General features: G+C 33.7%; 1 protein-coding gene across 4 annotated transcripts; it reads right to left on the bottom strand.

Moving 5' to 3' along the window:
• Window positions 1–18,225: 18,225 nt before the first annotated feature.
• LOC117336083 (transcription factor ets-4-like) lies at window positions 18,226–58,235 on the bottom strand. Of its 4 annotated transcripts, none has more exons than XM_033896454.1 (8): window positions 58,204–58,235; window positions 22,690–22,752; window positions 22,082–22,175; window positions 21,668–21,757; window positions 21,275–21,349; window positions 20,374–20,649; window positions 19,789–19,978; window positions 18,226–19,597 (listed from the first exon to the last, which is right to left on the bottom strand). In XM_033896454.1, exons 2-8 carry the CDS (start codon window positions 22,729–22,731, stop codon window positions 19,489–19,491), a joined length of 876 nt encoding a protein of 291 aa, XP_033752345.1. In that variant the 5' UTR covers window positions 22,732–22,752; window positions 58,204–58,235; the 3' UTR covers window positions 18,226–19,488. The 4 variants fall into 4 exon arrangements, with proteins under 4 accessions (XP_033752345.1, XP_033752343.1, XP_033752344.1 ...); XM_033896452.1 differs by lacking the exon at window positions 58,204–58,235 and adding an exon at window positions 24,315–24,374; XM_033896453.1 differs by lacking the exon at window positions 58,204–58,235 and adding an exon at window positions 24,321–24,356 and having other exon boundaries at window positions 22,690–22,758.
• Window positions 58,236–72,089: the final 13,854 nt, after the last annotated feature.

Here is a 72,089-nt window from a genome sequence, read left to right on the forward strand (position 1 = left end):
TAATAAACTGCAAAAAAAGAAAAGAAAAGATAATGAGTCGATCTATAAATACACCAGCAATGATTTGATAACGGGAATAACTTAGAAATGTCAAGAAATCTGGTGAAGTTTGAGCTAGTGTGCTATAAAAGATTGCGATATGCAAATGAGAATTATAACGCGTGTTTCCATAGGCTACAATGCTCATGAATATTCTTGATTTGCTGACATGCCAATGCACATTAAAAATGGGAGACGGACGCATTTGCTGAAATTCTTATCTTTGAAATCGTCCAATAAAACCAACTTCCTTATTCAAGTAGAATAGATAATGGAACGAAAACACGGTGTGCTGAAAAGTGATTCAAATACAGTGTTACTAAATGTGTGTTGTCAAGAGATCCACAATTAAGTTAAGTCATAGAGCCGTGTGATATTAAGCAACGTTTTTACTTTAAAAAGATATGTTGACCCCGAACTCATGAATAGAATTGTGATTAATGAATAAATATTCACTAAGATCGTCTGCCTATTTTATCAGTTTCATTGATATTTTTAAGGAAAATGTGCTGGAATTGTTAACATTGCCTTTGAAGATAAAAGGACAACTAAAAGGCATTTGGGGAATCTTCAGTTGGACTAGAGGTAAGCAAAGTCCTAAATGCCTGAAGCATATGCTAATTTATAAAATAGAATTTACGCCAAATCCAATATTTAATAATTTCGATACTTTTCGATATCAAGCTATATCATCTCCGACTATTCGCGCTCGCATCGTCCCCGTCTACCCCTGTCCCACAGATTTCTCTTTATAGAATATCATTTGAGGAAATATGTACAAATCTGTAATTTTAAGTGAAAATAGTGAGCTTTCGCTACAGAAAGTACTCTTTTATACTGATACAATAGAACAATAGATGGGCTGATGTGATTTCCTACTTAGAACTTGAAAGGTAAACTGATTAGTTAGCGGATATTTAATGGACAAATAACGTTATCTGATCTATAATTTCATCGAAATATGATAAAGCTTATCTTATTATAACGACAAAGTTGACTTCCGAAAGATTACGCCCGACTGTTTCAATATCATAACAATAACAGTTCAGTGAAGAGGAAGTTTCAACGAAGAAAGGGGTTTAAAAAAAAAGTTTAGCCATGATATGATTTAAATTGACTTAAATAATAATATATAATAATACTTGGTAAAGTTAAAACAAATGAATGAAAGAGCGCAAAGACAGCAAGACACCAACCGACGAAAATAGATCACAGAAACGAAGACAAGAGAAAAAAAGGTAAACGGTACTTATTGTGATTGGAAACCATTAAAGAAACACACAAAGCGCCCAATAGTCCCGAATAAGATGCGAATGCTGTGGCTATGACAACAATATCCAGGCTGTTGAATTCGCAATACTTTAAACCTCTATTAACCAATTTTCATAGAAATAAAATAAAATATCAAAGACCAATCAGGGCCAGTAAATGGCGGCCATTTTGTTAAAATGTGAAACTGAGGTTATGAAAGTGATCGATGTCCCATGATGTACCTACACACCAGTTAATCGAATCGGACAATATTGAAGTTTCGACCAATCAGATGCCAGAAAATGGCGCCAATTTTCAAAAATATGAAAGTGGGGTCTTACCTACACACCAACTTTCATCAAAATCGGAAAACATCTGAATTTGGATTAATCAGAGGCCAGTAAATGGCCGCCATTTTGTTACAATGTAAAATGGAGTCTTCGAAAATGACTGGTTTCCGATGATGTACAAAATACCAAATTTTTATCAAAATTCGGCAATAAAGTTAAATTATACCATCATCACAAAACGTTATTTGGAAGTACGCGAAGGGTCTTACTCCGGGAGGAATCCAGAGAACAAAAAATAGTTTTCACATCTTATCGGATATCAAAGAGGGCGGGTTCTCGTTCACTTTTGCCATTGGACTACAATGTTCATCATTGAATTGATATTGAATTGCTAAAAGATGACATTTTCCATGCATGCTGTACGACTATGTAGTACACTGAATAGAATTGTAAAAGGAAACCTTTGTTTTTTTAGGTATTAATGAAGTAGTTAACATTCTTTACGGTAGTTAAGTAGTTAATATTCTTTACGGTAGTTAAGTAGTTAATATTCTTTACGGTAGTTGAGAAGTTAATATTCTTTACGGTAGTTTAGTAGTTTTTATTCTTTACGGTAGCTAAGTACTTGATATTCTTTACGGTAGTTAAGTAGTTAATATTATCTACGGTAGTTAAGTAGTTAATATTATCTACGGTAGTTGTGTGGTTAATATTCTTTATGGTAGTTAAGTAGTTAATATTCTTTACGGTAGTTAAGTAGTAAATATTCTTTACGGTAGTTAAGTAGTTAATATTCTTTACGGTAGTTAAGTAGTTAATATTCTTTACGGTAGTTAAGCAGTAAACATTCTTTACAGTGTTAAGCAGTAAACATTCTTTACAGTGTTAAGTAGTTACTTTTCGTTACGGTAGTTAAGTAGTCCTTTCGTTACGGTAGTTAAGTAGTTACTTTTCGTTACGGTAGTTAAGTAGTTACATGTACTTTTCGTTACGGTAGTTAAGTAGTTGTTACTCTTCACGTAACTTTCCAACCTATACTTTATTATTTGTTGTTGTTGATATTTTCCCCTCTTTCTTTTGATTTGACTGAGATTGAGGTGAGAATTACAGGGTTTTTAATTATCTATTGTTTGACTGTTAGTATTAATTACACGAACAGATATTAGAGAATACACAATGTACGCTGAATATTCTCATTCACGTTAACGTCGACAAAACTTCTTACTTAGCTATGGTATACGTATGATATCTTAATAACAATCAGAATACAAAATAATCGAAAATGCTTGAGAGGATTCACTCCAAAACAGAGTGTTATCCGGAAACAGATATCTCGTGTGTTTATCTTCGTTCAGTGGAAGAAATCTCTTCCTGTCAAGGCCGCCGAAATAGGATAAAAAGATAGTGTGTGTTTCCTTGAAATGTGAAGACGTTTTACTTATAGAGATGTTTTGCTGTGTTAGTCTTAAGGACATGTAATAGGAAACAATGGAATAAAACGTGAAATGTAAAATCCCAGCGGTTAACACAGCTGTAGGTATTATTAAAGGAGTTGGACATATCAAATAATTATCAAACCACCTCGATATCAAAATAAACAGAGATCAGCGTCGTATAGATCATGTTACTCTGAAAAATAGAGGCAAAATAAGGACAACATTTTTTTGACACGACGACACTTGTAAAGAGCCAGGAGAAAATGTACTCCGGTAATTTAAGCATCTTATGTTTAATTGCCAACACCGACCATGTTAATGGAAAATACGTTTGTAACAAAGAACCACACATATATCCAGTAGCATCAAACATAAACATAACTAAATTCATATCCCACAAGGAAATCAAATATTTCCAAATGAGGGAAAAATGTTGATTATAAATTGCTGATGGCCTTCTAGCTATATTCTACGTTTTCCAGTAATATTGGGTACATGTTTTAAGTTTTGACAGCAAGATGGTACTTTCTATAAATTCTGTATAATATAAAGAACACAAAATCAAGACATAACTTCAGAATGCTTGATCTAATCCACACGAAATATTTAAAGTCTCTCTATGTTTTTGCTTATAAAGTAGGAAAGTTTTCAAATAAAACTTCATAATTCCCCTTTCGTCATATACATTCCTTAAAACCTGCTCAATTACGTGAACAATTCATAGGTAAAGTATGTAATATACATCTAAAATTAGAATATATATCAACCTTGCGCTCGCCGGGTTATATCTTCGGATGATAAACAGAAAAACATAGGTTTGTAAATCAATTGACGAGACTTTGTCTGCTAGTTCATGCTTGGTGCCTTTTTATGTTTAACCCATCTTTAAGTTTCATAGAACAGACTCACGTTGTAGGTGATGTTATAATATCACAAATCATTTTCTTTGTCTTCACGGCAGCAACCAACAAGATAATATTTCAATCGAAATGGAAAGTTTCCATGCTTTAGTCATACAACATGTTATCTTATTTAATGATATACATGATCTCAGTTTCCTTGAATTCTCTAGTACGATTTGTGTGATAAACAGTATATTACAGTGGAAACTATGTAATTTGGAATTCATAAATGATCTTGACTTCTAGTGGAGGAACAGGACTAAGAACAGATGCTTTTAGATTATACAAAAGAACAATTGATTATTGACAACAGCGAAGGAGAGAAATTATTCATGGACAATTGAAAGAAAATGAAGGATGTGGTGTTAAAAAACCAGAACACTTGTGGTAATGGTGTTACAGAGACAGTTTAAGGAGGAAAACAAATATAATATCAAGGGAGGGAAAGAGAATATTGGTGTTCTAAAAGAGGTTACTGACTCAAGTGTTTATGGAAACGGAAAGTACTAATTATATGCAGGGTCGTTAACATTATGATTTTGATATCCATTTTAAAATGTTAACTATGAGACAAGTTTGGTTTAATATTGAAGTATTTACTTTTCATATCCATTTTTTGTTTCTATCAACGGCAGATTGACAAGGAAAATGACTGTCGGGTCTAGGTGTCTACTTGGATATATAATAGACTAATACAACAACATATCACTTTACAGCTGGTTTTAAAATACTAATACAACATATCACTTAACAGCTGCGTTTTAAGTAGGTTCAGTGTACTTGGGATAAGAACGCCGATGTGGCGCAGCGGTATAGGCTGCGGGTATTTCTGACTAGGCGATTGGGTGCCGTAGATCGTGAGTTCGAGGCCCGGTCAGGGCACGAGTCCAAAAGTTGTCTTCCTTCGTCATTTGTCTTGCTAAGTTATATACATATGTTTATACATGTAGAATTATATGTTAGAACCCTAGCAAACCTCAACTTTTACCTATATTCTTCATCCTTTGATAAAACATTCATCACACAGACGATATCTCGGTTATAAGCTTTATTTATTTTACAATGATTTCGAAACAAGTTGCATCAACTTACATTAATCGCTCTTGTTGACTCGGACAGAAGCGCGCGAGAGGACTTACCTTGTAGAAAATCCACGGGGTCGGGTAGGTGACCTCTGAACCTTTTCACCTCCGATCGAGGTTAAGGTGAAAGATAAGTTTGTCGCTACTGCGCCAACCGATCAACCGAGTGGCCACTGTGCCTGTGTATCTTTTATTATATTTTATGGGATATATTGGCAACGCTTTGATCTTTTGATCCTTTGATTTAGGAGGCAGGGGTTGGGTTCCCCGATCGGATATGAGAAGGTCATGAAGTCACCTGTCTGACCACGCGGCTTTTCCTGGTTTCCTCCCCCATAGCCTACTTATACAATCAAATAAAGATCATAGTTTAAGTAGGAGTAGGAGGGTATTGATGAATTGCTTCATGAATCAATTTCAACAGAATCATGGGAAAAATCAAAAATTGTGGAAAATTGAAAATTCAGACTGATTCACGGCGTCCTTTTATATCATTACATTATAAGCATTTAGCAGAAAAACGGAAAACACTAAAGTGATTTACTCATCTATTCTGATAGGACAGAGGAAACGGACTCTCATCCTCCGTCCAAGTGCCTGGTACATTACTGCTCCATAGGACTTCAACATGTTTTGTTGTATTTATAGGAAATATCATCATATCTCTAATATATTTCAAATGGAGGCAAAAGCATGCTTTGCGTGAAACTAGTGATCTATTGAAACGAAATAGAAGAACTAGTATTTGCACGGAACGAACAAATGCCGCATTGCATGCTCGTTTAGAATCATCCAACATGTATATGAATAAATGATATGGTATATTTATCCATTTTCTTCACTTTAGTAATTTGTAAACTCATTTTGCTTTTCTAATGTTCTTTTTTTTAATTTCCAAAGTTTGGCTCTTAGTACCACTGATGAGTCCTAGCAGGACAATGCAATTTTGTTTCCATTGTCCGCATATATTGTATTTATTATTGAATATATAATTTAAACTGATGAGATTTAAGATATACACTCACAAAATTACACTCGTCCGTTTTTATAGATGTATACATATAATGAGAGAAATATATAAACCTTTCTTTAACCTTGAACATTACTCAAAATATGCGTTGATTTATGTTGAAAATAGGTACGTAGGCATTATCAGTACGATAATATTGAGATGGTAATCGTCAATATATCTTAAGTGACGTTTATGAGAGTGAAAACAAAACAATGTTAGGTATTGTCTGAAATACTTGTCCAACTTTCACTGAAAACTTGATGTATGTTTTTCACTTGACTATCGTAGACCCAATAACGTTTAAGGATTTGTTCATATTTGTGCGACTTTTGTAAAATGCATTTAATTGTACCATAAGCTTGGCTTCTGGTTAGGCGCTTTTGTTGCTTGACATGACGTTTTATAGGCGCAATTGATTTGGAACAGGACTATATAGGCGCAATTGATTTGGAACAGGACTATATAGGCGCAAGTGATTTGGAACAGGACTATATAGGCGCAAGTGATTTGGAGCAGAACTATATAGGCGCAAGTGATTTGAAGCAGAACTATATAGGCGCTAGTGATTTGGAACAGGGCTATATAGGCGCCAGTGTTATGAAACAAGACTATTTAGGCGACAGTGCTAAGAAACATGACTTTTAAGACGACTGTGCTTTGTTATATGACAATTTAGGTGCTTTGTAACATGACTGTTTGACTGCAGTTCTGTGGAACGTGAGTGTTGAGGCGCCCGTCCTATGGAACGTGAGTGTTGAGGCGCCCGTCCTATGGAACGTGAGTGTTGAGGCGCCCGTCCTATAGAACGTGAGTGTTGAGGTGCCCGTCCTATGGAACGTGAGTGTTGAGGCGCCCGTCCTATGGAACGTGAGTGTTGAGGCGCCCGTCCTATGGAACGTGAGTGTTGAGGTGCCCGTCCTATGGAACGTGAGTGTTGAGGCGCCCGTCCTATGGAACGTTAGTATTTTACTCCTTGCATGTGTAACTGGGAAACAAAGAGTGTGCCTTCAATGCGACCCTCTTTCCAGTTCGATTCATTACTTTTTAAGCTAAATCGAAATCCCCCTAGCTCGAAGCTGTAAAAATCACCGTATCGCTATATGCTTGTAAAACCTGAACGATAAGGTATTCTTCTGTTTTACCGTTCGTTTCTGTGTAAAACTTGGACTATATAATGTGACACATTACAAGTGTCTTTATTCGGTACAACCAACCAGGACACAGTAATTGTATTTGGGAAACGTTGTCCATAGTCGAACGCAGGATGATTCTCTTTAAATTGTTTAAAGTTTGTCTTTGTCGTTTTCATATGGTCGAATGCGCATGTTCCTTTTTAACGCTGAACTGTGTTGATATAAATTGGCACGTAAAACTGGACTACACTTCGAAAACATCTAGGCATCTTGGATACGTCTGAGCAGCCAAGACTGTATTAGAGCTAGCTAACACCCATTAATTTAACAAGTGTTATAAAGTCAGACTGTATTTGTTGTCGGTGGGTTCCGTACCGACTTCAAGCTGGATATTATTTATTTAGAGCGATTCTGGCGTTGTTTTAATGCAAGCGAGTATGTCACTATTAAACATTATAATGCATATGACCTTGTATATAGCTATAACCCTTATACATGCATTGTGTTGGACTCTTGGTAAAAATAAAATTCTGCGAAACACATGTCTTAAACATAGTCTGTGTTAATGTCATCGACCTATATACAAATAAATAACCCTTTCTGCTTAAATAGGAAGCACTTGTATAAGAGACTAGATAACAATAAAGTGAAATGATGCTCGGTCAGAGGTCAGCATATCACTTCAGAATCTCGCCCGCAAGTCTAGTCGTAGCTTAATATGTATTTATACCAGAGGTCATTTGCGGTTATTATATATTATATACACATTCGACCAAATTAAATGTATATTTATTGTTTCCCGAGATCCGCAATTATAACGCTAGAACAATCTTTGACCCAATTATTTTCAAAAAGGATATGTTTTCATGGACAATTAATAAACAAACTCACCAAAAAAAAACTGACGACATTTCAGATTAATTCTATGTGATATTACTTTGTCAATGAATGATAAAAAAACTAGGCTTATTACAACTAAGTGACATTTTATATATGAATGTGATGAGGAAAAATGCATGGCCAGACTGGGGCTCGAAGTCTTGACCTCCGAACACTAGACGAACAATCCACCAATTAAGCTACCTGGTCGCCGGCGTTAATTCCGGTCAAGTTGCGCTACCTTCCCTCCTCCTTCAATAACACACATAATAAGACACACACGAGACTCTATACCACCTCCGTTGGCATTTAGTCACCATATGTAATAGGAGAGGAAAAAAGAACAGCAAGACTGGGGTTCGAACTCCGGACCTTAGAACACTAGCCGGTTGGTCCACCAATTGAGCTACCTGGTCGCCGGCGTTTAACCCAGTCCAGTTCCGCTACATTCCTCCCTTCTCAACAAAGTGTCAATTATATCAATCTGTATTCATCGTCATAATTTACGAGACACGCGTACTGCTCAGGATGTATTCATCTGTTTAATAGACAGTTTGACTTGTTCAATGCTTGTCGATAGCAGTTTGTCTTCCACCACCCAAGTTTTTATTCTTTTTTTTTAAATCTATTTTTTATTCATATTCAAAATTATTTTCACAAGATATACAAAGCATCATGCACACAAATGACAAGCACAAAAGACAAGCATCATAGATATATAGACATGCAAGATACATCGTATAAACATAACTAAAACATGGTTGATGTTATAAGTACAATCACTGAACAACAAAGATGTTAAATATGCTGTGAAGATATTTTTAAGAGAAATCTATATTTTACTTATGGCACATAGGTCAATTATAGACATGAAAAACAAAAAAACAAAAAAAAACGAAAAAAAAAACATACACACAGCAAAACATAGAAAAACAAGAGAGAGAGAGAGAGAGAGAGAGAGAGAGAGAGAGAGAGAGACCCATAAAACAGAAAAACAAACGAAAATAACGCTTACAAAAGAAAAAAAGTTTACTTTTATGCACAGAAAAAAAAAGATTAAAAACAGCACAGACATATAATACACTCAAACAAAAACAACACAACCCTATTTAAATACGAACATATACTATGTTATCCTAGATCATCAGTATTTTATCTTAATGTATTGAGCTGTTAGAGGAGTAATTATATCTAGTCGCTAACATACGAAAGAAGAATGAAATGGACATGTTAGTAAAAGGGAAACAGAAATTATCATGATATAGTGTCCTTGCATGAGTTAAGTGTTAGAAGTTTAACCATTGTTATATTTATGTGTTTATGTATTCTTTGTTTTTCAAACTAAGGATTGTATGCGCTTTTAACTCAAATTTAGTATGACTTCTTCAGACTATTAAGATTTGATTCTAACCCTTAACATTTATTTTTGTAAATAATTCGCTTTGTAATCAGTAATGTCAAGTTATCTAAGTTAAAATTTCATGTATTTATTTATGTGTTTTCCTATAAAATGTGTGTTATTGTTTTTATTCTGTATTGAAGCCATTGTACTTTTGAGTTTGTAGTGGTATTGAAAGGAGATACTTATATTTTCCCCATGTTTCTTCATTTATATTGAATAATTGGTTCCATTTTATTTCAGCAGTAGGTCTGAGGTCATTGCTACTTAAATTTTTATACACTTCTTGAGCTCATGTTTTGTTCCTCTGTGTTAATTTAATATCTATAGGTTAGTTAGGTAATACAATGTTTTTTTCTGAATTCAATAATTGTTGATTTAAAAATAGATATATATATATATTGATTTACAGCATTCTTCAGACATTGTTACTTTAGGCAATTAGTATGGATATTGTATTTTTCACGAAATTCTTCGAAACTATATGTATATTTGTAATTTTAAATAATGTCAAATTGAACAGCCTTCTTAAACCAAGATTTAATATATATAACTTACCTATCAATCTTTATTTCATTATTAGACCATATCGGACTTTCATGGATATTTGTTTTGTATATGTGTTAAAATATGATTCCATAATAAGGCTTCAACTTCCTAAATTACTGTACACACGTCTACTCGTCCAATCCAAGTTTTTTGAGATGTACCATTTTAAGTCCCCACCCCGAAGATACAAATTATTGATTTTTATATATACATTATATATATAAGTCGCTATGGTTAGAAAGGGATAAGAACAAATGACTGAACTATGATTTTATTAAAGTTTTTATAACAACTAATTTACCAACGGGTGTAAGTGTTCTTCTATTCCACATAGATATTAAAGACTTAAGTTTTGAAAGTTTTTCTTCAAAATTCAGTTTAGTAATTTTGTGAAGATCTACATCAAATTCAATGCCCAGAAAAGAATAAAATGTGCTTCCTCACTTTAGGTCGAAATTAGTAGAGTAGGTATTTTCATTGTACTTTTTACTGCCAATCCATAATATCTGGACCCTGGAAAAGTTAATTTTTAGAGATATTTGCAAAGTGAGTGAAATTATTTAATGTTACTTCTAAAGATGTTTTGAACCATCTAAAATAACAGACGTGTCATCAGTGAAGTGCGATAACAGTATTTCTGTAATAGTGATTCATTGGAAGTTGTTTTTCTTGCACGGCCTAGATTTTCATAGTTGATGGCATTGATGAGGAGGGGAATCACTTTCAATTTTTAACCATCTGGTGCTATACTATAAACATTTGTAACTTTATACCTCAACTTCATCTTATCAACAATTTAACGTAAACTTTTCTTTGTTGTGTAGTGACTACTGAATATATGATACTGGTATGGACAACCTCCTTTAACTTTTATTTCACATACATGCTACGTTGTTTTGTGTTGATATGCGAGGCAAGTTATGGTGTTTTGTGTAGAAGTTCTGCCATTGATATACCCGGAACACTGGGGAATAGGAGAGGGTCAGTTGGAGTCTATGTTTTTAGTTTTCTCACAGTAAAATCGAGCACGATACATTATATCTACTGCACTTTGTTATTCAGATTACTTATACTGAGAACATTCTTTATCGTGGACATCAGGTTAAACTAACAACATTCTGGTACTCACGTATCTTCACCACATCAATATGCTGCTTTGTCCGACGGAGATAATGTATCAACTCGCCATTTATTTTCTATCATGCAGTCAACTCTAACAAATGAAAACAATACCATGTCTTCAGGGACAATAAGCATTCACTATTTATAGCTTTGTAGTATTTGTGAGAAAATGTGCGTTTTCACATGATCTTTGTCCATACGCTGAAGTCACATGGGTCTATATCTAACACACTAATTGTTTACGTTAGATATATCATATACAAATCAAGGGTATTACAATGTATAGATTTACCTCCATTCAGTGTACATTCTCCGTGTGTTTTTATGTACATGTATTGCATAGACCAACGTCCTAAAGTTCAAACTAAACTTCAATTACTGTGAACAGAGGTAGTAGACTTTCGCAGTGGAGAGGAGAGCTTTAAATATATTGGAAAAAACTGTTTTTGCAATGAAAATCATTTCATGGGAAAAATTAAGGATTGTTTCATTCACTGGTTGCATACCCATAGGCCTTCACGCATTCCTTATGTGAATTTGCTTTTGCCCGCATTTCAAATTTGAATTTAAAAAGCACGTTTTTTAATCCAAATATTAAAGTTTGAAATTTACTAAAATTTGAGACTATTGCACCTCCCAGCCTAGTCTAAGACAATTCTGTCGACCTATATTTGTATCATGCTGTTAATTAATATCACATATTTATCATGTTTTAAGTAATTTGAATTATGACGTGGTTACGAAAATGTACAGTTACTTAACTTTCCTATAGAATGCAATATTGACAATTATAAAATGAATTTAATTGAGTAGTCTTTTAGCCTCCTCATCCAGATTTTTCTTTGCCTATTTTGAGTTATATGGATATTTCATATGATGTTCAATTCGGCTCTTGCCATCACTGATGCGACCTAGAAGAAGGAACATGCTTTATGATGTCCCTAGCATCACTGACAAGTCCTAGAAGGATAAACAAGCTGTATGATGTCCCTAACATCAACGACGAGAACTGAAAAGGGCCAAACAGTTGTATGAAGCCCATAACAGCTCTGATGAGTCCTAGAAGGACGAACCAGCTGAATGATGTCCCAAATTTTACTGACCAGTCAGGGGGATTAAAAAGATGTAGTATGCAGTTTAATTTATTTTGGCTTCATTGTGTATCTACTTCTCTGTTTGCTTTAAACGTTGATAATGCCGTGTCTTTTGTACAGTCTTTAGCTGTGCGATATCTAAACCTCAGTTTATTTTGAAAGGTGTAAATTATATATTGTTTTAAAGCAATCCTAGTTTTTATTCCATTTCGCTACATTGTATTATCTTTAAGTGTAATTAACCAGTCTTGTATTTGAGGTATGTACAATTGTAAGTGTGATTTACCACTATTGTGTGTTAGTTGTCACTATTGTTTCGCATATATGTATTAAGTGTGACATATCATTATTGTGTAGGAAGTTTGTAACTTACCACTATTGTGTGGGAGGTGTGTAAGTGTAATTTACCACTATGGTATGAGAGGTGTGTAAGTGTAATTTACCACTATGGTATAAGAGATGTGTCAGTGTAATCTACCACTATGGTATGAGAGGTGTGTCAGTGTAATCTACCACTATGGTATGATATGTGTGTAAGTGTAATTTACCATTATGGTATGAGAAGTGTGTAAATTTAATTTACCACTATGGTATGAGAGTTGTGTGAGTGTAATTTATCACTATGGTATGAGATAAGTGTAATTTACCACTACGGCATGAGAGGTGTGTAAGTGTAATTACCACTATGGTATGAGAGGTGTGTAAGTGTAATTTACCATTATGGTATGAGAGGTGTGTCAGTGTAATCTACCACTATGGTATGAGAGGTGTGTAAGTGTAATTTACCACTATGGTATGAGAGGTGTGTAAGTGTAATTTACCACTATGGTATGAGAGGTGTGTAAGTGTAATCTAACCCTTCGACATGAGAGAAGTGTAAGTGTAATTTACCACTATGGTATGAGAGTTGTATGATTAATAAAGTTACACATTTAGAGAATTAATATACATTAGTATTTGTCTACTCCTCGCTGTTACTATTTATAGTTGTGGCTACATGTAATACACGTAGTACCTGGAATCTATATACAATCGTTATCACTCAAGCGTGTACATTGTATTTATACGTAGAATATATGGATTTCCAGATAATGTCTATTCACCTATCTTTATATACTTGTACCTGAAATTCCATTTGACACTTGAGAATAAAGATGATATCAGAGGTGTTCTTATATATTTACATATTTGAAAACATTTTAATAAAAAGCTTGATATTTTTACGATTTTGTGATATTTGCAGAATTATGAAATATCTATATCACCTAAAACCTAGGAGTCATAATGTTTTTTTTTTAGATATTATTGTATTAGCATAGCAGGTGGTCAGACCCATTCATACCCTTGTTCCGTTTCAACGCATGTTTACATATGTGTATGTGGAAGCATTCCACCGCACACCCGATTGTTTATGGAGCAAACACGGAACCCGGATGCCGAGAGCGTTTTTATCTATCGTGTGGGTTCTTTAACACCGATGTTAAAGGTACTTGTTTTGTAGAGACGTTTATATATATACTTAACCCTTTAACTACTCTTTTTCATTTACTACGTCTGTTGTAGCGTTTAATGTAAGTGTGGCCATTTATGATAAACATTTCCAGAATATATGTTTCATTTTATATTTCCAAAAAAAGACATTGAACTTTACCGTCTTTAAATGTGAAAAAAATCCCGAGTGAAATAAAACAATATTTTTGTGACGTTGATATTGGTGATGTTGGCATGGTATCTATGTAATATCTCGGCTGATTTCCTACCCATCCATATACACTGTGATCGTTACATAAACACTTACTCAATAGCCACTTGAAGGTAATGACCTTCATAATTAAGCTGTTTTGCACATGTGTCAATATCAAAAGAAATCAATTAACAATAGTTTAATTCGCCTACGCTAAATAACATGTAGGGGTTTCCACTAACCTGTAAATGGCCATTTGTGATGCAATGTTACTAATTCTAGATTTAGGAGACGCCATTACATCATGGGTTTCCTTAGCTATCTATAAAGCTGGGAAAACCCCTTTCGCTTTGCCCACTATGTGGGTCATCGGAGCGATAACTACGATAAGAGGTAATAAATCGTATTGGTAACAATATCTTAAAGTAATATCAATAACAGACTTGTATGTATGGTGTAACAGGGCACTCGAATTAAATGTCATAGTACCTAGAGTTCTGGAATAGGTTGTTTGATTTTAATCCTGGCACTCAACGAATAAAATCGTTTTCTGTACCATCATCAATCAGCTCCCTTTTAAGTACCCGATCCCATCCCCCTCGCCCCGTAAAAACATAAAAAAAAACATACTAAAAACAAAAGCAAATAAGAACATTTTTAATTTGTTTTCTTCTAATGACACCATCATACCATGCCTAGAAGCATATTATAAACAATGTGTAATATATGGGAATACCGTGTTCGTGATACAATGGGCATCCGGGATCAAACCCATTGGAATAATTAACAAAGAACTGTAGTGTATTGGTGTTTTATCATAATCCCTAAAATGAATATTATATAGACTTATCATGTAGAAATTAGTTATAAATATTGTAATTTTCAACTGAAATTTTTCGATTATTGTTATATACCAGTACTACACTGAGTTATAGTTATATACCAGTACTACACTGAGTTATAGTTATATACCAGTACTACACTCAGTTATAGTTATATACCAGTACTACACTCAGTTATAGTTATATACCAGTACTACACTGAGTTATAGTTATAAACCAGTACTACACTGAGTTATAGTTATATACCAGTACTACACTCAGTTATAGTTATATACCAGTACTACACTGATATATAGTTATATACCAGTACTACACTGAGTTATAGTTATATACCAGTACTACACTGAGTTATAGTTATATACCAGTACTAAACTGAGTTATAGTTATATACCAGTACTACACTGAGTTATAGTTATATACCAGTACTACACTGAGGTATACTTATATACCAGTACTACACTGAGCTATAGTTATATACCAGTACTACACTCAGTTATAGTTATATACCAGTACTACACTGAGTTATAGTTATATACCAGTACTACACTTATATATAGTTATATACCAGTACTACACTTATATATAGTTATATACCAGTACTACACTCAGTTATAGTTATATACTAGTACTACACTGATATATAGTTATATACCAGTACTACACTGAGTTATAGTTATAAACCAGTACTACACTGAGTTATAGTTATATACCAGTACTACACTGATATATAGTTATATACCAGTACTACACTGAAGTATAGTTATATACCAGTACTATACTGAGTTATAGTTATATACCAGTACTACACTGAGTTATAGTTATATACCAGTACTACACTAAGTTATAGTTATATACTAATACTACACTGAGTTATAGTTATATACCAGTACTACACTCAGTTATAGTTATATACCAGTACTACACTGAGGTATAGTTATATACCAGTACTACACTGAATTATAGTTATATACCAGTACTACACTGAGTTATAGTTATATACCAGTACTACACTCAGTTATAGTTATATACCAGTACTACACTGAGTTATAGTTATATACCAGTACTACACTCAGTTATAGTTATATACCAGTACTACACTGAGTTATAGTTATATACCAGTACTACACTGAGTTATAGTTATATACCAGTACTACACTGAGTTATAGTTATATACCAGTACTACACTGAGTTATAGTTATATACCAGTACTTCACTGAGTTATAGTTATATACCAGTACTACACTGAGTTATAGTTATATACCAGTACTACACTGAGTTATAGTTATATACCAGTACTACACTGAGTTATAGTTATATACTAATACTACACTCAGTTATAGTTATATACCAGTACTACACTGAGGTATAGTTATATACCAGTACTACACTGAGTTATAGTTATATACCAGTACTACACTGAGTTATAGTTATATACCAGTACTACACTGAGTTATAGTTATATACCAGTACTACACTGAGTTATAGTTATATACCAGTACTACACTGAGTTATAGTTATATACCAGTACTACACTGAGTTATAGTTATATACCAGTACTACACTGAGTTATAGTTATATACCAGTACTACACTGAGTTATAGTTATATACCAGTACTACACTGAGTTATAGTTATATACCAGTACTACACTGAGTTATAGTTATATACCAGTACTACACTGAGGTATAGTTATATACCAGTACTACACTGAGTTATAGTTATATACCAGTACTACACTGAGTTATAGTTATATACCAGTACTACACTGAGTTATAGTTATATACCAGTACTACACTGAGTTATAGTTATATACCAGTACTACACTGAGTTATAGTTATATACCAGTACTACACTGAGTTATAGTTATATACCAGTACTACACTGAGTTATAGTTATATACCAGTACTACACTGAGTTATAGTTATATACCAGTACTACACTGAGTTATAGTTATATACCAGTACTACACTGAGTTATAGTTATATACCAGTACTACACTGAGTTATAGTTATATACCAGTACTACACTGAGTTATAGTTATATACCAGTACTACACTGAGTTATAGTTATATACCAGTACTACACTGAGTTATAGTTATATACCAGTACTACACTGAGTTATAGTTATATACCAGTACTACACTGAGTTATAGTTATATACCAGTACTACACTGAGTTATAGTTATATACCAGTACTACACTGAGTTATAGTTATATACCAGTACTACACTGAGTTATAGTTATATACCAGTACTACACTGAGTTATAGTTATATACCAGTACTACACTGAGTTATAGTTATATACCAGTACTACACTGAGTTATAGTTATATACCAGTACTACACTGAGTTATAGTTATATACCAGTACTACACTGAGTTATAGGTATATACCAGTACTACACTGAGTTATAGTTATATACCAGTAATACACTGAGTTATAGGTATATACCAGTACTACACTGAGTTATAGTTATATACCAGTAATACACTGAGTTATAGGTATATACCAGTACTACACTGAGTTATAGTTATATACCAGTACTACACTGAGTTATAGTTATATACCAGTACTACACTGAGTTATAGTTATATACCAGTACTACACTCAGTTATAGTTATATACTAGTACTACACTGAGTTATAGTTATATACCAGTACTACACTGAGTTATAGTTATATACCAGTACTACACTGAGTTATAGTTATATACCAGTACTACACTAAGTTATAGTTATATACTAATACTACACTGAGTTATAGTTATATACCAGTACTACACTGAGGTATAGTTATATACCAGTACTACACTGAGTTATAGGTATATACCAGTACTACACTGAGTTATAGTTATATACAGTACTACACTGAGTTATAGTTATATACCAGTACTACACTGAGTTATAGTTATATACCAGTACTACACTGAGTTATAGTTATATACCAGTACTACACTGAGTTATAGTTATATACCAGTACTACACTGAGGTATAGTTATATACCAGTAATACACTGAGTTATAGGTATATACCAGTACTACACTGAGTTATAGTTATATACCAGTACTACACTGAGTTATAGTTATATACCAGTACTACACTCAGTTATAGTTATATACTAATACTACACTGAGTTATAGTTATATACCAGTACTACACTGAGGTATAGTTATATACCAGTACTATACTGAGTTATGGTTATATACCAGTACTACACTGAGTTATAGTTATATACCAGTACTACACTGAGTTATAGTTATATACCAGTACTACACTGAGTTATAGTTATATACTAATACTACACTGAGTTATAGTTATATACTAATACTACACTGAGTTATAGTTATATACCAGTACTACACTCAGTTATAGTTATATACCAGTACTACACTGAGTTATAGTTATATACCAGTACTACACTGAGTTATAGTTATTGATAACAGAAAAGATTGAATGATGAATATTAGAGTTCATTATCGAGAAAGTATTTTCCCAAAGAAACAAAAACAATCTATTCACTTATATGTTTCTTCTTTTATTATTTATTTAAAAAAATAATTCTTTATAAAATGATATTAACAAACATGCAGATACTTATGTACATAATTACAAACTGTACATATATACGATATGTTGTTTTTAATTGTCCGTTGCTCGCATGAAATACACATTTTCAATCGTCAGTGTTTATTTACATTGAAAAGTATCTCATTCGCACTGTTCACACATCATACAATCAGGTTATCAACATTTACAATGTTTACACGAAGACAACATAAGGTAATCAACATTTACAATGTTCACACGAAGACAACACAAGGTAATCAACATTTACACTGTTTACACGAAGACAACTTACAATAACAACTTACAATCAGGTTATCAACATTTACAATGTTTACACGAAGACAACATAAGGTAATCAACAATCACACTGTTCATACGAAGACAACACAAAATCAGGTAATTGACTTTCATCAATATGAAACAGCATATCTTCTTTACTCACTTATTCAACTCTGAGATCAAACATAAATGTTAAAACGGCAGTGACAAATCTGAATCAAATACAAAACCTCTTTTTCCGGACTCTTTAGCATGCGGTGAACATGATTTTAACTCGCTGAGAAAAATAGTTCGCATGTGATCGATATGAGACAGAACTAGTAATGATCAAATACTGTTAGATACTGCTAGATACTTTATATTGTAAATAAAGATCATATAAGGTCAACGTGATTTAAAGAGTCAGAGCGAGGCTGTATGAGCAGATATGTTGAGACATTTCTCCCTCCCATTCCCTAAACAAATCACATACCCAGTCGTTCCTTTCAGTACATGACTGTAAACGCTTAGGTATCCAAGATGGTTCCGGAGAATTTTGAACAATCATCCGTGAACAGCAACAGTTCATGCACAAGCGTCTGTCCATATTATTGCATTGTCCCAGCGATATTGTCATTACGCTACTGTTAGCATTTAATATACAAAGCAACTGCAAAAACACTCTCATATTGCACATATCAACTTAGAACAGTTCCTATCATTATTTTTGCAGACTTTCTCTTTCGTCAACTAGTGACATGCTTCATTTAGATTAAGCTACAGGAACCTGTTGTATGTTCGCTGACCTGAATCGATGTAAAGTGTTGATCAGCTTTCCATGCTTAGCATAAGCATAGATGGCACATCGGACTTTGCAGGTGAAGATGTCACCACTCTGGACCCGATAACAGTCTCACGGTGTAGAAAATACACAATAAACCTCTCGTGTTGCTTAGAGAGCAAATCGCCGCCTGTATTCCTTTGGGACTTTTTTCCAGTTGAATTTGTATACTAGCCTTGTTCCATCCTCGCGTCTCATGAACCCCGATTTGTAGTAATGTCTGTAGAAAGATAAACATATATTAGCGAAAATACACATGCTTTTTAACATAGTTTGATATACTCTTTTCCATTCCATATTAAACCAGATCAATTTAAACACCGAAGAACAACAAACAATGATTAGCAGAACTGATTTACCATAATGACCATTTCCCCAAAGCATTTGTCTCTTTACTATATTTGTATTTACCTAATTCCACGACTAAGCTTTTCAAAGTTCATGTCATTTTTTCGCTTTTTGGCTCCCCACATTTTGCTGATTTCTGCTGTGTCCACGAATCTGAAAGTCCCTTCCTTGCAGCTTATCCATCGGATGTGTTTCTGTTGCGCATCTGCTAGCTCGTCCAGCAGAAACTTCCACAGCAAAATGTTTTTTGCACCTGTAAACCAAAAATCATACATGTGTATACAAATTATGTACGATTTGTAAGTATACATCATTATGTATCATTATATATACACATCATATAAATAATCATATACCGAAAGGTAAACAATGAACACAAGTACCGGATACAGGCTGAAGGAGTGCATGCGGATGTCCTTTTCTGACACTTAACAAACCAGTTCGGTGGGGGGAATTCTGTTTAAATTTTTATGATATGCAGCGTGGGATCGCATGATATGTTTTGTGTATTAATGTATATCCTTACTGATTACAAAGTTTTAATGGAACAATTTGATGAAGTAAATGTATTTTGAAGACTGATGAGAACCTGTTTTAACACATCTAAAAAATAACACTAATAATAGAATCACGTGATATATAATTTACCTCGTTTTCCTTTTTTGACAATTGCCTCTGACTCCTCGTCGTCGTCATCGTCCGATACACACTGTCGCGTGGTGGAGGGGAAGTGTTTCGTTGTTGACTGTACGAGCTGATCAAAGCTTGGGAGAGTTTGGTTGTTGTAGGATTGGTAGACAGGGGACGGGATGTGGGGTGGTACGTAGTTATCGAAATGTCCGCTTCCTATACTAGAATCTGTGTCTAGATAATCATCGTGTTTGCCACACGGCAGATCTTGTAAATCCTCATTCGGTATCATTACTGAAAACATACATTGTTGGATATGTTAGATATTATTGAGAGTGTAAAAATTGTAATATGGATGTCAAAAAGAAAACAAAATATCTTAAATTGACAATACATGGTATTAAAACTTACATATTAAACGGACATAATGGTAATTACCAATATGTTAAACTGACAATTATATGACATGAAAGCTTACATATTAAACGGACATGGAGGTATATACCGATATGTTGAATTGACAATTACAGGACAATACAGCTTACATATTATCAAACTGACAAGGGGCTAAATATCAATATGTTAAATAAATTGACAATTATGGTACATTAAAGCTTACATAATAAACGGACACGGGGGTATATACCCATAGGACAAACACATACAAAGAAAATATCGAATGGACGAAGAAAATAATCCAGATAATTAACTGACATTAATTTTGTTAAAAAAAAAACCCACACACACACTCGTAATATAAAGTTATTATATATAGATATTATATATAGATATTATATATAGATATTATATGTAGATATTATATATAGATATTATATATAGATATTATATGTAGATATTATATATAGATATTATATATAGATATTATATATAGATATTATATATAGAATTCTAAACTCACCACTATCAGTATCCGACTCGGAGTCCATCGCTACATAATTCGATTGTTGTGTCATATTTCGAAACTCACCGTTATCTGAAAAAAAGTATGGTTCATATTAATATTAGGCACAAACGCTTTGTTTAAGTAATGTATTCAAATTGCGTTTGGTTATGAAAAGTGTCATGATTAAAACAACCTCTTCTAGAACCAATGAGTGCATTATAACGTTGTTTATCAAAATGTAATTCCCCATTTAGCCATTAACTAGAGGGACAGATCTTACAAACAGATCGAATGATATCATTGTAAATATAAAAATACAACTGGCATGAAACAATACTTAATCTCCTCCATAACAGGATACAACATCACGTGATTTGTAGCTCCACAATGAGACCTATTTATACTGACCTATTTGACCTGTGTATGTCGGTAGTATGAGGTTTATGAAATCATGGATTGCCGGGTCCGTGAGAGGTTCTGGGGAATGAGTCTGGAAATCTGGAAAACAAAATATGGATAATATAGTTTGACCGCTTTTATCAAAATATCAATCGTGTGGATTACAGTGGAAATTTCGTATGATCGCTATCAGTGCTTATTGGGAAAAAAATGTAGATAATTTGCCATCATCTTAGCATTGTTCAACACATTTTTTTGTGTCCGCATTAAATCAATGAGCAAAACATATATTCTTATTTCAATCTAATTTTTATCTTTTTTTACAGTTGATGGTTCAAACAAGAAGAGTAGCCTAGCTATTAACAATCTACCAGGTGAACGACTCGAGATATCGGGAAAGTGTACGATTTTATACATCCGTACCTGGATCAAAGTCGTTTAGCGTTGGCCATTCACCATCTGGGTAAGTATAGCCATGTCTGTTTCCGTCATACAGGAGATCATAACCCGTCTGATTCTGAATTAAAAAATAAACAGGTACAGGTGTGGAGTAAGAACTGCACATGAAGCCATTGTTATTTCAATTAAAACATGCCCAAGTCTGTCACTAATTACCGATTTTAACGCCACTCACATTCATCATGAATTCCATATTGCTTTTGATAATCGTATGTTCTTTTGTTTGTTTCAGAAAATGTTTAAGGCAAATTTAGATTGAATTCGTTTCATTTTTATACATGTAATATTAATCAGAATACTTGAAAAAAATAGTACGTCAATGGTTTACACTTTTTCGGCATATGATACAAAATAAAGCTAATCTGTCGGTTTATACGGACTTATATCTGACTTTAACGCGAACTTCACTCTTTTATTTGTCAATTTAAATATAAGATTTTATTGGACGAACTTGTACTCCTTTTATTATTTCAAATGATAATGTTTTCCAAGAGAATCCTTTTTTACACAATGAAAAACTGAACATAGTTAAATTATCGGGTTCACGTATGAAAATAAAGTGTCCGACATACCTCATAGCAGACCTGGTAGTTGATTATTGTACTCGCGTCCATCGCTCAACTCGGCAGCAGCACCTGTGTAACATATCAATATCGTTACTGAAAATCATTCCATATGAAGTAATATAACGAATGTCATTAAAAACGGAAACCGTTAAAGACAAAATCCACGAAATAACATTGAAATACGAAATAAAATAAAGAAACGAAATATCAATAAAATACAAAATATCATTAAAACACGAAATGTAATTAAGATACAAAATATCAATAACCTACGAAATATCAATGAATTACGAAATATTCTTAACATACGCAATTAAAGCACTTATCATCATTAAAAACACTGCATATCATGTACACAATGGATATCATTTAATGGACGGAACATAATCTAACACAGTAAATAGAAGTTAGCACACCAGCGGAATATCATTAAACACTGTAAACATAAATAACCTATTGGTTTTAATTAAACACTGTAAACATAAATAACCTATTGGTTTTAATTAAACACTGTAAACATAAATAACCTATTGGTTTTAATTAAACACTGTAAACATAAATTACCTATTGGTTTTAATTAAAAACACTGAATACGATTAGTACATTAGATTAAACACATTCGATTTGGACACTTTCGATTAAACACATTACATTAAACACACATTATATTTAACGCCACAGCTGAACTTATTATGGTGGCAAAAAGTTTATAGCGAAACCATTTGAACTTGAATGCAATAATGTTTAAACTAACTATTTGCTAATTGTTTTCGTGATCTCGGAAATACCAAGTACACCGGTTTACTGTAAAGCGATACATAGCCTCTCTATTGCAACACCTTTAACCACTGTGTACAGGTAAACAAGGGGCTATCGTCTACCCGACCTTGACGCAGTTAGCCTACTGCTTTTTAAAGATATATGAAATCACTGATGCCTTCTTACTAAGAAAACATTAAACGATCAGACTCTATAAATAGGACCACTGGGAGTTACCCAACGTCACTATATATTATGTGTTGAACGCGGCAGTAAAGCTTATTTAAATATGGATTTAGAAATAGACAATAACTACAATTACATCATACAATTGTTTCTAAACTTATCCCACAAATTACTCCATTGTCAATCATTTAAAGCATTTTATACCTATCACAATCTTTCGGACAATAACTGTAACTGATTTGTGGTTACGTAAATCGGGCGATTTATTTCGAAAATAAGAAATATTTAACAAATACTGTACATGTATCCCCACATGCTTATCTTAATTGTATCGTGCATGTTTGCCATCTCATTATCACAAAACAACCTAATGCGTATGGTATGTTCTTATTTCAAATATTTCATTTCCAATCAATCAAGACCACAAATATATCGTTATACCGTAAAAGACACGCTAAGCCTAAACAGTTCAATCTCAAGGAGCTAAGAATAAAGACATTGATGACAGTTTGTATTATCATGAAAATGGCTTATATCATTTAAGCAAGTTAAAGCAATGATATAGCAAATGTATATAGATATGAATATTGAATTCTGTTTAAAAATAATAGAATGCATAAAGCAGATACAAAATGAGGACATACCTGGAATATAACATGACGCTTGGTATAGAAATAGCGGCTTACCTGTACGTATTAGGTATCAGTGTGCAGAGAAGCGGGCTACGCTGTCAATGAATACTACCATCGCCCGGCGTGGTATTTTTATTTAGCGAAAACCGGAAATCCCTAGCTTTTGGGGAATCCCCTGACACTTTACACACACATGTGCACTAATACATACGTGACTCCGCCCTCAACGACGCTTATTGGTGGATCGAAATATTATTGAATCTCAACTATTATAGTATCTACTTAAAAAAAATATGACCCATGGTAACTGTCTTCTATCAATTCCAAAAATAAAGTATGAAGTTCAAAATATTCTGTAGAAATCGTACAGTCTTTAGCAATTGATTTTAACGTTTGATATACGTACATGGAAGTTAAATCATCATCAAACTCGCGTACGCTCATATAAACTCTGGAATGCAGTTATTCCATCATAACCGAGCTGACGTGATATACTGTAATTTATAAAGATAACGGATATTTATATAATATATGTAAATCAAATGCCAGTGCTATACACTAGTATCTCACACAGTTGATAAACTGGACACGTTCAACAATATTCTTCACACAACCTTATCGTAATCAATGCAATTTAAAAACAGAAATCTTTACTGAAACCGTAGTATTAAATACATCGTATCCAATACATGTCAAAAGCTAGTTGTTTCATGTTCAGAAAAAAAGGTATTGATTTTAGAATTATATAACACTGGTCCACGAAGAACACTTTGATAAAAGTATTTTAATTACTAAGCGATATAAAGTCTTTTTGGCATCTTACTATGACGATGTGCATATGTAGGATGGGAATACGACAACGAAATACAATACGTTTATGTCATATGTTCGAATCAACATTAAAACAATTTATAAAACAGTTATATTATTTTATTGGGTGTTTAAATGATACCACCTTAAAGAAATACCACAAACATACATGTAGATTGCCAAGGTGAAAAGGTTTATCTTATAACCTCTGCAGTTATTGAAATGCATGCTTGCTCTTTACTGTGTATAGCAGTCGCCATTGAACGCTTAAAGCGTCACAAATATAATTTAGTTCACTTCGTAAGAATATATTTATGTTGTTCATTTCGCCCTGCATTATAAACATGACTTGCCTGTATTAGAATCCTGAAACATGTCACTTCGGGAATCAATGCTTCCCGTCTATCTTAACCGTCGTCGTCATTTTGTCGTTAAAGTGCATACATTTGTTGTGGTGATAAGTCCCCTAAACGGCGTATCTGTTTTAATTAGATACTTATTTCCGTGGCTTTTGCTTTGACTCTGAAGACTGTAATGCACGTAAGTGAACGAAAGTTTCTCGACAACTAGCATGGAATAAATTAGGAAACTTGGGTTAACTTTAATTTTAACATTTTGTTGCGATAGACTTATTCACGTTCACATTTTTTATACATTGATAATAACGTTATTGTAATAATCGAGGAAAGCTTAAACAAATAATGGCTGCTGACAATTATTAACATTAAAGTCAAGAATGGATTGGTTTTACTTAACATTTAAATTGTAGTAGGTTTCACATGAGAACTGATTTGGTATTACTGCTTTTCATCAGACCTTAAAATACAATAAAAGAAAACATTTTCTTTCCAATACTATGTTGGCAGCCATTAGAGAATATTTCAATGGTAGGCAAGTTTCTTATGGACGAAATTTGCGTATAAATTACAAATCGGACGTATAAAACGGCGTATATACTGTGAACAGGTTAAAACAATCTATAAACTTTTAATAATAATAATAAATGCATTGATGATACTATGTATATTAAATTGGGAGGTTTTTTTTGGAAGATGTCCTGATTCAGCATGGAATGGTCAATAAACTAGTTTACGGCTGATATCATGTATATTAACATAGTGTCGCCGAAACGGAATGCCTCTGTATTCAAATTGCCGAGTTTGTTTCAAATCGACGAAACTTGAAATGTTTCAAAACTTTAAATGACATACATTTGGTTCGTTGTCCATTACACTTGTTAAGAAACTACATATACATGTATGCTGTATTCTACTTCGTGTACGTGTTGTCGTGACTGTATGTGGGGTCCCTAGCCGAATCGGTGATAATTTTCTTCCGTCCTTCGAAAATACTCATTCTGAATACATGTTGTTGTTTTTTTCGTTTCCTTTTTGTATGCGATGAATCTGTTATTTTACTGTCGTTTGTATATAAAATAATATGAAATATAGCCATATGTTTTGGCCCCATTAGATAATCAACTTGTATCATACTTTATTTCGTAAACATGGTAACTTCAGTGTCTCTCCACGTCAACATATTGACTCTAGCGTGTGCGTCATATTATATTTATAACATAGTCATATTGCATAATACCATAGCTTAATTATAAGAAAAACATTATCATACAGCCGCCATGCTGTATAAAAGTTTAACAGCTTTACATCTTTAATCAGAAATATAATGAGTGATATACACGTGAATAACGGTTACAGAATATATCTGAAATGTACGGGTTTTTTCAACCCCCTAGGTAATGAGAAATAATATGTGCCGACAAAAATAACATGATGTCATTCAACAAAACAATCAAGTTACAGCGACAATTCAATTATGTAAGGTCAACGATGTGTTCCCTTAAGATATTGCCATGATATTCAATATTTGAACAACCCGGCGTTATTAAAATAGGCTGATGGAAGAAAAAGAAAAAGAAACTCCTACCCTAACTTGTTAACGTGACAGAGAAATATCAAACCATTGTTGTGATACCTTTTAGTGTTTAGCGATACTAAGAGTCTCTTCTTTGACAACAAAGAATATCACTCCTTTGGTTGGATATTTATCTAGCACATCCTCAAGGTACGGGCAGATTATATTAATTCAAGTATCCATATTACCGACATTACGTACTGTGTATTATTATTTTGTTCTTTGGCCAGTGCTAGAAACAAAATAAATGGTATGAATTTCAGTTTCAAATTTTAAACGGCGTCATCAAGATTATAATCATATTAACATCATGTTCAGTTCACATCGCAAAATAATTGGCTGGAAGTTCACTCTCTTCCATACACAACAGTCATCATTATATAATAATTGCTTTGAAAGCACGTATTATTTTTTTCAACAGGAAACTTAAAGGGTCATTATACCAGAAAAGTCTCGCGTACCTGGAAACCAAAGGGAAATATTCTTGTGTTGTAATGTGACCTTATTGAAATACCTTATCAGCGGTGTGTTGAAATCGTGGTCAGAATTTAAAAAACATATTCAATTCTTCCTGATTAAGAGTTGATTTAGCATTTTCATATTTCCTTGTATGTTAACTATTATATATTGCGATTAACATCAATATTGGACGCATCGCTATTTTTAAAAATGATTAGGAAAAAGTCAACCCTTTTAACAAGCTGCATCCAGCTTTCTATATGAATTAATATGTTTTTTTTATATATATAATTGCAAGTAAATGGTCGAATTCATTTTTATGTCTTAAATGTATTCACCATTGTCCCGAATTCTATATTGTTCGTTATAAAACAGTACGTGTAGGTGCAGATTTAATAAAGATAATATCATGTAATCATTTTTGATTGAAAAATAACATTTTCTACATTAAAACCGATGTACATGTAGTTAAATGGATATCTGAGTTATTTGTTTTAATTGAAATTAGTGAAATATTCATGTACCATCTTGGTTTATGAAAAAAAAATTAAAAAAAATTAATCATCTACATGTGTACAAACAACGTCAATATATTCCAGACGCAATGAATTCTTTCTGATATAGGCGTCGTCTCCAGCCAATTCATCCTGGTTGTATTTTATTTACCCGGGTTCAGGGGTACCTTATTAGTCATGATAAATAGACAAAAACTGATGACGTCAATGATGAACAACAAGAACTATGCATTTTTAACACTGATTTATAGCATACCTGAGTTCTCGGTAAAATTCTAATGATATGATTTAATTGAACTTGATTTTGTCAGTAAACGAAACAAAAACAAAACAAACAAACAAACAAGCAAGCAAAACATTGCCATTGTTAATAGAGATTCATCGCGTGAATAAAATGCGTTTTCAGTTTTGAACAAATACGCGAATTCAAAACATGCATTAGAAGTAATTTGATTGCATAAATGCAGTGTATTGTTATAGTTCTATTTTCATCAAATTAAATATTAATAATAATAGCAAAAATAGATGGAGACTGCAAGTATTAAACGAGTAAAACGCATGTAAATATGTATGTGCTAATCAAGCCGATATGTCCCTATTTTCTGTTGTTTTAGGGTAACATTTTCGACACATATTTTGACCCTGGTATATCCTGTGATCAGTCACGTACCACTAGTTCACGTCGTCACTGAAACATTGTCCAGAAATTATGAAAGTAGTATGCCGTATCCATCACATGTTGGGATGTCATTGTCAGATTTAACGAATGATAAAAAAATATAATGTCATCGAGAACACGTCAAAGATACGAGGTGTTCCGGTTGATAAATCGAATCGTCATCGATTCTTTCCCGCGTGCCTTCTTCAAAGCAATATCTTCTAGGTGAACCTTTGAGATGGTTGTGAGGGTGAGTTTCAATTATTCGCGATGTTATCATTATCAATTTCTCCTTTACTCCTAACATTTGTACGCAGATCATAGAAAATATAAATCATAGGCCTCTAAATGCCATAACTCCTTTATATATTGTCATTACCAATGTTCACATATTTATAGATAAGATTCATAATCTTTTTCCAAAAAGAGACAAAATTAGAGAACTAGCAAAACAAAAACAGGATAGCACGTCTATATACAGTACATAAACAAAAAAACTCCAAAAGGAAAAAGGGCTTCCGAAAATGGGACAGAACAGGAAAATACCCAATCATCAAATACATATGAATGTCAATGTTCCCATCAAGCTAGTATCTTAGGCCGGAAGAAAAATTAACAATAAACATTCATTGTGTTAATCTAGTAATTGTTAAGTCAAGCTAAGGAGAATAAGAGCGTCTTTCTATAGATATATCACATTTTATTCCATATATTCATAAAGTTTGATTGATTCCAAGGCGGGAAGAACTCAAGTATAAAATATGTATCCCTTTTTACATGAAACAGTCAATAATCAGAGCCTGAATTTTCATCATTCATACGTAATGACATAACAAGAGGGGTACCTTGACCACAGCACTGGACATTTATATTATTTATATTTGTGATGTCATATCGTAATACCAATAGTAATACCTTGACCACAACACTGGGCATTTATATTATTTATATTTGTGATGTCATATCGCAATACCAATAGTAATACCTTGACCACAACACTGAACATTTATATTATTGATATTGGTGATGTCATATTGCCATACCAATAGGGGTACCTTGACCACAATACTAGATATTTATATTATTCATATTTATGATGTCATATCGCAATACCAAAAGTGATACCTTGACCACAATATTGGACATTTATATAATTGATATTTGTGATGTCATATCGCCATACCGATAGGGATACCCTGACCAAAATGTTGATTGTCTATATAACTGATATTCGGATATAATCTTTATCATTTACATTTCTGTCTTTATTCCGTGAATTATAGTCACATTAAAACAATAGGAACAAAGAAGAAAAGTAGGATCGAGAGACTTGTTTTCATTTTTCCGTCTGAGTGAAACACAAGCACAAAAAAAATCAATTCAAGGTTTGTCATTCTATTAAAACCTTAATTGACACCAATAGTAAGTAAACACAAGACGATACAGAATCCTGTATAAGTACGCTTGTCCTTTTTGGGGAAGCTTAAACTTTTGTGCAACAAAACGTCGTGAAATAACGCTTCATTCGTATAACAACGCTACATTTGTATATGTATCAACATCGCATCGGTACAACAGCGCAACATGTTTTGATAGGTATCTATTTAAATAATACTTACTTAACCAAGAGACTAATAAATCTTCACTATGTGAACTAAGAAAAGACTACGCCAGGTATGAGTTAATTGGCTCGTCTCCACGATAGGAGGACACTTCGCCATGTAGGAACATTATGAAGGGCGTAAATCTTGTAACATTGGCCCAACCTCACTACAGCAACTAACGAAGAGATTTCGCAAGGTACTGTATGAGTATTATTAAGGAGGTATATCTAAAGACTGGTCTTTCATCACTTTGTACTGTGTATGACATGGAGTTTTATCAACTATAGTGACGTTTTAAGTGTCAACTATGTTATCAAAACAATGACAAAAGTAGCAGAGGTGGAGAGCGGTATCCGAGTGATACCTCCATGGTGTTACAACTGACGATTCGCTATCTCAAGTATTAAAGCGTTAGCCTTTTGAGCTTTTCATCATTATTGATCTATAGTATGTGTTCCGAAAATCTTACCACTTAACGTGTTGAGATTGCTTCTACTATCTGTGCTTACAAAGATGTGCTTTGTCACACATTGATTTGTGACTCGTGATATACACTGTAAATATTCCCCATTACAACCTAGTTGTTAAATAGATTATAGACTTTAATGTGTAAAATGTCAAATTGAACGACACGCCATACTCGTAAATGTAAATATAGTGTTATTCTGATTTGGTCAGCAGTGTACTAACTGATTTAATAAAGACATATATTTTTGGAACGATTGTAAAAATTCTCAATTAGAATTTTGCTGAACAGATTTATCAAACGTTATCAATATTAAACAAATGATTAATTATAAGAAATACCAATTTTACGTAAATATACCCTTTTTATATAGAGGTATCTTACTAGTATTAAGTTTAGTATTAGTTTAAGGATAGCATAGAAACGTTCTGAGTTGAATAAGAAGAATTCCATGAATCTTATTTTTATACATGATATTGAAGTGTAAACAAAACGGACTTACATTATCAAACTAGATAAATCTAGAACATTAATTGCGGAAACATGCTGACCAAAAACCAGGTGTTGTCGAAGGACAAAAGCAAGAAAGAGATTGATAAGGAGAAGATTAACTATTTAGATCCGTCCACAAACTGAATTTGGATATATTCTAGACACTAGGTCTGTCAATAGGATGGGGATTTAAAAAGGACTCTCGACACAATGTCCGTCCACAAACTGAATTTGGATACATTCTTGACACTATGTCCGTCCACAGAATAGGGATTTAAACGAACTCTCGACACCATTTCCGTCCATAGACTGTGAATTTTGAATTGTGGATTGTTTTCACGAACGTCAACTAACCAATAAAATGTTAGTAAAATAACGACACCGCCAAACAAAATGAGCTATAGTGTTTTAAAATTGCGACTATTGTGAGATATTTACTCGGTATTCGGAATATCAAAAATTGTTGAAACCTTAGTTAGATACATGATCTATCAACTCACCCGCTGATTTTCACGTGCGTCATCCTGTATCATGCTTTCCTAAAGTTGTATCTAATTGATAGGTACGTAGATATAATCAAGTGTATATCATTGCTTTCGTCTTAATGGATGTTTTCAAGGAAAATTTACAAGTTTATCGTAAAAGGAAATGAGCTAAAAACTGACCATCGGTAAGGCGCTGTAACCTATTCTCGTAAGGTTTTAAGTGGTATGACTGTTTTATTGGCTAATGATTTCACTATCTTAAGACACACAGGGTCAAAGATGCTAGATTTTTGTGGCATATAAACACTCTACAGCTGTTTGAAGCAGTGTGCTCTTTGTTTATTTATTCATATTGTATCCATTATTATGTTTAAAATTTGTAATTCACACAATCGGATTTACAATTTAGCAAAAATGATCCAGATATAAATTATCTTTATAAAATCTCGGTAACGCAAATGCAAAAAGTATGTAATTTTAGTGAAAGGTGATTGAAAAAAAAAACAAACAAACAAACAAAAAAAGGAGGAGATACCTTCACGTCAATTATATATACATGAAGAAAACTAATGTTGCATATTATAGAACATTATGATATGTTTCTGTCATAAGCCAGCAGGGTTCGTTGTGAAAAGTCCTGGTAATTACAATTATAAAAAGTGTCAACTGAACGTTTCTGACCTTAGTAAGATATGTGTGAGATTTGGTTTGGTTTGGTTTATTTTGTTTAACGTCCTATTAACAGCTAAGGTCATTTAAGGACGGCCTCCCGTGCGTGCGACATGTATGCGTGTGGTGAGTGCGTATGTGTGTTTTGGGAGGCTGCGGTATGTTCGTGTTAAGTCTCCTTGTGATAGGCCGGAACTTTTGCCGATTTATAGTGCTACCTCACTGAAGCAAACTGCCGAAGACACCCAGCATCACACCCCACCCGGTCACATTATACTGACAACGGGCGAACCAGTCGTCCCACTCCAAATATGCTGAGCGCTAAGCAGGAGTAGCAACTACCATTTTTAAAGACTCTGGTATGTCTCGGCTAGGGGACAGAACCCAAAGCCTTCCTCACAGGGGCGAACGCTCAACTAAAGGCCAAAAGTGAGGCATTGTCAAGGGAGACATTAGGAAGAAGAAAGTTGTTCAGAAAGAAGAGAAAAGATAAGATCCCAAATTTAGTCGCCTCTTACGATCATGCAATGAGGGCAGCAGGTACAATTCTTACGCCCTACCTGCAGGGCTATGTGTGAGGTAAACTACTTTGACACGTTCAGCCAGATAGTATATCTGAACGTCATCAACAATATTATCGCTCAAGCTGTATAATGCTGATTTCATCCCGGCAACAAATTATTTGCTTTGGCACCTATCAAATATTTCAAACTGATTAAGAATTTGATTTGCTTTGTTTCGTTTTGTTGATAAAATGCACAGTTTGCACGAGGAAGTACATTAAAATTAATCAAGTCTGAGACATTTGCCAAGTCTTCCCCTCTCAAGGATTTTGAATAATTGATCCAAGTACATGTATATTGTTCAGGAACATGAAACGTAATTTGTTTCGTCGACTCCACACGTTATAGTGCAATGCTATCAGTATGGCAACGTGTCAGATGACACCGTGTCAGATGACACCGTGTCAGTGATATTAAAGTCACAAGACACATTACAAATAATACAGTGTTAGTATTTCACAAGAATGTATAAAAGCTCCTAATGAGATAAGGAGATATGACTACTGCTGTACTTTCCATAATATCAATAACCTTCATCTCCTGAAATCCATTAATGCATTTTTTGTTCAGTTGACATCATGGAGTTGTCGGGACAGCTCGAGAGCTTCTATCGATATATCTTAACAATACAATTTGTCAGTATCAGGCTGGTGAAGAATTACAAACATGTATAACGATAATGTATCTTTAATACTTTCAGTTACGTTCAGTTTTTGAAAAAATAAACATATTATTGACATATCTCAGGAAAACCTTTTGGAAAATATTGTGCCACCCGAGACAGCTATTGTCTACAAAGAGTGTGATCAGTAACGCTATATTATCGTATCAATATACCTTTTATATCACATTGGACGTGTATTCAGATGCTCATATCGGTGTTTAGGAATAATCAGTACCTGGATGGCCTGATTAGCAGTGGTGTGAGGGTAACCTTTGCACCTAAGATGTAAAACTTGCCACAACCTTGGAAAATAATCTGCCTGAGCTATAAATAAATCTTACCGATCTTCCCGCTTCCTCAATAAAAATTTTCTGAAGACTCCATGCACATGATTATTAATTTCTTGCTTTCTTGGTACTTTATATTGATATCGCCGTATTGTAAACAAAAAGATCTGGTTAAACAACACGTAAACAAATAAAAGAAATTGGAAATTTCTTTGATGATAATGAAACATTATTACTATAACGACATGATGCTGCAGTGAAAATTAGTCTTCGAATAAACTTATAACACCATTTATAAATCATGTCACAGAGAGTTATTTTAGGCTAGGTACATATTGTTTCTAAAGAACATACCGAATATTTGCTGTATTTCAACATTTGCGATAGTTACATCAGTAAGTAAAATAAGATATTTGAAAATTATTTGATATATCATATCAATTATTGACAACCTTCGTGAATGAATCAATGATTCACTGTAGCAATAAATAGAACTAACATCTAAAACGTACATGCTTTAGAACATGAAAGGTTGATAAAGCTTCTGAAGATGAAAAAGATTAATCAATATGAATTTCGTCAGGATTCACGTTGATTTATAGTTAGATTGCTACCCTACCTAGTGTTGAAGCTCCCATTCAACTATGCTATAAGTACATATAGTGAGGCCATGACAGTTCAGTCTGTTAGAGCTCTATAAGCGTAGACTCGGGTGAAGATCCTGCGCGTATCAGTTTGTTTCTTGGAAACGGGCCTATCTGGGCTGTCGTTAATGAGTTTTTCGGTGATACACTTTACCCTAATTGCTATGGATTTTAAGCGACGGATCATCCGTATGTTATTATTTATGGTAGTCACCAGATGCTACAATGAGACTCCGCCCCAAAAACCCTAGCATATAGCAGTGCAAGGTATTGCAATGACTTAACTTTAAAAGATAGTAGCATTTCATACTATCACCTTGAATAGTTCTCATTCACTTTCCACGTCGCGTTTTTCTTGTGATGTAGAGAAGGAAAATATTACGGAGAAGAAACGACTTAGAACAGTTCCAAGAAGACTTTCACAAGCTCCGTACAGAGGACATACAAGTGATGAAGGATGGAGTGGGGTCATGCTGGTTATTTATAACAGAAACATAAATAGTTATAGGTTACTGGATTGATATCGCTGGGGCAGACACGTGCATGGTGATACTCGAATAGTTTGAAAATCAGACAGGAATTGTTCATAATAATCTGTGGCAAGTTAAAGTAAAACAAAAAAAAAACCAATTGTTTGATAAGTACATGTATGCGTGATGAACAATTGAAAACAGTAATATCAAACGGAAGGAACAGTGTGTTCATCAACACGCCACCAGTTGTCAGTCGGAAACCTAACAATAGGCGGAAACACATTATCAGCATAAGCGCAACTGAAACCTTCAAATGTAAAATGATATTAATCAGAGTGGTTTGTAATATAAATTCTACGAACGATAAATGTGCTATAATCCCAAGGTCACTTTAATTAATAATACAAAGGGAGGATTGTTTTGTTTCCGTAGTGAGGTAACTCCCTATTCCCAGTAAAGAGTATTTAATTGCCATATAAGACAACACAATATGATGACCTATTACTACATCAGGATATTTTAACATTAATTTATGATTAAATGATTTTTTTAACTTTCTAATTTTAATTTTTTAATTTTTAATATCACTAAAAGCTGCTCAACTAATATGACCATTTTGGCATTTGAGAAATCTTTGATTAAATCGATATTTTAATGTGTTTTCAGATGTTAGTCTATTGTTTAATCCGCTGATGTTGAAAATGATCGGTTTAACCCAGCTTACGATAACGTTTATCTGATCTAAGAATATTATGATAGTAACTAATGTTAACGGGAGTCATTGTTTTGACGACGATATACGCCACACGTCCTATACACATTTCATTACATTTTTCGATTTATCTAATTTTACCTAATGAGAGCAGCTGAAACCCGTTAATGTCATGTAAAAAGAATATGGACGTACCCACAAAAATCACATCAATTCATCCAATCGAGCCCAGACCGCGAAACTCCCGTTTGAATAATTTCCAACAAGTGGAGCCGAAACCGCGAGAAGAAAAACCTCACAAAAAGTGGGAAATGCAACATATTTATATATGGAAGCATGAATATAATAAATGAATAAATATTCATGAATTATTTCTAATTTGATTCATAAGGGTCCCTAAAAGGACAGCATAAAGGGGGTGGGGAGGAGGTGGGAGACTGTGCATCACACGTATTGTGCAAGTATTGTTAAGTTCCGTGTCGAAACACAATTTATGGTACTTAAATTATCACACCTTGAACTGCCACAAATACTTTCATTGGCAGTTAATTTATTTATGTTTGTATATGATACTGATTTTGTTCTAGAGAGGTATGCAAATTAGGTTTGTATAGATGCGCAGAGTCATAGATCCATAAATAGATGCACGTTGATTGTTTTTAATATAACTGTTGTTTTAATGTTTATGCATAAAATATATAATGAATCAGTTTTATCTTTAAGTATTTGACTTGTTTTGATGGAGATTTGCCGGCTTTTATTTCTAATAGATTTGGAACCAAGTGTATGTATCATTACATATGTTAATTAAAATTCAGTGTGTAGGCGTTGCGATATACGCCATGTAATCTACACTAAGTGACAGCTGCTGGCGACGGTATACGTTTTAACTCGAGCGGTACAAAATATTATGACACCTGTCCATTTAAGGGAAAACCACACAACTTGTGGAAAAATACGAATATGATTATGTTCATATAAGGGATCGCTACACAGTCGCTTCCATGAAATCTTGCTGAAACATGAGAGATACGGAAGACAGTTAGTACTGTATTGTAAAATCGGGGCTAAAGGGTTCTTAGAGTGGGGTTTTTTCATGCCCAGCTGCTGTAAAATGAAAACGGTTATTTTGCAAAACTGTAAATATAATCGTTACTGCATGCTCTCAAACCTGCTTTTAATACGTTTTACAAACAAATTAAACATTGGAGGGATAGTAACGCAGATATCCTCCATTGAGGAAATCGGAACATCCAGGAAAACATGACGGTGTCTGACAAGTGTCCAAACAATCTTCGATAACATCAAACAAAGTTGGTTTAATTCTAGGATTAGTTTTCGCTACTGAAATAATCAGACACTGTGTTTTGCTGATATTTTCGTAAATTTGTAGAAAAGACACAGATTAAATTAAATATAATTTGAGATTTAGTTATAGTAATGCCTAATAACGAATTAAACTGCATCATAAAGTTGTTTTGTCATCCTAGGACAGTGGTGTTCTATCCCCTGTAGTGTTATCACAGGCGACGAAGGAAATTAAAATAGGTCGAAGAAACGAAATAGTTTTATTATATGGTGCAATTTACATCATTGCATGTTATGAATTATGTATCTAATAATATATATAAAGACTAAAGGTTTATTCAATCGGGGTCTAGTATTACGCAAGAGTCCTAAAAAACAAAGCCACTGTTTGTTAATCGGCAATATGAAATATCATTAATTATCGTGCATTTAAGTTTTCATATTTCTAAATGTATTATCTATTTAATCCTCCAGGTGGCATAAACGCTATTTTCCTCCTGTGTATTCTTCATTTCAAATAATGATTACCGTGGATTTTAGTGCTCCGAGATTGTATATTATTATATTAAATTAATAAAATGGAGCATAATTTTGTTTAGTCTTTACCTATAATTTATGTAACTTTAAATAACACAAGTGATACATAGATTTGTAGTATGTTTTTAGGATATCTCATTTAAACATACTGTTTATACAGAATAACGATTTCTTTTGTGAAAATGATGTTACAGTGTATGTTATATAAGCATTATTTATCAAAGCTTTAGATACTTTACAAAGTGTAGAATGAGAAAATATTTCATCGATATTTACTTTCAAAATGTCTACAAGTAGACAGTAACTGATGGGATTTAATATATATTTAATGTGAACATGATACACAATATAAATATTATGATATAACCAAATGCATGTTTTTTTACCAAACATATGCATTTTTCTATAAAGATGCAGCACATTTCCTTTTCTAAAAACCACATGTACAAAGTCAGTCACACTGATTGTTGTATCGTTACCTGAGTCATGCTATTAGTGTAAACAATATTTACATCTAGAATCATGTACTCTGTCACGTGACTATCTACCTGTATCAGGTATTTAGTTCCGCAAACAAAGTAGCTATACGTGCTGCGATTGGCTACGGATTTAAATAACGAAAGACTTCCTTGATGAGGATAAAAAAACGAAACCGTGTAGTTGGCACTTTTTTAAAGTCTACAGCATAATAGCAGTTTAATCGTATGACATAGTAAGCACTTGTATACTATTACTGTAACAAGAGTACCACCAACAATAGCATATTATTTGCCCACTAAAAGGATCGATGTTATCGTTTTGCTATGAATACTGTGAACTGTTAATTTAGATGAATTGTGCAATTATAAGGGAACTATGAAGAGTCATCGCTACCATTTTTAATGTAAAACTAACCCAAATCTTCAAAATAAAAAGCACACAAAATACGAATATGTTAAATTCCACAACTCCGACCCCCTCAACCATTAAAATATATCGCATGTCTAATACATAAAACAAAGTACCACAAACAATAACAAACCCTGTTATCTTAAATAGACACTCCGTCAACAGGCATCCAGTGAACAAAAACAAACTTAGCTCAATCAATTAAACAACACTATGCATTGTGCACAGACTAAAAATCTCACACAGAACCCAAAACAATAGCAATATTACAAAAACATTCCACACTAGTGGATCGGGGGGGGGGGGGGGGGGGGGGGGGGTCCTGGGGGTCCTGGGGGTCCTGGGGGTCAGCTCCCCCTTTTAGGATGAGGACAAATTTGTATAGCCTAAAAAAAAATCTGATCCCCGAAAGATTGCAAAATTTGCTATAATTATTTTCATTTTCCGAAATTTTGGCCCCCAGACCCCTCGCCAAAATAAATTCGGCTCGCGCCTACGGCTCTCGCATTAACACTAAATTACTGGACACCCCCCCCCCCCCCCCTTTTCAAATTCCTGGATCCGCGCCTGTGCTACATTATGTCGCTATATTTCTATGGACATAATAGGTTTTCAATGAGCTTCTCCAACTTTTCGAATAACCGATCGGGGAAGATTTGTCAAATTGTGATCGATCGTAAAGCCATTGTATAATCATCTACAAAATAGATTTGGTAACCTATTTATTTTATAAAGTTTCACTGTATCACCACAGCACAGTTTTTGTTGAATTCAGTATATTTCGATGCAAGTAATTTTCTTACTGTCTGCCTGTCTGTATAACTAAACAAGCTTATGTTTATATACGAATACGTTAAAGTATACCCATATAAACTAAGACATCATAGTGTTGAAAGCAGTGTGTTTGTAAGCCATATATATCCATGGCTACATCTCACTAAAAACAAATAAAAAGTAACGACATGCACAAATCAACACCACCTAGTTACTATTTAAACACATCAAGGAGTAAGAGAAAAAGATGTTCAAATCACAATAAAGGAACGAGTACTTAATGAAAATCCTTAAGTATCCATTTTGGACTTCAGTATCAATTCCAGAATAGCCCGAACTGAAGTTAATAATCAGAGGAATAACATCACTTGGAAGAGAAAAAGAGATTATGATTCGTGTCTGGTCAGTCACATAGTCTTACTAAAATCTGAAAAAGAAATAACGATTTATGCATGTTAGCTGCGCGAGTGTTCTGCCTTATGGCATGCATTGATTACGTACATAAATGAGAGGATAAAACCTCGCAGATGTACAGTAACAATCAAAGAGATAAAACTGACACCCATTATGAACTATCTGTACGTTTGATATATAGATATCCGGTATTCCTAGCGAAAGGAAAGCAACTATACAAAACACTTATAACAATATGAAATTTCATTGTGCAGAGTTAAATAACACTTATATATCACGGGCTCATCAACTGCTTACTTCCGAGCTCTATACACAGTTGTCGATTGCAGTACACCGTGATATGGAAGCAGACAGATATGTTATGATTCAACATGGTGTATCGTTGATAAGCCAAAACGTGTATATGGTGAAAGGCAGAGCATGGTAACAGTGTTAAATTGTGTAGCGAAAGGATGTGTTCAACTGTCTAATGCGAGCATGGTGTTATACTGTCTAATGAGAGCATGTGTTTAATTGTCTAATGCGACCATGTGTTTAGTTGTCTAATGCGACCATGTGTTTAATTGTCTAATGCGACCATGTGTTTAATTGTCTAATGCGACCATGTGTTTAATTGTCTAATGAGAGCATGTGTTTAATTGTCTAATGCGACCATGTGTTTAATTGTCTAATGCGACCATGTGTTTAATTGTCTAATGCGACCATGTGTTTAATTGTCTAATGCGCCCATGTGTTTAATTGTCTAATGCGACCATGTGTTTAATTATCTAATGCAACCATGTGTTTAATTGTCTATTGCGATCATGTGCTAAATTATCTAGTTCGAGAAAGTTTTCAATTGCATAATGCGATCATGTGTAACACTGTCTAATGCGAACCTGTGTTAAATTATCTAGTTCGAGAAAGTTTTCAATTGTCTAATGCGACCATGTGTTAAACTATCTAGTTCGAGAAAGTTTTCAATTGTCTAATGCGACCATGTGTTAAACTATCTAGTTCGAGAAAGTTTTATATTGTCTAAGGCGATCATGTGTTACACTGTCTAATGCGAGCATGTGTTAAGTTATCTAGTTTGAGAAAGTTTTCAATTGTCTAATGCGATCATGTGCTAAACTATCTAGTTCGAGAAAGTTTTCAATTGTCTAATGCGATCATGTGCTAAACTATCTAGTTCGAGAAAGTTTTCAATTGTCTAATGCGACCATGTGTTACACTGTCTAATGTATGCATATGTTATGTTTTAATCGTGTAATGCAATAATGTGTTTTACTGTCCTATCCGATCATTTGTTAAATTGTCTAGTGTCAGCTTGTGGTATAATGTATAATTCAAGTATGTGTTAATTGTTCTAATGCGAGTATCTGCCAAATTGTGCTAGGCGAACATGTGTTTAATTTTCTAATGCGAAATTGTGTTCAATTGCCCGATGCGAGCATGTGTTAACTCATCCAATGCGAAAATTTTTGTAATGCAAGAGTAAGTTGTTCAACTGTTTAATATGTGACATTGTTGTACAATTATTGGCCTTATTTGGACAGGGATGTGTGTGAATATGACGAGATTTTTATTTATCTATTTATATTTATTTGTTAATAAGACAGAGGAGATAAATTAGATTATTTTTGGAAAGGTGCCTGCATTTTGTCGATTTTTGTCGTATTCGTTTGAGATAATAATACACGTACAGTCATGTCTGTATAACACAGCTGATATAATCATACATACACTCTTTTCTATCGATGGATGTCTATGAAGTGACGGAGCCTGGTCTATCCCGCAGATATGATTGTTACCCCAACTACCTACCGACGTACACCGCAAACCAGGGTAACGCGGATATTAAAACAGCATGTATAGAGAATCTTAATGACGTGTACACCTGTCAACAGTGCCATTGTTATCCGTAAATAATAAATTGTTTACGTATATTGCGTTTTTATTATCTGATCAATACTCTCTGATAACTGCACTCTTTCCCCTCCCAACTCGTCAGAATATCCTCTTATCATCAATAGTTACTGTCCCATCGTCTTACTCCCTCACTACCGCTCTAGCTCCCTGCCCTGTGTTGTTGTCATCACTGCCGTCTATAATACCTCCCCAATATTAACTGCAATCACATTTGCTTCTGTCTGTTTGGATTTTTTCAAACTTCCTGAGGGATTTCGAAAATATATTGCCCTGAGGAGCCCTAGGAGAACAAAACAGCTGCAATATGTTTATTATATTTGAGAAAACGGATATTTAAAGGTAAAATCCCTCTTTATTCCCTGATCCCATCTCTCGCTACTTAACTGACCACTTAAATTCACAATCCGGCTACATATGTTATTTTGAGACAGCAGAGCAGGTAACTCACTGTCAAACCATATATACTAGTTTTATGAGAAGGTAACTCACTGTCCAGGTAATTGTACTTGTTTTATGAGACAACAGGGAAGGTAACTCATTATCCAGGTAATTGTACTAGTTTTATGAGACAACAGAGAAGGTAACTCATTATCCAGGTAATTGTACTAGTTTTATGAGACAACAGAGAAGGTAATCATTGTCCAGGTGATTGTACTAGTTTTATGAGACAACAGAGAAGGTAACTCATTGTCCAGGTAATTGTACTAGTTTTATGAGTCAACAGAGAAGGTAACTCATTATCCAGGTAATTGTACTAGTTTTATGAGACAACAGAGAAGGTAAATCATTGTCCAGGTAATTGTACTAGTGTTATGAGACAACAGAGAAGGTAAATCATTGTCCGGGTAATTGTACTAGTTTTATGAGACAACAGATAAGGTAAATCATTGTCCGGGTAATTGTACTAGTTTTATGAGTCAACAGAGACGGTAACTCATTGTCCGGGTAATTGTACTTGTTTTATGAGACAACAGAGAAGGTAACTCACTGTCCAGGTAATTGTACTAGTTTTATGAGACAACAGAGAAGGTAACTCACTGTCCAGGTAATTGTACTAGTTTTATGAGACAACAGAGAAGGTAACTCACTGTCCAGGTAATTGTACTAGTTTTATGAGACAACAGAGAAGGTAACTCACTGTCCAGGTAATTGTACTAGTTTTATGAGACAACAGAGAAGGTAACTGATTGTCCAGGTAATTGTACTAGTTTTATGAGACAACAGAGAAGGTAACTCATTATCCAGGTAATTGTACTAGTTTTATGAGACAACAGAGAAGGTAACTCACTGTCCAGGTAATTGTACTAGCTTTATGAGACAACAGAGAAGGTAACTCACTGTTCAGGTGATTGTATTAGTTTTATGAGACAACAGAGAAGGTAACGCATTGTCCAGGTAATTGTACTAGTTTTATGAGACAACAGAGAAGGTAACTGATTGTCCAGGTAATTGTACTAGTTTTATGAGACAACAGAGAAGGTAACTTATTATCCAGGTAATTTTACTTGTTTTATGAGACAACAGAGAAGGTAACTCATTGTCCAGGTAATTGTACTTGTTTTATGAGACAATAGAGAAGGTAACTCACTGTCCAGGTAATTGTACTAGTTTTATGAGACAACAGAGAAGGTAACTCATTGTCTAGGTAATTGTACGAGTTGTATGAGACAACAGAGAAGGTAACTCATTGTCCAGGTAATTGTACTAGTTTTATGAGACAACAGAGAAGGTAACTGATTGTCCAGGTAATTGAACTAGTTTTATGAGTCAACAGAGAAGGTAACTGATTGTCCAGGTAATTGAACTAGTTTTTATGAGACAACAGAGAAGGTAAATCATTATCCAGGTAATTGTACTAGTTTTATGAGTCGACAGAGAAGGTAACTCATTGACCTGCTTTACGTAGTGTAGAGGTCGAGTGCTTCTTTGCTCCTGTAAGATTTTTTGTTTGTATGGTATTGATCATACCTGTCATTTAGATAAGAGTTTAAAACACACAAGTTTAGTCGGGCTGGGGGCCTTTTCCGAATCATTATATCAGCTACAGTAAAGCACGTGTCAGTGTCATGGTAGATAAAGTTGTACTATCAAACACCTGCCCCTTAAACTGTCAGGACAGTATTCATACTACTTAACATACACAAACACACGCATACAACATCCCCATGCGATACATGTCAATATATACCAATTGATTTGATGCTGATTTCAAGTTATTATGTAATATACTTCAGAAACATGTTGATAAAAATAGCCTCCTTCTTACACTTTGTTTTGTTATTTTGTAACTGATCTGAACACAATCATTCAAATTAACACATTGCTTGCATTTTTCTCACGAACCTCTGCTGAAATTAATAAATAACTTCCTGGTTTAACCTGATAACCAGTTCGACGAAAGACATTTAGTAAATACATATATTACAATAGAATTTGCTGAAAGTGTGACATATTCAATGACATATACAATGAGAAACACAAACAATTGTTCACGGCGCTATGGAGAAGTTATAGCCCGTTTTACTGATGTACAATGTAACATCATGTGTATTTTTAAATGCCTTGGACCAAGGCTTTGTTTTGTTGCTCTATATCAGGGAAATTCGCAATGCATTTTTCTTTGAATGCGAATGTAGATAAATCATAAGTCTATGTTAAACGCATGTAGTTGATTTCCGAAACTGTATATCATCAGCATCATCACAATGGGTTCTTTCCGTTTCTGTTTTTTTAACCATTTTTTCTCTATGATTACCCCGGTCAGTTAAACGCATTTGGTGAATGATTTCGTTTTTATTGAATCAATGAATAAGATATAGTGGATTAATAACCCTCACTGACGGACCAGTATTTCTTTATGTTAAATACTTAAAATAATGATACTATCAACACAATATTATCGAAACTCTGCATACCAGTAGAGCTTTGCATTTTAGGATATTTAGTTATGTATGTAATTAGTTATGCTGGAATGAACAAAACATTAAGTGAGGAGCATTAAAATGTGTTATCAGGTTCTTTGACTGAATACGAAACTGCGGGCGATAACAGAGTCGGTTTCGTATCATACGCATGTGAAACTCTTCCCTTTCAGATAATTTCTTCCAGGTAAATGTAAACACTTCCTCTACCAGCGATACTCACGTGAAACGAATCCGGCTTCACATATACCTGAGTCGAATGTCATTGACACTCAGGTTCGAGGGCATAGGTATTCATATTATAATTATGCGGAAAATTAAAGTCCTATGATATAAGGACCAATGTTTAATGGTGTGAAAGCGAATAATTTATCGTCTTAACACATTTACTGAAGCCTAACATGAAGTAAATAAAGACAACAATTATGAATTAAAATAGCCGAAATAACCGATAATGATGTTGCATTGTTTGAGGTAGACCTGAATATGTCTTAGTAAACTTTAACACAACAGAAAATAGACATTTTCATCCGAATATTCATAAACTAAGAATAAAAAATACCAATGTGTTGTTTTATATATCACAATATAACAGCAGCATCGCCATCACAAAGTGATTCACAAGTTATTATTCGTGGTTATCAGGACTTGAGTAACCAGTCAATGTCTTTCTCAACTCCCTTTGGAGCATACAGCCGGAGCTGTCATATCGACGCTTACAGCTTATATAATTACGCACGACATGCTTTTGCATTGTTTTATAACGTAATTATTTACCGCTGAGTCGACTGAAACAAACGGGGTTAAGTATCTTGTTCTAAGATACAACAAAGCACCCGTGCCGGGACTCGAACTAACGACGCTTCTTGCGTGTAATTATTAATCAATATCAACGCAGCTAATATTTTCTGTTGAATTTATTGGTAACAAATGCATAGTTTTCCTGATATAATTATACTATATCTTGATTCACTCTATACTAACAACAAATCTACAATCTATCCTGTCAGTAACGCTGATAACCAATGTGAATGTACTACAGATATAAATGTGTTCAAGACATACGGAACTACTCGTCTGTAGCACATTCTCTATAAATTGAGAACATGATGAGGTCAGTAAATATTGAGCATAAATATGTTCTAATCAAAAGTATGAAAGTTAAAACTTTCTAATAATAAAACAGGCGAATATATTTAAATGTAATGAAGTAAAAAATAATTAAAACAAATAGAAACATTTTGAATATAGGAAATACTTTAGGCAAGTTAAATGAATTGAACGGAATTGCAGATAAGGATGACTTAGTTGAGGAGGATATACATGATAGGTATTATTACATACGTCTATTTCAAATCATAATGCAACGGACAATCAAAAGAATGAACAAAAGACATATACGCATGTCCACGCATATACTTGCATTCACACGCATGCATACGTTTGGGTGAAACAGATATAAATCTTGAAATAGTAACAGACAATAAATGAAAACTCAGCATAATTCACCATGTATCGTACAGATGTTTCTGTCTACTAGGACTTATCAGTGATGCGAAAGGTAAAGAAGCGAGACGAACTTACAATATAATGATATGTATTATATAATATTAATTCATCAGGAGTATACCTCTGTACCATACAACTGCTTCATCCTTTTTGGGCGTGGCTCAACGAAATCGTGAGAGGAATCAATATCGTCAAAAGGGAATTGTCCATAGAAGAGAGCGTTACTAAAACTCTAAATTGAGCAAATCGTTATAATGTGGATATTTGATAAGTTTTAAAGAAGATTTCTTAATCAGTGACAATTAGTACATAAATGGAACTTAACAACGGCTACAGAAAAGTACATAGATGTAAATGCTTGTTTTGTGTTGTATTCCTGTTATTGTAAATCACTGATAATGCACTGAGGATGTCCAAAATGTGTCTCAGTATGTATCCATAATATCAAACATCAATGACAATAAATCCATGAGATTTACACTATATCTCGATTATCACAATATATTGGATTGAAGGATAAATAAACTTTCTCATCATTAAGTGACATTTCCGGTCATGCTGATACCGTAATCGGAAACTTATCATTATGATATATATATAACTTTAACCCGTCTACAGTACTAGTATAATACCTTGTACCAATAATTTATAGAGGTTGTTCAGTGCGATCATCTAGACTTCATACCAATCACTATCTGTTCCAACGAAATAGAAACAATGTATCCGTTTTATTTCATAACTCTATGTTTAAGGAAAACTAGGTTTTCTTTGAAACTACAGACTCTCTTGTCATACAAATAGACTTTTTTTAAATAAAAAAACATGTGTTAATGTTATATAAGATATGATACTAAGGTTATTTGAAAATAAAAATAAATCAATAATGAAATGAGTTATATATACTTGATTAGATGGTGTGTTAGTTTTACTTTAACTCATTGTGACTACTCAAGTACGAAAAGGGCTGTACTGAAATAGACCCATTCCGTTATAAATATCGGAGGAGGTGTTTGTATTCTTTACAATCTCATCTTATTGTTCAAGAGAATGTTACTGCTAGTTCTAGGATTGTGGGCGCCAAAATTCAAGAGTCGCATACCAAGTATATCTCATAGGCGACATCATCGTAAATATTAGCGGTCAACGTTATCATTTTTTACGTAATGAAAGATCACCTTTATTTAAAATGGTTTCAAAGAGAATTAATTTACTTTTGGTAATCGTCCAAACTAGCTGTCAACGTCTTAAATAAACATGGTGTCCTGAGTCTCTGGAAACTTTCCTACGATTGACCATATCCTTGTCGATATTAGTAAGATAGGTTTAATAAAATTTTCTTCAGTCCTAAACCTATTATGAGGTTCAAAAATCTGTTTTGCTGAATGCATCAAATGCTGTATACAGAAATGTTAATCTCAGAGACATCTAATGACGTATGTATTATCAGCAATCATGTTAATAATTTACAGCATCTACTCTATATTAGCATATTTGCACATTTGCACATACGGTAAACAGATGGGATTAACTTTTACCTTTTCTAAATCTTAAATTATTGATTATACTTCTAAAACGAAGCCCATAGTGATATAACCGTACATGGAAAGAAAATATCAATTGTAGAAAGTATAACTCATGTCGGTGTATTCATTGAATAGTAGAAATAATAATGTCGAACGTACAAAACGTGCATGTTCCAAATTAAGATGTGGTGTTTTGTCCTTAATACGTTCGGATGCCCATCCATGCGCGATGAATCCTTTAACTACTGCAAAAATGGCTAAGTGTAAAAGTATATCCCTCAGCAAAATAAGGGTGTGAATTATTGCAGTTAATGGAACATAAACAAGTTCGAAACTTTGTTGTCAAATCAATCCAAGGTTTTAATGTACGAACAAGAACAGATATGTGCATGTCACTGATTGGTTGGTTTTCCGTAGAAAATGTTGGTTCTTGGTTGAATATTTATCATCGAAGTTGGTTGTTTAACATGCGATGTTCTTATAAAGTGTCTTTTTGAATTCAATCTGTCTCAAAGGTTTTGTTCCCGACATAGTTAATATTTTACAAAAATACAATTTATGCCATGTTCTCGATAATTTTTTAAGAATGGTGTATTTCCAAACAAATGTCAATGGAAGCGTATAGTCAATGACCACGTATGAATAGTTTAATCTATGTGAAAGAATGAACGCTGATAACGACTTCTCCCCCTTCACTCTTTGACATAATTATGTACAACCAAATGCTGTATGGAAATGTGCTGTAGGGCTTTCCACAATACCCAGTTCATGTCTTAAGAACATTGTTAAACATTGTGTTGAAATGCATGATAATGAAAATATATATTTGTAATATTACTGTGGATCTACACATCATCATGAATAGTTTACACACTCAAAGTCTAATCACCATCTACTTCATGTTCTTATTTTTGGTATTCTCAACGATGATATATCTTCCCATGAAATGGAGGACTTAAGTAGCAATCCATTGATATTATAACTAAAATTCCTCATCACGGTGGTATTGCATAATTTAACCTTTGACAGATAATTGAGTTTGGTATACAGAGAGTTGTATTTAACTTCCAATTTACACCGTGCGCACTTGACAGTCCAGCAATATTAATACATGAATACATTTTTCCCTACGTCTTTCCTGTTATACAATTGTATTGCGCAATATGGCTGCATGATTAGGACAATTTCCTTTTGTCTTGTATGAATTAACCTTGTGATTTGTATTTCTACAACTGAAATCAGTCCATGGTTGCTCTGTTTTAAAAGTTAATTACGATATTGTGTGATTGTTTCATCATATACATCGTGTAACTTGATATATTTCGCATCACTGTATGACTATATCATATGACTTCTTGCTATTGGTGCTACTCAATTTTTGATTTTGACTTATGCATCAGTAATACTCATAATAATGTTGTATAATGTATTGCGTGATGAGTATCGATTGCTTAGTACGAAAAGGGTATCACTGTATACAATATACTATGATGATGTAGTATTATAGGATTATAGAGATATCAAAAGAAGAGAACGCTATTAAAACCGTAATAGAGGGAATTGTTATCCATTAGACATTTGATAACTTTTAAATAAGATTCTTAACCAATAACAATGAGTAAACAAATTGAACTTAACTACGGCTTTAGAAATGTAATTGGATAAAAAGTTTTGTTTTCAGTAGTATTCCATACATTGTAAGTATCTGATAATGTACAGAGGATATCCAGAATGTGTCTTAGTGGGTATCCAAGATATCTTACATCAATAGAAACAATTCTAAGAGATACACACTGTATCTCGATTGTCACAATATATTGGGTTTAAGGATAAATAAACTTTCTCGTCATTAAGTGACGTTTCCGGTCATGCTGATACAGGAATCGGAAACTTATCATTATGATATATATATAATTTTAATCCGTCTACAGTACTAGTATAATACCTTGTACCAATATTTTAAAGAGGTTGTTCAGTGCGATCATCTAGACTTCATACCAATCACTATCTGTTTCCACGAAATAGAAACAATGTATCCGTTTTATTTCATAACTCTATGTTTAAGGAAAACTAGGTTTTCTTCGAATCTACAGATTTTCCAGTCATACATTGTTTTATTTAAAAATAAATAGTTTAACCTATGGCGTGATACTAGGGTTATTTAGGGATAATAAAGAATAAATGAATGAGTTAAATATACTGTATTAGATACATGGCTTGGAGAACAGATGAGATGCATTACCTATTCTAATAACTAACGGATGCATCTTAAGTTTAACATAATTATGTGAATATTGGTGACTATAATCAGTATAGATATATTCTAGGGTAAGTACACATTATTATAAAACGTATCAAACAAACGATGATTATGTTACTATTGGTTACCATTATCAATATATATATATTCTCGGGTAAGTATAAACTATCAAAAACTTTTCTAGCTAATGATAATTATGTTACTATTGGTAACTATGCTAATTATGACATATATATTCTCGGATAAGTATTAAATAATTAAAACGTATTTAACTGATAATTATGTATAATATATTATATATAATGCTACTCTAAATCACAAGGTACATTTTTTGTGCATTGAGTATAACAATTTTCCCTTACGTAAGTACATGTATAAATTATAGTATTATCATATACTATGTATATAAGGATAGATAAATATCAATTCCACTTCTACTGTAACTTTTAATCTGTTGATTTTTTGTTCTACATGGACCGTAATTTTTTTTATTTTTAAAAAGATATTATGTTGAATGTATGCAGTACATAACCCGTAACTTTTTATTTGTTAAATATTCTATACATCAACCGTAACTTTTTATTTAAATATTCTATACATGAACCGTAACTTTTTATTTAAATATTCTATACATGAACCGTAACTTTTTATTTAAATATTCTATACATGAACCGTAACTTTTTATTTAAATATTCTATACATGAACCGTAACTTTTTATTTAAATATTCTATACATCAACCGTAACTTTTTATTTTTCATTAGATATCATGTTACATGTATACAGTACATAAACCGTAATTTTTCATTGTTGAGTGTATATTATTGTGTGGTATATATTCTGTGATATTTTAGGTAGCTTAGTAAGTAGTTTTATTGGTTAATCAACACTTTTCAACTGAAAACTGAATAATCTCGTTCACATATCAAATAAATATGATAGACATAGGTGTTCAACGTTATATGATTTAATACGAATTATCATTATGTGAATAATTCTAAGGAGTCTGGCGTCTCGTTTTTGTCTGTAAATCAATATTTTTATTTTTTATGTTGGCCTCGTTTAATCGATTTTGAGTTTGAATTATGGGTAAGTTACAATGTTGTGATATTTTTTTCATTTTTTTAAACAGATTTCTCGTTTATTTAATACATGTGAATCATTCTCTAAAACGATATTATCCCCTTAAATATAAAACGTTAATTAATCACTGATTTTATCACCTTCATTCTAATGTCTGAATGATATTGAAACATGTTACATGACATCGGTTATTTCGCATAAAAATAGTACAATTAACAATGCAATAATATAAAGAACAAGATAACATTTTCTGTCACTGTTGTTAGTTATTTTCAGAAATTACAAAAATCACGAGTTTCAGTTCTACCTGTTTCTGCTACAACAGAAACTTTTCTGAGGATGAACTGACCTGTGTCTTGATATGACCTAAAGTGAAATGCTGCTGATTTACACGAAAAACTGACAATTTCGGAAATGTGTGAATTTTTTGTTTCAATCTTATGTTTATCATAACAAATAATTAGTAATTCTAATTAGTTATTACAAAAACAATGACGAACTACTTTTTGTGTATCATCATTTCCGCGACCAATATTTTATTTTATATGTTCTTGTATTATATTGGTCGCGAAAATGATGATGCACAAAAAGTAGACAAGAAAAAAACAAACAAAATATAAACAACAAGAAAATATCAACAAAATATAAACAAGAAAAAAAAACAGGTAAAGGGAGTCGTATTCTGACCTCAAAATCAATAAAACAACGAAAAATGATATCTTCACACGGAACCATGAATATTAACAAGGAGTATAACACGATAAAAGGTAATCCTTCTCTGCTTCATCTCCTACAAACGTCTATGCAAAAATGCATCTGTTTATACCTGTACATATTGTTATAGACTGACAGGATTAGCGCTTGCAGTCAATTCTGCAATATGAAATAACATCATCTTACTTATATATTATCACATGGATGTGGCGCAGTGGTATAAGCTGCGAGTTATTCTGAATATGCAATTTGGTGTCTTAGATTGTGAATTCGAGGCCCTACAAGAGAATGAATAATATTTTCTTCCTTTTTCATTTGTTTTACAGAGTTGTTTATCTAATTAACACCATGTATCATATGCACTATGTGCTGTTGATCGAAGCTTAAAATTTTGAATTCCTATATATATATATATATATATATATAGGTAGTATTGAAGTTTTATTATTTTGTGTGTTTTGTTTGTTTGTTTTTTGTTTTGTTTGTTTTTCTCTGCAAGGAATATGAAATGAATTCGTATGAAAAAATTGTAGTATTTCTACAAACCGATATCGGTTAAGTAGATGGCCTTTCTCGCTCTAATTATTTCTTCGACTATTTCAAAACTTTGTTTCTTCTTTTGAAATTTAAGTCAATAGGTTATCTAAGATTTCATCAAGGAAACATTTTGACCAAAAAAATACGGAAGAAATTATAGTTTTATCAGCACGTGTTCCCACACTCCGAGCATGATCATCACCACTTATTATCAGGTAAATGATGGGTAGATTTGAAAAGGTCTGCTAATAGATCTCTTGAATATAAGGAAGCATTTTCGGGTAGAACCTACACTCCGGGTGAAAAGTCATATGTTACTTTACACAAGTGGCCGGTGTTTCATAAGAAATCAGTTAACTCAAATACCCAAAGTGTCTTTGAGTTTCAAATAATATCTTAAATGTTCTCTTCTAGCAAGTTAAGTAGATACTCTTTATCATGTGTTATCTGTGTAAACGTACTACAGTATGGCATTCTTTTAAAATTCCTAGAAAGTAGGTCGTGTTTTTTGTTGTATTTTTTTTTTTTTTAATTTAGTTTTTGTCTTTTTTATCTTGTTTCGTTTTCTATTATCTTTTAAAGATGGCTGTCGATGGCTGAAGTCTGGTAGATATGCTTAAGGTTTATGAATGCATTACCTCAAAATCGGTCTAGAGAAATTAGTATTGTTAACACTGGAAATCGTAAAGTATAACATCACAATAATCAGCATGGAGCTGTACACTCGCGATGATAATCATAAAGAAATAGGGCAGCTACAAATAAATAATAACTGTATACTAACATACTAATTAACAATAAACATCTCTCCTTTTTTCTTTTAAAATGAAACTTGATATATTTCCTTATTTTTTTTGTAGGTACTATCATCAAATATTCTTCTGCACTAATCACGATATAAGACTAGTATAACATGATTGTTAACTTGGCGACACACAAATAAATGAAATGTATCATCACACTCAGGACAAAGAAATATGTCCGATTTGAAACAAAACAAAAACAATGTAATAAATCTGCTGTCCACAGAATTTTGAAAGTGTATACCTTTTTCTTTGATACCTGACATGCCTAGTTTTCAAACGACTCTCAATAAGAATAAATAAGAGAGAACATGCTATACATAGTTTCGTGTTTACTCTGATGGGTGTATGTTAGGAGATATTTACTCATTATTACTGCGCTCAAAACACATTTAATTACTTACCAATATTCAACGTAAAAAAAAATCGCATTTCTCGAGTAATATTCAGGTAAGCGTTAAAGAAATTTTCAAACGTTCTTTTTTCATTATTTATCATAAAATTGTATCAATTAAAAAGGTCGATGTTTTCTTCCGAGGAAATATCGTACATATTGTGTCTTTAAAATAAATTCAATCTATCATTAATAGCGTATTTATAGTACAAAATCAGTCGCTATCGTTGATTCGCATTTTTATCTTTCTTTGCTTTGTTCATGTTGATGTAAAGTTTTCCAAACACTAAAAAAACAAAGACAGAATGTCCTATCAACTCAACAGTGTGAGATCGGATAATGAATTGAGAGTTGTTTCTTGGAAATGATGAGTGCAGGCCGTTGTTAGAAAGTGCATTGTATCGGTTCTGATTTGAATATGTGTGGCTTTTAACTACAAGCACATTATGATTACTGAAATGAGCTAATTTGTGTTTATCTATCGTCATGTTAATTACAAAATAACCGAAATCTATCGGCGCCCGGAGACATACTTTACATAGATTTCTAAAGTGATATTAGATGGTATCATCTTTATGGCTCGTAATGATCATATTGTGAGAAACCAATAAAATAAATTCAATTATTACACAAGTTTCAGGGCAAACGAGTACTACAGTATTGCATCATTGATATTAGATTATTGCATCATTGATATTAGATTAAGTATTTCGGAATCCAGTTATTAGTAACAGGAAGGGTGTTTAACGGGAAATGATTACATATATTTTACATTTGCTGTGAGACATCGACGTGGAAGTGATAATCTAGTTGATAAAGTTTTACATACATTTTATTTACCTATTCTGAAATACCGTTACATGCGTAAATCTCACTGATGCTCTACAATGACGAATTAATCTTCGTTGTAAGGGCCTGTATCGTTTATACATTGTACCGAGTTGTTAAGGAGTAGGGGAGGTAAATCTACAACTCTACACCGACTTTAGAACAGGACACAGTCTACCACTGTACACCGACTTTAGAACAGTATACTACAAACCTCTTTCTACCTCGGAATGATAACCACAACTTTATCATATGTTTTATAAATATTTCGGTACAATAATACAAATTATACTACATTTTTAAAATCGTTCAAAACGAAATGTATTGCAGTAGATTTATCACTATTGTGCCTATCTTATCACTGCTGTGGTGTTTTACGTTTATTTCCGAAAGAATAATTCGGTTTAATATCGAATAAATTATCAAGTCTTGCAATCAGACATGGACCTATATAGATTTTAGTTACACGTGCGTTACTGGCCTTCTAAATACTGGTTAAAAACGCATTGACACAGTCTATGTTGATGCCACTATAGACATAGAATATGATATAGTATTAATTTGAATAAAGGACTAAAGTGTGACGATTTGGTGACTACACTGTCACCTCCATCAGACAAATTACCAGTAATAGACTTTGGTATATCACAGCCAGTGTAGGATTTGAGCGTGACGTGTCGGTGACTACACTGTCACCTCCATCAGACAGACAATCAGTAATAGACTTTGGTGTGTCACAACCAGTCCAGTATTTGTGTGTGACGATGTGGTGACTACGTACACTACCAGTCCTATAAACAGTTAATTGTTTTTTTTAATATGATTATGTACCTTGGCATTTGAACGGCCACTGACTTTTCCCACTAAAGTTTGTGGCACTTTTAATAGATTTTAGTTTACAAGTTTATCTTAAAATTTACCAAATATTTTATGCTGGTAGTTTTTGAACGTGATTGTTAATCTATTTAATGGCATTTAATAAATGCTCAAAATTCGACACTATTTTTTTTTTTTTTTTTTACGTTTTTTGTTTTTTGTAAGCATACATAGGTCAATTGGAAGGTAAACACATGATGGTATAAGTAAAACATACTCTGTCATCCAACCCAACAAGTTACCTTTATCAAATACGTTTAACTTACTAATATTTGGAAAAAAATGTAGAAAGTCCAATTACGATATCGTGTTTATTGTATAACCATTCATAAACTTAAAAAAAAAAATTGTGGGTTAAAAACAATATATTTTTGAAAAAAAAATCATTATTTGACATTCTTATCGTTATTAGGTCTGGAAAAGTCTCTAACTACCAACAGGGGACTCCTGGCTGGGATTATATTATTTGTTTTCTATCTGGAGACAAGTCAGCGATCAAAATAAATCTGCTGAACCTAACTTAACATTTGTTTTTGTTGTGTTTACAGTACTTTCTAACATCTTTCTAATGCCTTAGTAATATCTCGCTTGTTGTCTTTGTGATGAGCGTTCGGCCAAACTACCAGACACTAAAGTGTATACGATTAGTGCTACATCTTTGATTGCCCCCGTTTGATGTTTATTGTTAATATGTTGCGATGAGGGCTATATAGTCCGTTGTCAGAACAATGTCACTGTAATATAATAAGGATAGTAGTATTAACAAAGACGACACTTGGGGTAGAAGTGCTACATACAAATGCATTGATTTAGCTTTTATTTTACGTTTTCTGTATAAAGGGTTATTTTTGCTCTCCGATCCCGAAACAGAAATACAGCTTTATGAGATATTAATTCCATTGTGTGGGGTTTTATTGTGTGTGCGGTTTAGGGTGACTTTTATAAAAAAAAAATGTAAACTAGTACAAGATACAAAAATAATTTCCAAAATTAGGTCCACATTTGGGAATAGTCAAATATCTGCATATTTTAATGGGCTGAAGTAAACATATTAATACAAACCTAAACTAAGATATGACCGGCCTCAAATGAACCCACTCGTTGTCATAGTGTACCAAAGGATACCAGTACTTATAAAACCTGGGTCAGGTTAATATCAATAATGAACTTTCTATAAAAACAGGATTTGGGCAGGCTATAGATGAATTCATCGTTTTATATTAAAAACAATCAAATGTCGTTTCACAATAGTAACCAAATACTGGAGTTACACTCGATAATATGTCATGGCGATCGGAGTAGGAACTTTGATTCTTGTAGTGAGAACATTAAGTACATTTGCCTGTGATTTCTCGAGATAGATATAAATGTAAATATTTTTTTCTGATTAAAACCATATACAGGTTTACGTGTAAAAAAATACATATACTTTAAATCTGCACATTTAACTTAAATTAATTGTGCTGAAAAACGTTGTATTTTATCGGCATCTAGCTAAAGTTGCTTTATCTCCGACAAAAATCAAGAATAGGCTGTTAGATATTTTGTACAACACAAGAAGTGACATAAGTTCCGCTATACCACCCTCCAAAATTAGAACTTGTAGCGATTTCCTTTTTTTTTTTAATTATTGCATTATGAAAATATTCTATCGTACTCCACTTCTATATTTGGCATGCAATGTGACGATAATTAATAATATGCAGTTTTATGTACCGCTCTAACACAGCAACATAGCAGTTTCAAAGCGGTTGACAAATATTTAGCCATGGTATGGGGCCTTTAGCAACTAAACTGTAGCCAATGTCTTTCAACTCCCTGTGGAGCTTGCAGTCGGAGCTGCCATTTTGGAGCTAACAACTTACACACGACATTTCTTGGGACTGCCAGCATTCTCATTTACAGCTAAGTCGACTGGAACACAACGGAGTAAAGTATCTTGTTCAAGGATACAACACAGCGCCCGTGTAGGGACTCGAACTAGCGACCCTTCGGTCACGTAGCTCTGTGTTCTACTACTAGACCACCGCGCCTCTTTCCGACTTATTACCAGCCATTTTAGGACACTGCTTTTTGTTTTGTTTTTTGTTTATTTTATTTTTGTTTTGTTTTTTTTGTTTTTTTTTTTCATTTTCGTTTCAGACCTGTGTTAATTAGGTATATTTCTATAAGTGGGTGTCATTCAAGTATTTTTGTGACAAACAGTAAACAAACTGTCTGCGATGTATCAATTTTACTATTGATTCTAACACTGCTGTAGCGTTCTTCTGTATCATAAACTTAATACCTTTCGTTCGGTTTGTAAAGACCAATTGTTTAGGTATTCTAACTAGGCATGTTCATGTTCCAGCTCCATGATTTAAAATGTGACTGGTTTACTACCCTCTGAGAAATCCATGGCACTGTGCCCCGTCGGATAATACACACTGGCTCCAACGACAAAAGACCTTCATTCTCTTGTCATTTTTAATGTTATGCAATAAAAATGAGTTAGATAAGCTGAAGCATGTTGTGTAAAGTTACATATGTAGGAGTTTACAAGCTACCTAGAAACTAACTATTGATGTCGATATATGATTTATATACTCACATACATGTGACGGCTATATAATATAGTCTGTACGTACACGTTAGTATCACATATTATTGATATACTCACGTACTCGTTAGTACAATGTATCACATATGATTGGTAGGTATTGATATACTCACGTACTCGTAAGTATCACATATGATTGGTAGGTATTGATATACTCACGTACTCGTAAGTATCACATATGATTGGTAGGTATTGATATACTCACGTACTCGTTAGTACAATGTATCACATATGATTGATATACTCACGTACTCGTAAGTATCACATATGATTGATATACTCACGTACTCGTAAGTATCACATATGATTGGTAGGTATTGATATACTCACGTACTCGTAAGTATCACATATGATTGGTAGGTATTGATATACTCACGTACTCGTTAGTACAATGTATCACATATGATTGATATACTCACGTACTCGTAAGTATCACATATGATTGATATACTCACGTACTCGTAAGTATCACATATGATTGGTAGGTATTGATATACTCACGTACTCGTAAGTATCACATATGATATGTATTGATATACTCACGTACTCGTAAGTACAATGTATCACATATGATTGATATACTCACGTACTCGTTAGTATCACATATGATTGGTAGGTATTGATATACTCACGTAAGCATTGTCACGGTCATCACTCATCAATCTGGACGAATCATATATTAACATTATTTGTTTGAGTACCAATTTATTTAATGAAACAATTCTTCCTATTAAGACGGAAAAGTTCTTACATCAAGGAAAAGAACAAGTCATGGGGAAGATGACAGAGGGAAGTTTTACACAATGCCAGTTCTTTATCCTTCGTCAGAGAAGGAAATTATCACCACATTAAAACAATACCTCATACATGCTTTATAGATTACATAAGTTAAACAGGACTTAATTATTTAAGTGCAGTTGTAAACATGGTTTTAATAACCGAAACAGTTATGAAGGTTTAAGTTCAAATAGAATATCTAGTGGAAGGGGAACAACCATGATGTGCGTAGATCAAATTCTGTTGGCAATGAGGGAAGGGAGGTAACTCGAATTGAATACTGCAATTTGAAAGTTGAAATGTTACAGTGGAGGTATACATAAATTCGGTAAAAAGACATCCTGGTTACCATTGAAAAGAGCACCGGGGTGTCATTTTTATGAAAAAAAGTCTGAAAATGTGCTATATGCACTACGGAAGGCCCAAATTAACGTAGACTGTAACAAATGATCCTCTGTGGGAAACACCATTCTTACACTATGGTCCAAGATGTAGGCCATCTCAATTAGGATTATTCGTCCATTTTTTGTGAATGTCTATAAAAGTGAACAAGTACACTAAGTGAGGGATGTGTCATTGTTATACGTTAGACGTCTGATAAGTTCTAGTATATCTAGATTAATCGATATTTTACCTGTGCAGTTCTTTTCAAATTTTATACATCTTTCACCTGTTAGCCTCGTGAGATATTTGTTTTCTAGAGCATCTAAGATGTTAATCTGTGGTTCTGAGGGGAATTGACGAATTATAGGCAGTGTTACTAACCTCATTGACATGAATGTCGTTTGTTATGTGAATTCCGATTGGTCCTTGTCAGGTTGTTGCAATATTTTTAAGATTAGAAGCAGACCCATATAATTTTTGACTGTACTCCGCATAAACAGCTATTTTTGGACATCCCCCAATTATCATTTTATTCAGTAAATAACACTCAAATCGTGGCAGGGCCTTCCGTCCATTGGATTATTGTGACATCATTAAAAATATAGATAAGGTGACTTCAAGAATGATGCGGAAAAGCGTGTCTTCTATATATATGACATTTGTAAACACTTTTTTTTATAAAGATAGTTTTATATCTGCTTTAATGATACTAAATTAAATTATGAAATTTGACACAATCTTAATTATCTAAATATTTTCATAAATCACATATATAACGGAGACGGATGCCGCAAGACCTTCCATGCAAAGTATTTTATAATGTCAATATCAAGCACGTCATCTCATTAGTTAGAATATATATTATTGACATATACAATGGATTAGTAAGTAAGTTTTACCAACTTATAATTCTCTTGTATCGTAGGTAAATATTGTAAATACAAATACATTTTCATACAGCCAATACAACGATACAACAGTCTTAACATATAGGTATTTGTTCTTTGGTGTTTTTTTTTTTATATATATAGACCTATTTCACTGCCTCCGGTATCAGGTATAATTCAGCCTCCTTCACTACTTCCGGTATTAAGTATAATTAAGCCCCCTTCACTACCTCCGGTATCAGGTATAATTAAGCCTCCTTCACTACTTCCGGTATTAAGTATAATTCAGCCTCTTTCTCTACTTCCGGTATCGGGTATAATTCAGCCTCCTTCACTACTTCCGGTATTAAGTATAATTCAGCCTGTTTCCCTACCTCCGGTATCAGGTATAATTAAGCCTTCACTACTTCCGGTATCAGGTATAATTAAGCCTCCTTCACTACTTCCGGTATAAGGTATAATTCAGCTTCTATCACTACCTCCGATGTCAGGTATAATTCAGCCTCCTTTACTACATTTTGTACAAATATGTACATCCGGTAACACGTTTAATTAATATGATAACCTATACAATGTGTAGTGGTTATAATATACAGATTACTGTATAACCTGTACAATGTGTAATGGTTATAATATACAGATCGCTGAATAACCTGTCAATGTGTAGTGGTTATAATATACAGATCGCTGTATAACCTGTCCAATGTGTAGTGTTATAATATACAGATCGCTGTATAACCTGTCCAATGTGTAGTGGTTATAATATACAGATCTCTGTATAACCTGTCTAATGTGTAATGGTTATAATATACAGATCTCTGTATAACCTGTCTATGTGTAATGGTTATAATATACAGATCGCTGTATAACCTGTCAATGTGTAGTGGTTATAATATACAGATCGCTGTATAACCTGTCTATGTGTAGTGGTTATAATATACAGATCTCTGTATAACCTGTCTATGTGTAGTGGTTATAATATAAAGATAGCTGTATAACCTGACCAATGTGTAGTGGTTATAATATACAGATCGCTGTATAACCTGTACAATGTGTAGTGGTTATAATATACAGATCGCTGTATAACCTGTCTATGTGTAGTGGTTATAATATACAGATCGCTGAATAACCTGTCAATGTGTAGTGGTTATAATATACAGATCGCTGTATAACCTGTCCAATGTGTAGTGGTTATAATATACAGATCGCTGTATAACCTGTCCAATGTGTAGTGTTATAATATACAGATCGCTGTATAACCTGTCCAATGTGTAGTGGTTATAATATACAGATCTCTGTATAACCTGTCCAATGCGTAGTGGTTATAATATACAGATCTCTGAATAACCTGTCAATGTGTAGTGGTTATAATATACAGATCGCTGAATAACCTGTCCAATGTGTAGTGGTTATAATATACAGATCTCTGTATAACCTGTCCAATGTGTAGTGGTTATAATATACAGATCGCTGAATAACCTGTCAATGTGTAGTGGTTATAATATACAGATCGCTGTATAACCTGTCTATGTGTAGTGGTTATAATATACAGATCTCTGTATAACCTGTCTATGTGTAGTGGTTATAATATATAGATCTATGTATAACCTGTCCAATGTGTAGTGGTTATAATATACAGATCTATGTATAACCTGTCCAATGTGTAGTGGTTATAATATACAGATAGCTGTATAACCTGTCCAATGTGTAGTGGTTATAATATACAGATCTCTGTATAACCTGTCCAATGTGTAGTGGTTATAATATACAGATTGCTGTATAACCTGTCAATGTGTAGTGGTTATAATATACAGATTGCTGTATAACCTGTCCAATGTGTAGTAGTTATAATATATAGATCTATGTATAACCTGTCTATGTGTAGTGGTTATAATATACAGATCGCTGTATAACCTGTCTATGTGTAGTGGTTATAATATATAGATCGCTGTATAACCTGTCCAATGTGTAGAGGTTATAATATACAGATCGCTGTATAACCTGTCTATGTGTAGTGGTTATAATATACAGATCGCTGTATAACCTGTCCAATGTGTAGTGGTTATAATATACAAATAGCTGTATAACCTGTCCAATGTGTAGTGGTTATAATATACAGATCTCTGTATAACCTGTCTATGTGTAGTGGTTATAATATACAGATCGCTGTATAACCTGTCCAATGTGTAGTGGTTATAATATACAGATCGCTGTATAACCTGCTATGTGTAGTGGTTATAATATACAGATCGCTGTATAACCTGTCTATGTGTAGTGGTTATAATATACAGATCGCTGTATAGCCTGTCTATGTGTAATGGTTATAATATACAGATCTCTGTATAACCTGTCCAATGTGTAGTGGTTATAATATACCGATCTCTGTATAACCTGTCCAATTTGTAGTGGTTATAATATACAGATCTCTGTATAACCTGACCAATGTGTAGTGGTTATAATATACAGATCTCTGTATAACCTGTCCAATGTGTAGTGGTTATAATATACAGATCTCTGTATAACCTGTCTATGTGTAGTGGTTATAATATACAGATCTCTGTATAACCTGACCAATGTGTAGTGGTTATAATATACAGATCTCTGTATAACCTGTCCAATGCGTAGTGGTTATACATGTAATATACAGATCTCTGTATAACCTGACCAATGTGTAGTGGTTATAATATACAGATCTCTGTATAACCTGACCAATGTGTAGTGGTTATAATATACAGATCTCTGTATAACCTGTCCAATGTGTAGTGGTTATAATATACAGATCTCTGTATAACCTGTCTATGTGTAGTGGTTATAATATACAGATCTCTGTATAACCTGACCAATGTGTAGTGGTTATAATATACAGATCTCTGTATAACCTGTCCAATGCGTAGTGGTTATACATGTAATATACAGATCTCTGTATAACCTGTCCAATGCGTAGTGGTTATACATGTAATATACAGATCTCTGTATAACCTGTCCAATGTGTAGTGGTTATAATATACAGATCTCTGTATAGCCTGCTATGTGTAGTGGTTATAATATACAGATCGCTGTATAACCTGTCCAATGTGTAGTGGTTATAATATACAGATCTCTGTATAGCCTGCTATGTGTAGTGGTTATAATATACAGATCGCTGTATAACCTGTCTATGTGTAGTGGTTATAATATACAGATCGCTGTATAACCTGTCTATGCGTAATGGTTATAATATACAGATCTCTGTATAACCTGTCCAATGTGTAGTGGTTATAATATACAGATCGCTGTATAACCTTTCTATGTGTAGTGGTTATAATATACAGATCTCTGTATAACCTGTATATGTGTAGTGGTTATAATATATAGATCTATGTATAACCTGTCTATGTGTAGTGGTTATAATATATAAATCTATGTATAACCTGTCCAATGTGTAGTGGTTATAATATACAGATAGCTGTATAACCTGTCCAATGTGTAGTGGTTATAATATACAGATCTCTGTATAACCTGTCCAATGTGTAGTGGTTATAATATACAGATTGCTGTATAACCTGTCAATGTGTAGTGGTTATAATATACAGATTGCTGTATAACCTGTCCAATGTGTAGTGGTTATAATATATAGATCTATGTATAACCTGTCTATGTGTAGTGGTTATAATATACAGATCGCTGTATAACCTGTCTATGTGTAGTGGTTATAATATATAGATCGCTGTATAACCTGTCCAATGTGTAGAGGTTATAATATACAGATCTCTGTATAACCTGTCCAATGTGTAGTGGTTATAATATACAGATCGCTGTATAACCTGTCCAATGTGTAGTGGTTATAATATACAGATCTCTGTATAACCTGTCTATGTGTAGTGGTTATAATATACAGATCGCTGTATAACCTGTCCAATGTGTAGTGGTTATAATATACAGATCGCTATATAACCTGCTATGTGTAGTGGTTATAATATACAGATCGCTGTATAACCTGTCTATGTGTAGTGGTTATAATATACAGATCGCTGTATAACCTGTCTATGTGTAATGGTTATAATATACAGATCTCTGTATAACCTGTCTATGTGTAGTGGTTATAATATACAGATCGCTGTATAACCTGTCTATGTGTAATGGTTATAATATACAGATCTCTGTATAACCTGTCCAATGTGTAGTGGTTATAATATACAGATCGCTGTATAACCTTTCTATGTGTAGTGGTTATAATATACAGATCTCTGTATAACCTGTCCAATGTGTAGTGGTTATAATATACAGATCTCTGTATAACCTGTCCAATGTGTAGTGGTTATAATATACAGATCTCTGTATAACCTGTACAATGTGTAGTGGTTATAATATACAGATCGCTGTATAACCTGTCTATGTGTAATGGTTATAATATACAGATTGCTGTATAACCTGTCTATGTGTAGTGGTTATAATATACAGATCTCTGTATAACCTGTCTATGTGTAGTGGTTATAATATACAGATCGCTGTATAACTTGTCTATGTGTAGTGGTTATAATATACATATCGCTGTATAACATGTCCAATGTGTAGTGGTTATAATATACAGATCGCTGTATAACCTGTCCAATGTGTAGTGGTTATAATATAACAGATCGCTGTATAACCTGTCTATGTGTAGTTGTTATAATATACAGATCCCTGTATAACCTGTCCAATGTGTAGTGGTTATAATATACAGATCGCTGTATAACCTCTCTATGTGTAGTTGTTATAATATACAGATCCCTGTATAACCTGTCCAATGTGTAGTGGTTATAATATACAGACCGTTGTATAACCTGTCTATGTGTAGTGGTTATAATATACAGATCTCTGTATAACCTGTCCAATGTGTAGTGGTTATAATATACAGATCTCTGTATAACCTGACCAATGTGTACTGGTTATAATATAAAGATCTCTGTATAACCTGTCAATGTGTGAAGTGGTTATAATATACAGATCGCTGTATAACCTGTCTATGTGTAATGGTTTTAATATATAGATCTCTGTATAACCTGTCTATGTGTAGTGGTTATAATATACAGATCTCTGTATAACCTGTCCGATGTGTAGTGGTTATAATATACAGATCTCTTTATAACCTGCCCAATGTGTAGTGGTTATAATATACAGATCTCTGTATAACCTGTCCAGTGTGAAGTGGTTATAATATACAGATCGCTGTATAACCTGTCCAATGTGTAGTGGTTATAATATACAGACCTCTGTATCACCTGTCTATGTGTAGTTGTTATAATATACAGATCTCTGTATAACCTGTCTATGTGTAGTGGTTATAATATACAGATAGCTGTATAACCTGTCTATGTGTAGTGGTTATAATATACAGATCGCTGTATAACCTGTCCAATGTGTAGTGTTATAATATACAGATCGCTGTATAACCTGTCCAATGTGTAGTGGTTATAATATACAGATCTCTGTATAACCTGTACAATGTGTAGTGGTTATAATATACAGATCGCTGTATAACCTGTCTATGTGTAGTGGTTATAATATACAGATCTCTGTATAACCTGTCTATGTGTAGTGGTTATAATATACAGATCTCTGTATAACCTGTACAATGTGTAGTGGTTATAATATACAGATATCTGTATAACCTGTCTATGTGTAGTGGTTATAATATACAGATCTCTGTATAACCTGTACAATGTGTAGTGGTTATAATATACAGATCGCTGTATAACCTGTCCAATGTGTAGTGGTTATAATATACAGATATCTGTATAACCTGTCTATGTGTAGTGGTTATAATATACAGATCGCTGTATAACTTGTCTATGTGTAGTGGTTATAATATACAGATCGCTGTATAACTTGTCTATGTGTAGTGGTTATAATATACATATCGCTGTATAACTTGTCTATGTGTAGTGGTTATAATATACATATCGCTGTATAATTTGTCTATGTGTAATGGTTATAATATACAGATCGCTGTATAACCTGTCCAATGTGTAATGGTTATAATATACAGATCTCTGTATAACCTGTACAATGTGTAGTGGTTATAATATACAGATCTCTGTATCACCTGTCTATTTGTAGTGGTTATAATATACAGATCGCTGTATAACCTGTCCAATGTGTAGTGGTTATAATATACAGATCTCTGTATCACCTGTCTATTTGTAGTGGTTATAATATACAGATCGCTGTATAACCTGTCCAATGTGTAGTGGTTATAATATACAGATCTCTGTATAACATGTCCAATGTGTAGTGGTTATAATATACAGATCGCTGTATAACCTGTCTATTTGTAGTGGTTATAATATAACAGATCGCTGTATAACCTGTCTATGTGTAGTTGTTATAATATACAGATCCCTGTATAACCTGTCCAATGTGTAGTGGTTATAATATACAGATCGCTGTATAACCTGTCTATGTGTAGTTGTTATAATATACAGATCCCTGTATAACCTGTCCAATGTGTAGTGGTTATAATATACAGATCGCTGTATAACCTGTCTATGTGTCATGGTTATAATATACAGATCTCTGTATAACCTGTCTATGTGTAGTGGTTATAATATACAGATCTCTGTATAACTTGTCCAATGTGTAATGGTTATAATATACAGATCGCTCTATAACCTGTCCAATGTGTAGTGGTTATAATATACAGATCGCTGTATAACCTTTCTATGTGTAGTGGTTATAATATACAGATCTCTGTATAACCTGTATATGTGTAGTGGTTATAATATATAGATCTATGTATAACCTGTCTATGTGTAGTGGTTATAATATACAGATCTCTGTATAACATGTCCAATGTGTAGTGTTATAATATACAGATCTCTGTATAACCTGTCTATGTGTAGTGGTTATAATATACAGATCTCTGTTTAACCTGTCCAATGTGTTGTGGTTATAATATATAGATTACTGTATAACCTGTTCAATGTGTTGTGGTTATAATATACAGATCGCTGTATAACCTGTCTAATGTGTAATGGTTATAATATACAGATCTCTGTATAACCTGTCCAATGTGTTGTGGTTATAATATATAGATTACTGTATAACCTGTTCAATGTGTTGTGGTTATAATATACAGATCGCTGTATAACCTGTCTATGTGTAGTGGTTATAATATACAGATCTCTGTATAACCTGTCCAATGTGTTGTGGTTATAATATATAGATTACTGTATAACCTGTTCAATGTGTTGTGGTTATAATATACAGATAGCTGTATAACCTGTCTATGTGTAGTGGTTATAATATACAGATCGCTGTATAACCTGTCCAATGTGTAGTGGTTATAATATACAGATCTATGTATAACCTGCTATGTGTAGTGGTTATAATATACAGATCTCTGTATAACCTGTCCAATGTATAGTGGTTATAATATACCGATAGCTGTATAACCTGTCCAATGTGTAGTGGTTATAATATACAGATCGTTGTATGACCTGTCTATGTGTAGAGGTTATAATATACAGATCTCTGTATAACCTGTCTATGTGTAGTGGTTATAATATACAGATCGCTGTATAACCTGTCTATGTGTAATGGTTATAATATACAGATCGCTGTATAACCTGTCTATGTGTAATGGTTATAATATACAGATAGCTTTATAACCTGTCCAATGTGTAGTGGTTATAATATACAGATCGCTGTATAACCTGTCTATGTGTAATGGTTATAATATATAGATCGCTGTATAACCTGTCAATGTGTAGTGGTTATAATATACAGATCGCTGTATAACCTGTCTATGTGTGGTGGTTATAATATACAGATCGCTGTATAACCTGTCTATGTGTAGTGGTTATAATATACAGATATCTGTATAACCTGTCTATGTGTAGTGGTTATAATATACAGATCGCTGTATAACCTGTCTATGTGTAGTGGTTATAATATACAGATCGCTGTATAACCTGTCTATGTGTAATGGTTATAATATACAGATCGCTGTATAACCTGTCTATGTGTGGTGGTTATAATATACAGATATCTGTATAACCTGTCTATGTGTAGTGGTTATAATATACAGATCGCTGTATAACCTGTACAATGTGTAGTGTTTATAATATACAGATAGCTGTATAACCTGTCTATGTGTAGTGGTTATAATATACAGATATCTGTATAACCTGTCTATGTGTAGTGGTTATAATATACAGATCGCTGTATAACCTGTCTATGTGTAGTGGTTATAATATACAGATCGTTGTATAACCTGTCTATGTGTAATGGTTATAATATACAGATCGCTGTATAACCTGTCTATGTGTAGTGGTTATAATATACAGATCGCTGTATAACCTGTCTATGTGTAGTGGTTATAATATACAGATCGCTGTATAACCTGTCTATGTGTAATGGTTATAATATACAGATCTCTGTATAACTTGTCCAATGTGTAGTGGTTATAATGTACAGATCTCTGTATAACCTGTCTATGTGTAGTGGTTATAATATACAGATCTCTGTATAACCTGTCCAATGTGTAGTGGTTATAATATACAGATCTATGTATAACCTGTCAATGTGTAGTGGTTATAATATACAGATCGCTGTATAACCTGTCTAATGTGTAGTGGTTATAATATACAGATCGCTGTATAACCTGTCAATGTGTAATGGTTATAATATACAGATCGCTGTATAACCTGTCTATGTGTAGTGGTTATAATATACAGATCTCTGTATAACATGTCCAATGTGTAGTGTTATAATATACAGATCTCTGTATAACCTGTCTATGTGTAGTGGTTATAATATACAGATCTCTGTATAACCTGTCCAATGTGTTGTGGTTATAATATATAGATTACTGTATAACCTGTTCAATGTGTTGTGGTTATAATATACAGATCTCTGTATAACCTGTCTATGTGTAGTGGTTATAATATACAGATCGCTGTATAACCTGTCGAATGTGTAGTGGTTATAATATACAGATCGCTGTATAACCTGTCTATTTGTAGTGGTTATAATATACAGATCTCTGTTTAACCTGTCAATGTGTAGTGGTTATAATATACAGATCGCTGTATAACCTGTCCAATGTGTAGTGGTTATAATATACAGATGGCTGTATAACCTGTCCAATGTGTAGTGGTTATAATATACAGATCTCTGTATAACCTGACCAGTGTAGTGGTTATAATATACAGATCGCTGTATAACCTGTACAATGTGTAGTGGTTATAAGATACAGATCGCTGTATAACCTGTCTATGTGTAGTGGTTATAGTATACAGATCGCTGTATAACCTGAACAATGTGTAGTGGTTATAATATACAGATCTCTGTATAACCTGTCTATGTGTAGTGGTTATAATATACAGATCGCTGTATAACCTGTACAATGTGTAGTGGTTATAATATACAGATCGCTGTATAACCTGTCTATGTGTAGTGGTTATAATATACATATCGCTGTATAACCTGACCAATGTGTAGTGGTTATAATATACAGATCGCTGTATAACCTGTCTATGTGTAGTGGTTATAATATACAGATCGCTATATAACCTGTCTATGTGTAGTGGTTATGATATACAGATCGCTGTATATTAATATGCCCGAGAATTGTGGCTTTTTTGTCCCCCATCGTCGGAGTCTGCCTGCAACACCATGTTGTATTAGGGCATATTAGAACGTTACGTTTTGGTGCAAAGTAATTCTGAAATTAATTTCTCGTGATTCTGATACCATAAAACTGAGCCATTAAAGTAATCAGTACATGTATGTTGATTACATGAATAAATAACTATTTATAAATTAGATGTTACTTTATTTATATGTTTATATAAAGCGATTAATGTTTCATGATATGTGTACACAAATAGAAATGTGATACATTACACTAAAAATAAAAAAGAACCTTAAATTTCTCGAGATTTTTTAATAAAAACACATATCCAGTGTCTATATCCCCACGTTTATAATATAATGTTACGACGGTGTGTAGTACGACTCCACGGCCTTATCTTAATTTGTAGCCAGATTGGGTGGGGCAGCTTCAGATAAGACATAATGTGCTCAGAACTGTGCATCTTGGGTATACTAGAATCACACCGAAATCACCTAGATTTCCCGCCATTAAGACACATATCGTCTGTGCGCGGTACGCCAGCTAACAAAGCTGATACCGGAAGTGCTGATTTAAGATCCCACGTGTGATTAGTGGAGCCAGTCAGTGGTAGGTCGATCCGTGGAATGATTACCTGGAGGGCAGGCACAAATCAAAGATTGATGCAACATCGACATCCAGGCTTCCGGTTTCATTTTAGTTGCATGTGAGGTAAGCCACTGCAGTAATAGATACTGGTGATATATTTAATGTAGGTACATGTATACATTGTAAAGATGATCAGGTATACTGATCGTATTCGGGAGGAAACATTTAGATGGAACCATGATTCAAAATACGACTTCAGAGATTAAAATCGACTCCCCATCTTTAGGAATCAGGATCCATCCGGTGGTGTTTGGAATCCCCCTGTTGCGTGGCGGATAAACCAATGTTGCATTGTCAACGTGAAGACAAATATTTATATATCGTCATTGATTATCGGAAAATTAATGATGGACTTAAAGAACACAAATGTCCTAAAACTGTCGTCAAAACTTCCCATACAGCTTGTTTCGCCTGAACACTGACTGGCGTGAAGGCTTGCTCCATAGATCTTGCTTTCATGGAAACCATGTTCAAGGCTTGCTCCATGAAGCTGGTATTGACCAGGAACCGTGTTCAAGACTTGCTCCATAAAGGTTATATTGCCTGGAAACGGTGTCAAGTTTTGCTCCATCGAACTTGTATTTCCTAGAAACCGTCGTCAAGGCTTGCTCCATGAGGCTGGTTTCGCATAAGAACCGTCGTCAAGACTGGCTTCATTTGGCATGTGTCGCCTGTATACCGTCGTCAAGACTGGCTTCATTTGGCATGTGTCGCCTGTATACCGTCGTCAAGACTGGCTTCATTTGGCATGTGTCGCCTGTATACCGTCGTCAAGACTGGCTTCATTTGGCATGTGTCGCCTGTATACCGTCGTCAATACTGGCTTCATTTGGCATGTGTCGCCTGTATACCGTCGTCAAGACTGGCTTCATTTGGCATGTGTCGCCTGTATACCGTCGTCAAGACTGGCTTCATTTGGCATGTGTCGCCTGTATACCGTCGTCAAGACTGGCTTCATTTGGCATGTGTCGCCTGTATACCGTCGTCAAGACTGGCTTCATTTGGCATGTGTCGCCTGTATACCGTCGTCAAGACTGGCTTCATTTGGCATGTGTCGCCTGTATACCGTCGTCAAGACTGGCTTCATTTGGCATGTGTCGCCTGTATACCGTCGTCAAGACTGGCTTCATTTGGCATGTGTCGCCTGTATACCGTCGTCAAGACTGGCTTCATTTGGCATGTGTCGCCTGTATACCGTCGTCAAGACTGGCTTCATTTGGCATGTGTCGCCTGTATACCGTCGTCAAGACTGGCTTCATTTGGCATGTGTCGCCTGTATACCGTCGTCAAGACTGGCTTCATTTGGCATGTGTCGCCTGTATACCGTCGTCAAGACTGGCTTCATTTGGCATGTGTCGCCTGTATACCGTCGTCAAGACTGGCTTCATTTGGCATGTGTCGCCTGTATACCGTCGTCAAGACTGGCTTCATTTGGCATGTGTCGCCTGTATACCGTCGTCAAGACTGGCTTCATTTGGCATGTGTCGCCTGTATACCGTCGTCAAGACTGGCTTCATTTGGCATGTGTCGCCTGTATACCGTCGTCAAGACTGGCTTCATTTGGCATGTGTCGCCTGTATACCGTCGTCAAGATTTGATAAAAAACATACATAATGTAACACACATAAACTGTCGTTAATGCTTGCGCTATAGAGCTTTTATCGCATGGAGTCAAGATTATATATGGATCATCTCAATACCGTAGTAAAAAATTGTTATCAAAAACTGTCGTAAAGACGGCTCCATAGAGCTTATATCATGATGAATCTGTCGTCATTATTAACTCCATATAGATCGCCTCCCATAGAGACCGTCGTCAAGACTGAGGCTCAATAGACCCCACACTAAAGCTCGTCAGTGCCTCATTTCATGTTATCATTTTATAGGATGATATGATGTTTTCCTTTTTCCCCACATTTCAACAAACCGTCAAAAACGACTCGAAGTAATAATAAAAAAAAATAAAAAATGAAATCAGATTATTTAATGAAAAATGAGACAAGAATTTTAAGTGTTTAGAGAGTGAAGTGTTTAGAGAGTGAAGTGTTTAGAGAGTGAAGTGTTTAGAGAGTGAAGTGTTTAGAGACTGTAGTGTTTTGTCAATGCTGTGATTCATTTAAAGTCTAAGATATGAATCATATACATGTACATTCATTGTATAAAGAATGGGAAATGAACATTTGGCTTCATTTGAAATACCGATGACATAATTTACAACATGGTTCCC

Source organism: Pecten maximus, chromosome 10 (assembly GCF_902652985.1).
Source record: "Pecten maximus chromosome 10, xPecMax1.1, whole genome shotgun sequence".
Classification (NCBI taxonomy): Eukaryota; Metazoa; Mollusca; class Bivalvia; order Pectinida; family Pectinidae; genus Pecten; species Pecten maximus.

Bases quoted from the DNA above. Each gene is read 5' to 3' on its own strand.
- LOC117336083 (XM_033896454.1), bottom strand. From the start codon at position 22,731: ATGGACGCGAGTACAATAATCAACTACCAGGTCTGCTATGAG. The intron at 21,350-21,667 runs GTCAGTATAAAT...ACTTTTTTTCAG, and splicing joins GACATACACAGGTCAAATAG to ATAACGGTGAGTTTCGAAAT. The intron at 20,650-21,274 runs GTGAGTTTAGAA...GTATGTTTTCAG, and splicing joins CGAGTCGGATACTGATAGTG to TAATGATACCGAATGAGGAT.